Source organism: Hakea prostrata, unplaced genomic scaffold, assembly GCF_041222555.1.
Source record: "Hakea prostrata isolate BN-2017 unplaced genomic scaffold, UWA_Hpros_2 contig_37, whole genome shotgun sequence".
Classification (NCBI taxonomy): Eukaryota; Viridiplantae; Streptophyta; class Magnoliopsida; order Proteales; family Proteaceae; genus Hakea; species Hakea prostrata.
This window is the reverse complement of record NW_028291156.1, coordinates 126,736-198,824: the sequence shown is the minus strand read 5'-3', so window position 1 is coordinate 198,824 and position 72,089 is coordinate 126,736. Positions and strand designations below refer to the sequence as shown.

Genomic DNA, 72,089 nt, shown 5'->3' with positions numbered 1-72,089 from the left:
CGGGAGACATAAAAGAGAAGCCAGCCACAGAGAAAAAAGAAGACGGCGAACGCGGCTCTCATCTCTCTCATTGCTGAAGAAGAAGACCACATCTCTCTCTCTCTCTCTCTCTCTCTCTCTCTCTCTCTCTCTCTCTCTCTCTCTCTCTCTCTCTCTCTCTCTCTCTCTCTTATTTCATTAATTTGATTGTTCTATATCTTCTAGTTGATTGTGTTTGAGTTTGGCCAAAGATGTTCTATAGCTCAGCGAACTAAGCGTGCCAAGCTTCCTCAAAGGACGATAGTCTTGCGAAGATAGGGCATATCTAGGAAGACCATCCCTAATTTGCTTTGAAGTGTAGAGTTATATCGGTTTGGGAAAAACATTGGGGATTCGAAATCCCAAAGATCTTCACGTATTCATAATTAACGTCTTTTGCATTAATTAGTAGATTTAGTTTAAATTTAGTTTTGTTGAATTCAATCTTAGTGATTTAGCCTTTTAGTTTCCCATAGTTCGACCCCGTACTTTCTGCTTGCTAGATTAGTATAGGATTTTATTTTTGATTGGTTAGCGACACGATCAGAGGCATACTTCGAGTATTGCCACATTGAGTACCAGCGGCTTCTTCACTTGCGAGAGCTGAGGGTATTTAGGATCCAATAGAGATTCGATACCCTAGGGTGGACTCATCTCTTTACGGCGGACTTGCCCGTCTACCTGGATCTAGTGAGGTTGTTCTTTAGTAACCTCACGTCTGCCGAGGAGGTCAGAGGACCAGGTCGTCCTTTTAGACTCATTCTCGAGAGCAGGGTCATGGAGACACAGATTTGCTTCTCCACCAGGACACTGGCACAGATTCTTCAAGTGCCATACTACTCACATCAGTGCCTATGGATACCAGCAGGGGCAGAGGTTGACCGATACTTACTACCCTACGAGCTTCATGAGATCTGTGCTACACTTTGGGACAACTCAGAGTGCTACCTTCCGCGGAACAGCGGACAGATGACGGACTTGGCTCGAATCATCGGTCGCATTGTGGGCCGAAACATCATGCCAAAGGCCTGACATCACCACAGAGTTACAGTGATGGAGGCCGTAGTCATCTACCTGATCTACATGGGATTTCAAATCGAGTTGCCCTACATCATCCAAAACGTCATGATAGATCTGGTGGCACGTCCGAGTATAAGGAACCTTTGCTTCGGGAGATTACTGATATTAATCTTCCAGCACTTCGGAGTGGATCTAGCAGGAGCAAATGTAGTCACTGGAGCATTGGGGTATGCTATTGGGACGAGGACTATCAAGCAGATGAGGCTTACCCAGACTGTGAGATCTCTAGGTCCAGAGGGTGAGGAGGAGACAGATGAGGATGAGGATGAGGCTCAGGTTCCAACAAATGAAGGTGATGCTGGTCTAGATTCTGATGATCAGGCGGCGGAGGATACAGAGATGCATGAGGCTGATCCCGAGTATCCTGAGATTCCTAGATCACCACACTTTGAGACAGGAGGCCCTTCACATTCAATCCTAAAGACTTCTGATTTAGGTGCTTAGATGAGATTGCTGACTTCCACGCTAGAGAGGATGGAGGTCAGACAGGAGCAGATGTATAGTGCTATGGAGTCACGGCAGGATTGGATAGAGTCTCAGATTGCCCAGATGGTTGAGGACTTCAGAGCATTTAGAGATCAAAGGAGATCATCTAGATAGATTGTACTTAGGATTTTTCATTTATGCTTTTTCAGATGTAAACTTTTCTTAAAGTTAATGAAGTTCTTTTTGTTTCTCTTTATTATTGTGTATTATGCACTTTCCTTTATTGCATTATATGACATTTGTTAAAATATAATTATTGTGCATTATTCAGATAACCAATTATGCTTTATTAAACAGTTTCTAATCCTAGTGTTTTATTATTCACTTCTAAGAGTAGATGAGTCACTTCTGGATCTATGACTCAGGAATGTTCCGTTATTGTTTTTTGTGGTTAGGATTTCCTTGAACTTTGGGCTCTGATACCACTCTGTCACATCCCCCAGCCGGTACCCTAACTGGCATACCCGAGTGTGTGATCCACAGCCCCGAAGATCAAGTATCGAGGAAGTCATCCTCCCACATATGCAATAACATAATCGTGAACGTATAAAATCAAGTATAATATTATAAACAAAAGATCTAATCAGGAAATGAATATCAGTATAATCAGAGTGCGGAAAATGATACCAGATGTAATCACATAAAAAAGAAGTAGAGTGAGGTGGAAACTCACTCCACAGTTACAGCGGTAATGTAGCACATAAGTCTAAAAAGAATTACAACTGAGTTTAAAGGAAAATGAAGAAAGAAAGTCAAACTGAATTATGAGTTTTCTATCCTATAGATAACATCTTCAAAATAATGGACTTCATCAATCCAACAGAGATGTTCCAACTCTACGTTACGCCTAATCATAGTACACAACTTGATCGCTCAAGGGATCATCAAGGTTATCTTCATGGTTGCCAGCACCTTGCGTGTAGTACGTTTCTTCAGCTTGTGCTTCATCATACTGTCCTTCATAGTAGCCAGTACCTGTATAATAATCTAAAAAAAAGATTGTACAAAAAGGAGTGAGTTCGAATGAACTTAGCAAGGCAAGTTAACTCATAACAACATGAATAACATACAGCAGATCATAACGAGATGCAATGCAATATAAAACAGGTGCAGCTTCCTTTCTAAATCTGCACAGACCTCCAAGTATGGAACTCCATCATCAACATCCATGGGTTCAGAGTCAAACACCATGTCTTCTACTGAGATGGCACATAGTAGGCTTCTTCCTTTACTTCGGGTCTTCAGACCTAAAAACAGCTGGGTTCTCGGGTCATGGTTAGGGTTAGGTTAGGGCTGGGTTTCACAAGAGGTCCTTCAAACATAACCCCTAAGACACTGGCCTTGTATGCTCAGATGCTTATTATGACTTCCATTCTAGAGAGGGTGGAGGTCAGACATGAGCAGATGCACTGACAGGAGAGGATGGAGGTTCAGCTGACATAGGTCACAGAGGATGTCAGAGTACTTAGAGAGTAGAGACAGTCACCTAGATAGATTGTACTAGGATTTCCTTTTATGCTTTCTTGATGTTACTCATTGTAAAAACTTCCTAATATTAATGAAGTTCCATTTTGTTTCACTTTTTTATTGTGTATTATGTATTTCCTTTATTGCATTAAGCGATGTTTGTTAAATCATAATTATTGTGCATTATTCAACCAACACATTATGCTTCATTATTTAAGTTTCTAGTCCAAGTTCTATATTATTCACATCTAAGAATACTTGAGTCACTTTGGATCTATAACTCAGGAATGTTCCATTATTGTTTCTTATGGTTAGGATTTCCTTGAACTGTGGGCTCTAATAACACTCTGTCATACCCGAGTGTGTGATCCACAGCCCCGAAGATCAATATCGAGGAAACCAACCTCTCACATTTACAATAATATAATTAAGAACAAGACTAAATCAATGTTATACTATATTAACTGAAAGATCAAGATACATGTATAATCAAAGTGCGAAAAAATTATACCAATATAATAAATCAAATGTAGAGTGAGGCAGAAAAACACTCCACAGATATAGCGGAAATGTAGTGTTTGCAAAATAAAATAACTGCAAGCGCACAGTATTGTGTAGCTAACGGGTCGATCTCAGGGAGATATGCCACCTAGAATTCAACTTCTTAATAGTAATGCGAGAGTGGAATGATTCAATTTTTGTTAACTAATTACTTAAACTAAACCAACGATCCTAATCCATACATCTAATGCAATCGAATTGAAACGAAAAAAATAAAGCAAACATAACTAATGCATAAATAAAAGACAGAAAAAATGCAAATGCAACACCACCCGTCACCAGAAACAGAGGCACGACTGTAGGCTTGCTCCGGTTATGTGGTCCGAGATAATGAATGAATAGGCAGAAAGTAAATAACAGAAAGTAAATAACAAAGCAATAAAAGGAAAAGGAAGCCTTAACCAAAGAGAGGCACGACTGTAGGCATCTCTGATCAAGGATCCAGGGGAAGGGAGAACAATAAATAATGCTGAAAGTAAATCCTAAATTAAGAATATTGAGGGGTAGATAGAAGCGGGAATGGAGGGGGGAGAGAAGACTATTGAAGAATCTTACTTACTTGCATCTTCTAAACAAAACTTGAATAAACAATTCGAATCTCAACCAACCCTAACAACTAGATCTAGAATAAACTAGATCTGCAATTGCTAGACCCAGAGAGAAAGCGAATCCTTTTGAAACTTGAACATGAACTTGAACATGAACTTGAACTTGAACTTGAAATTGCATTGATAAAACTAAAGGAATTACACTTGCATAAAAGAAAAATTACACGACTTCAATCTTCCTAAACATTCAATCTAAAAACTAGAACTAGAGCCCAAAAATTAATCAAAGAATTAGAGAAAACTAGAACAAACTAAAGAGAATAGAAAGTGCAAGACTAAAGTAAAACTAAAGAGAAAGTAAAGTGTAAAACTAAAGTAAACTAAAGAGAAAATCCAGTATGTTAGACCTAAGAGGGAGGTAATATTTATAGAAGAATGAGAATAATTTACAAACAAGGAAAAATAATGATTATAATAATAATAAGAGTAAAATAGAAATAGAAAAAAAAAACAAATAAAGAATGAGCAAAAAAAATTCGTTAGAAAGAAAGAGAGAAAGAAAGAGAGAGAGAGAGAGAGAGAGAGAGAGAGAGAGAGAGAGAATAAGTGGAGAAATAAAATAAAAACTTGCTTTTGAGGTTCACGTGGAGACAAGGTGGAAGAAAGAAAGAAAAGTGAAAGAAGGAAAGAGAAAGAAAATAAAATAAAACAAGAAATATATATATTTTGTTAACAAAAATATAGGTGGGTTGGTAAGGAAATAAGAAAGTAAATAAAATAGAAAGTGGGAAGAAAGAGAAAAAACTAATTAGAGAAATAAATAAAATCTACAAAATAAAATATTCTAAAAAAAATAGAAAATCCTAGTCTTTGACTACTTGTGGGCCCCATACAATTCTCAATTACAATAAACAAAAATAAAATAAAAATCCAAATCTAATTTTACAAGATATTCTGGAGTTGGCCCATAATTACATCTCTAGCCCATCATGCTCCAAATCAGGCCCACTTTCTCACTTGAGAATTTGAACGGACCTCTTGACGTGTAAAATCGCATGTTTTATACCCAAAACTCCAAATATTCGCTAAAGTCCTAGAAATTCATAAAATCTGCAAAAACAACATAAAACCCAAGGTAACTCCACTCTAAGTGTATAAAATGCATGCTTTATGCCCTAAGATTTCACACATAAATGTGCTCATCATGTAGCTCGAAACTGAAAAGGAAAAATTACAATCGATTCCCAAAATAAGGAATAGAAAAGAAGTAATCAAAAACTAAACTAGTGTCTCTTCAAGCCTATAGAGAATACTTCTAAAAGTAAAAGTCTCAGAGTCCATATAACGCGTAACAAGCACATGGGTGCGACTAATCATGATACGATACTCCTTCACCCAAGAATTCTTCACCTTTGTAATCACTGTAGCCAACACCTTGGAGGTAGTATGCATCATCCATTTGTGCTTCATAGTGCTGGCCTTCATGTTCATCAGTACATGTAGGATAGTCTAACAAAGATGTTTGCAAAAAGGAGTGAGTTCAAAAGAACTCAGCAAGGCAGTTTATTCCATAGCAACATAATAAAGCACAATAGCAAAACAATAAAGATGCAAGATGATATTAAGCAGACAATGCATGTATGATTCTAACTCTATGTATGCTGGTCTCTATTGGCAAACATGCTTTAAGTCATAACACCATACTCCTTTAGGTATTGATATGGAGAAAATATGATCAAACCGGGTTCATACTTGGTTCGACCCTCGACCCCGGTCGAGACAGAGGGAATCGACTCGCTCCAGAGTGAACCGGATCTAGAAGATATCTTGCTGAGGAAGAAAACTTGTTCAGCCACAAGCACGCCCTAATCCAATTTATGGATTGGGTTAATTACCCTAATGATGTCAGACTCAAATTGACGGCTGCGGCTAATCATTATCGAAGGGATAATCATCGCATAACCTAGAGGTTATCTCAGGAATCCTCTACTAGTCCAAACTAGTAGAAGTCTATCGCTCAACGGATCTAACTGTTAAGATCCAACGACTACCCGAAGAAGGCTCAAGTGCATCCGTCGAAGGAGATTCGAAGGTACACTCTATATAAACCTCATTGCCATACGAGGTGAGGGACAGAGATTCATATACACACTGGTAGACGTAAACTATCAGGGGCTCACGATCTAGATCACCTTTCCCAGTTCTTCATTCCTTAGCTATGTGCTTCTAGAGAGCCGTTTTGTGATTAAGTTCATCAACTGACTTAGCCTTCAGGGGTGGACTCCCAACCCCCGCGATCGGGCCACATCTGACACTTTCGTTTTGCAGGTCATAACGAGAAGATCTAAGGGCTGAGCAGATTTTGGACGCATCAGGTATGTCTTAGCTCACTCTCCCTCAACCATCTCAGTATCTTGGGTTCTCTGGTGGTAATTGGGTCTTGCATCCCTCTCGGACATTCCTTGGCTGGGGTTTAGGTCACGGCTCTCTCAAATCACCATTGGTCTAAGTATTGGCGCATGTCAAGGTTAAACCTAGCCCAATGCAAGTCATCTACTTAGTTATATCAAGTTAGAGTCAGATACTTCCCTTCCTCGCCTCTCGCAATCCTTTCCGATATCATTCTCACTAGAGTCAGTGTATCCTATGGCTACAACCAACTCGGACTACAGACTCATCAACCCTATTTGTCATCCACAAATAGTAAACGGGAAGCTCTCATGTACTCTCACGGGTTGGATACCGGTCTTGAACGCCCATGAGCCCAAGTCTACTACTGCAACCCTACCAATGAATGGCCCCTCACAATGTGATCCATGTCCTCTCATGGGTTGGTTATTGGTCTTGAGTGCCCACAAACCCACATTGTTGGCACGGGTTACTCGATCTCAATACCCTTCCAAATCGGGTCTGATATAATAGGGACATCCTAGCCAAACACTGCTAGACAAGACCTAAGTATGACAAGCAATAATCCGGGAAAGAGTCAAAGGGCACCATAGGAAATGTCTCATACCACTCCACTGATGTCCAAGGATAGAAATGTCAAAAGGACATTTCCCAATCCCAAATTATACTTAAGCAATCACATTCCCAATTCAGTCATAACATACACAACTCATATTCCCCATATATAAAAGAATATCATATATATATATATATATATATATATATATACATACATGATCAATTAAATAAGAGAATCACATGAACAAGATCTACTGTACTTAAAGTACTTACAACAGTAATATAATAATAAGAAAATGTAAGAACAGTAGTAATCTCATGTAATTCTCAAATTAGAAACTAAGATCATGCAATCTAGGTTATTATGGAATCAATTGTCCTTACCTTAAATAGCTTCAAAGAAATTCTGGAGATCAAGGAGAACAGGTCCAAGGTTAGCAAACAAACCCTAACAAGCATCATTACAACATTAGGATTAAGCCCTAGAAGAATGGAGGTCAAACGGATCAAGACGGACAGAAAAATCCACTACTGTTAGCTTGGGCAGCTTGTTGGGTTGATTGGGTCAGTCGACCAGGTGGTCGACCCAGTGAACAGTACGCAATAGAAATCAGAATTTTGATCCGAAACTCATCTTCCGGGATTCAAAACACTCCAAAAATTCAGGGGAATATTAGGAATAGTTATATAAGACTAACTAGCATAGACTAGACACCAACAATGATCATAAACATGACTTTCTAAATCAATCAAAATCAAGGTTTTCAATGAAAACAAACCACAGATTCAATGGAGAAGCTAGAGAGAATAAGGATTCACTCTAGATTAATATCAACAGTAGATCAGAGATAAGAACTAACAAGAAAATAGATCTAACAAGCTACAGAAATCAAAACAATAAGATTGAGCATACATTTATGAAGATATAATAAGATCTCTTCTTAGAGTCAACTATGTAGATCAAGGAAGTGTTGGAATGGATGGAGATTCATTCACAACTACAAAGGTTGAAGAAGAGGTGTTTGCAAGGATGCAATACCATCTTCATAATCATAGCAATGAGATCAAATCATAGTAAGAGTAAATCAATAGAAGTTTAAGAGATTACCAACCTTAATGAGGAACAAATGATGAAGAACTTGAGAATTTGCAAGTAGATTTTCCACAACACCAAGAGAGGCTTTGAGAGAGGCTTCTCACATTCTCTGGAGGATTTAGAAACAAAAGAGGTTGTAAGACATGAAGTCCTATTAAATAGAGCATCAAAACCCTAATCAGAGGATCATAGCCGATCCTTGTAAGCAATGGGTCGATTGGCTAGTCGATTGGCCCACTCGACCCACCACTCAACCTAGTTGATAGCAAGCCTAAGTCAGGGACTTCAAGGCCCAAACCTCATTATTTTTGAATGGGCTTTTCCCAACTCATCAAACAACTCCCCTAGCATAAAGGGGTACCTTCAAACCATGTCCAAATAGGATTTAGGTCCATCAACCAAGCTCTTCTTCATCAAGGTGTAGTTTCTTCTCCAACTTCGACAAAATTTCCAAGTATGGAACTCCATCATCAATTTCCATGAGTTCTAGGTCAAACACCATGTCTTCCACTGAGATGGCCCATAGTTGCCTTCTTCCTTCACTTCGGGTCTTCGAACCTACAAACAACAGAGTTTCCGGGTTAAGGTTAGGGCTAGATTTCACAGGGTCGACCCGATTGACCAGTCAACGGTCTGACCGAATGGGTTTGATTTGTGTGGACTAGTTTGCTATTTGGATTGTTTGATCCAACTCGGTTTTGACCTAGCAAGTCGACCCGGCAGAACTGTGAGTCAACTCGCTGGACCCAATTGACGGTTTGGTTCGACCAAATAAGATTTTGATTTCATTTGGACTCTTTTTTTTATTGCTGGCTGATAGGCAGAGTTTATGATCAGACCGGGTTCATACCTGGTCCGACCCCAGACCCCGGTCGAGATGGAGAAGACCGAATCGCTCCCGAGCGAACCGGATCCAGAAGATGGCTTGCTGAAGAAGAAAGATTACTCTGCTGCAAGCGTGCCCTAATCTTACTTATGGATTAGGGTAATCACCCTGATAACAGCAGACTCAAACTGACGGCTGCGGATAATCATCATCAAAGGGATAACTATCGCATAACCTAACGGTTATCTCAGGAGTCCTCTACTAGCCCAAACTAGTAGAAGTCTATCGCTCAACGGATCTTACTAATGAGATCCAACGACTACCCGAAGAAGGCTCGAGTGCATCCAATGAAGGAGATTCAAAGGTACACTCTATATAAACCTCACTACCATACAAGGTGAGGGACGGATCAATCGATCAAGGAGAATACTATCTGAGACTCAGGTTCAGATACATACTGATAGACCTAAACTATCAGCGTTCTGCTATCTAGATCACCTTTCCCGTTTCTTCATTCATTAGCTCTGTGCTTCTAGCAGAGCCGTTTGTGATTAAGTTCATCAACTGACTTAGCCTTCGGAGGTGGACTCCCGACCCCAGCGGTCGGGCCTGTAAAACCCAGCCCTAACCTTGACCCGGGAACCTTGTTATTTGTAGGTCCAGTGACCCGAAGTAAAGTAAGAAGTCAGCTTTGGGCCATCCCAGTAGAGGACTTGGTGTCTGGCTTTGAATCCATGAAAGTTGTTGATGAAGTTCTATTTATGGAAACTGAATCCTGATGAAGATCTGATTAGTTGATGGACTTGGAGTGCTCTCTATCTTGGTTTGAAGGCATTTCTACCCATTAGGTAAGTCACTTGACTTGTGTGCAAAACCCCTTTAGGATTGGATTTGATCTGGGCCTTCAATTCCCTGTTTTGGTTTTGCTGTCAGCATTGGTCGACTGATTGGTCGATCGGGGCAGTCGACCAATCCACTCGACCAATGAGTGCTGTCTTTGGCAATTAGGTTGTTCTTGCTCTATTTAAGTCCAATCTCGAGTCCACTTCGTATTTGCTGCCTCCAAACTCTCTGGAACGAACCAAAGACCTCTGCAAGTCATCTCCCTTGCATCCTTGGTGTTTTCTTGACGGATCTTCGTCGAAACTCTTCTTTTTGCATCAAAAGGTATGTCTACTCTCTTTTCTTCTCCTCCATCTTTGTTTTCTTTCCTTTTTGAGTTGAGACAGTAGAAGAGATGCTGCATTCTCTGTTGCAAACATCTCTGAACATGTTCTCATGATCATCATCCTAAGGATTTGAGGCTAGAACAATGATCTTAACCATGATCATTGTAAGCTTTTGAAGGAATCATGATCAAACCATGATCTAATCTTGGTAAACTTCTGATTTGAATTCTGATCTCCTTGGATCTTCTATTTTGATCATGTTAGTAGTTAATTACTGTGTTTTCTTTTCATAATCCATGATCTATCAATCTCTAGTTGTTCTCTTCTACCATACTATGTGTTCTTCATGAATCATGGTAGTTACATATATGGTAGGTTTTATTTCCTTATTTAGATTTATGCTTCTAAGCCTTGTTCCTTGAAGATCTAAGTATGTTTTCATGATACCATTACCTGAAGCAATGATCCATCCTCCTATTGTTCTTGTCTTTGATTCCTATTTCGAATTCATCAAGATCCATGGTTGATCTAATTATGGTAACTTTTTGTTTCCTAATTTGGATCTTGATATCTTGATTTGATTGGTGTTTTGAGGTCCCCTATATGTTAGATTACTGCTGATATAGTTTACCCCTTGATTAGTACCCTTTTGAACCACCAAATTCGGATTTCATATCTTAAAACTCTGTTTTTTTAGGCTACTGTCTGCATTGGTCGACTGATTGGTCGACTAATCCACTCGACCAATGAGTACAGCAACTCCAGAATTGGTCTGTGTTGGATGTTTTGGTATCTTTTCTGTTAGGGATCTTTCCTAATATGTTGTATATACTTGTTTAGGACCTTCTTCTCAAGTTTGCCAAGATCTTACTTGATTTCTTAGGATTCCTTTGCGAGTTATAAAAGGTAAGGATGGTTATTTCCTTAATTACATAGATAGCATGAATCTAGTTTCTATATTTGAATATCATAGATATGATTTCCTAAATTAGATTCTTACAATGATATACTACTGTTGCATAACTTTGATTACAGTAGCATTACTTATTCATATTGAATTGACTCATGTATGATTTACTTACCAATTATATACAAGGTGATTGCAATTATTGATTTCTTTCCATATATGAGGTTACCATATATGTGATGATATGAATTGATGCATGTGTATGCTTAAGTATGGTTTGGAAAGGAGAGGTGTCCTTTTGACACTTCGTCCTTGGACTACTACGGGAATATTATGGGATGTTTCCGGAGATGCCCTCTGGACACCTTCCTAAACTGTTGGATGACATATCTAGGATTGTCTAGTAGTGTTTGGCTAGGATGTCCTGTTATGTCGACCCTAATCGGAGGGGGTATTGAGACCGAACGACCCGTGGTAGCAATGGGGATTCATGGGCGCTCAAGACCGGTAACCAACCCGTGAGAGGACAGGAATCACATTGTGGGGGCCATTTATTGGTAGGGTTGCATATGGTTAGACTTGGGCTCACGGGCGCTTAAGACCGGTAACCAACCCGTGAGAGGACGTGAGAGCTTCCCGTTTACCATATGTGGATGATCAATAGGGTTGATGAGTCCGTAGTCAGGGACTATGAGGAATCTAGTGTGAAGGATACCGGAAAGGATCGTCAGGGGACGAGGAATGGAAGTATCTGGATCCGACTTGATGTAACTAAGTAGAAGACTTGCATTTGGCTAGGTTTTACCCCCGACATGCGCCAATACTTATACCAAATGGTTGTGAGAGAGTGTGTTGACTTAACCCCCGCCATGGTTTGTCCCGAGGGATGAAGGACCCATTACCAATCGGCTGCTCAAGACCGGTGAAATGATCCGTGAGAGAATCCAAGATATCTCAAATGGTTGAGGATGTGAGTGGACTTTCCTAAAGAAGTACGGTGCTATGACTTAAAGCATGTCCGCCAATAGAGACCAAAGATACATAGAGTTAGATTCATTCATTCATTCATTGCTTGTCTCATATCATATTGCATTTATGAGTGTTCGGAATCCGCCATTTATGTTATTATGGATTTTAATCGCCTTACCGAGTTTCTTTGAAACTCATTCCTTTATTGTACAATGTTTGTTAGACTATCCTGCAGTACCGAGTGTTATGACGGTCCCTATGAAGAAGCGCAAGGCGAAGAGGCATATCTCCAGGAAGGTGATTGCGGTTACTACAATTACTCTGAAGATCCCGTGAGTGGTTATGCTCCGTACGATGCTTAGTCCGACCATTGAGTGGAAGCGTCCTTGTGCTATTTATGAGATTTACACTTATAAGGATGTTGTCTATAAAGTGGAGAACAATTTAGTTACCCAATGTACTTGCTACTGGGATTAGATTTTGTCTAGTTTATTCTTTTAGAGCTACTTTTCCGCTGGTTGTAGAGTGGGATTTTTGCCTCACTTTACTTATCCGTTTGACACTCGATTATATCTATTATTCTGATTCATTTATGATTCATTCTTTCTTTATTGGATCTATGGTTTATCTTCCGCACTTTTATTATGATTGTTCATGATTATGTTATTGTTTATGTGGGAGGTTGATCACTCGATACCTGATCTTCGGGCTGTGGATCACACTCTCGGGTATGCCAGATAGGGTACCGGCTGGGAGGGCGTGACAGGGCCACATCTGACGCTTTCGTTTTGCAGGACATCACGTGGAGATCCAAGGGCAGAGCAGATTTTGGACGCATCATTTGGCCCCGTCTGTGGGAAAGACTTGAAAAAGCCATGGTGACTAGATCAGCAGCCGCAGCAGCCGCTGCACAACGCAATTCCGGTGTTCAGATACCTGGGGTGAATAATCCAGATATTCCCCAGGAAAGCCAAAATCCTATTGAAGTGGATAAAGGCCAGGGAGGACGTAATCTTCCTCCTGATACAATCCAAGATCAATTGGATCAGGTAAAGATTCAACTCTTGGAGGTGAGCCAAGCACTCCGCTTGCTCACCAGACGAGTGGTTTTACCACAAGAACCTGATCAACACGACTCAGGGAGACGTGCATTGTCACGTGACCAAAGAATGGCTGAAGATCGGAATGTCGATCAGAATTTCCGTGAAGGAGACCGAGGACTTCGGAGGACTGATGATCAACCAAGGCGAGGCGATCGGTTCGATAGACCGCAAGAGAGTACAACCGATTCAAATACAAGGTTGGATTCTGGGGTAAGAACTCATTCACCCTTACCGTCGAAGAACCGTTCGTGATGATCGAGCGGTTCGTGACGAGAGAAACGTTCGTGAAGGACAGGCTGTTCGTGATGATCGAGTAGCACGTGATGATCGTGTTAATCGAGGTCGTGATCGTATTGCTGAAGATCACCCGACCCAGATTGGTCAAGAATTGGCCAACATCAATGAGAAGTTAGGGCAATTGGCTAAGGGAAGAATAACTGAGGATATTTACTCAGTCATTCGGAAGACTCCTTTTGCTGAGCCAATTGCGGGATATCGGTTTCCCCATAACTTCCGTTTGCCTACTTTCTCAACATTCGATGGCTCCGGAGATCCAACAGCTCACATTGGTTATTACCAACGAGACCATGGCGGTTTCGGGTAATTCGATGAAATTTTATGCGGGGTTTTCGGATCATCTCTAATCTGGAGCGCACACAAAAGTGGTTTTCTAACCTCCCCTCAAGAAGGATCGTAAACTTTGATGAATTGGCACGCCAATTCATAGGGCGATTCCCAGTGGGATACGGGTCAAGAAAACGGAAGAAACCTTGTTTCTTGTCAAACAGGGAAAGAGCGAATCGATCGGAGAATTTCAGAAAAGATTCAACAAAGTGACGATGGAGATAGAAAACTTGGATGAACAGTAGCCGAACCGCTCTATTCACAGGACTCACAAATCGGAAGCTCCTGGAGTTATTACTACGGGATATACCCAAGACTTATGCTTGAGTTGGTACGAGAGATGCCGAAAGCGAGGCTGAAGTCATGGAGATTCTAGATGCGCGCCAAGGAGATAATAAAGTCTCCAATAAGGAACAAAAGGCTCCTGACGAGCGAGACGCGAAAGCCAAAGAAGAATGTTCGTGATCGGGTTGGAAGATCCCAACCTTGGCGCCAAAGATCCCCTGGCAGAAGTGAGTACACTCCATTGAATGCTCCTCGGGCCGATATTTTGAATATCCTCAAAAGAAAAAATATTTTGAAGTGGCCGCCTAAAATTCTTTTGAAACCCGGAGAGCAGCGAGGATCGGGAAAAGTATTGCCGATTCCACAAGGACTATGGTCATTACACTAATGATCGTCGTCATCCGAAGCGCAGATATTGAGAGATTGATATCTCGGGGACATCTGTCCGGTTTGTTAGCGGGAGAAGGGAGGAGCCACGCGGGCCGCTTGCGGCTGCCCCTAAAAGGAATCGTTCGGTTAGTTCAGAACGATCAAGGGAGGCCCCGAAGTCCAAAAAAGGCAAGGAGGTGATTGAAGCTGCTACTCGGTCACCGTTCCTTACCATCTCGGGGGTCCAGAGCCCGAATCATTCCGGAGTTTAAAAACCAAATCCAAATTTGTTGGAGCCGGAGAGGCGCAAAAGCGAAAGAAGCTGAATGGTGAAGATTCTATCACCTTTAGCGAAGAAGATGAGAGAGATGTTTGTTTACCTCATGATGATGCTATAGTCATTAAGGTAGAGATTGCATGGCGGGAAGTACATAGAGTATTGATTGATACGAGTCTGCAGCTGACCTAATTTCTTACGAAGTGTATCAAAAATTGAAGGTGGATCAAGATTTGATGAAACCTTCATCAACACACCTATATGGCTTTGCGGGGGTCATCTGCGGTAGCGGAAGGATCGGTTCGGTTGGATCTTTCCATTGGAAGTTTTCCCAAAGAAACAAGCTGTCCGAATCAATTTTCCGGTGGTTCGAGAACTACCAGCCTATAATATGATTCTTGGGCGACCATCTTTATCCAAAATAGGTGCTATTGTTTCGACAAAGCACCTGAAGATAAAATTCCCCACTGATATGGGAATCGGTCAAGTCTCCTCCGACCCGGAAGATCTCTCGGCGGTGTTATGTTGCCTATTTAAAAGACAAGGAGGGTCCGAAGAAGGTTCTGCCCTCCCCATAGAAGTTCGAGATGATCGGGAAGAGACGGAGATGCAAAGGCCCGAACCGGTGGAGAAAGCTGGAGCAAATCCAGGTGTGTACCGAGGATGCGAAAAAGATTACTTATGTCGGGTGCGAGCAGTTGGAAGAGTTTAAAGATGAATTGAAGTTATTTCTTCAACGAGAATAAGGATGTATTCGCATGGTCTGCTGAGGACATGCCGGGGATCGATCGGGCCATTGCGAGCACAAACTCTGGATAGACCCTAAGGCGAAACCAGTGATACAGAAAAGAAGAAATTTCTCTATTGAAAAGTATGAAGCCGTTCGGAACGAAGTTGAAAAACTTAAAAATTCTGGTTTCATAGAACCAATCGAGTGCCCAACTTGGTTGGCCAACGTGGTGATGGTGAAAAAGGCGAATGGGAAGTGGAGGATGTGTACGGACTACACGGATCTAAACAAAGCTTGCCCAAAAGATTGCTACCCGTTGCCTCGGATTGACCTCTTGATAGATGCTACTGCAGGGTATGAAACTTTAAGTTTCATGGATGCCTACTCGGGGTATAATCAGATCCTTATGAATAAGGAAGATGAGAAGTATACGGCTTTTATGACTGATCGTGAAAGCTATTATTACAAGGTCATGCCTTTTGGCTCGAAGAATGCGGGAGCAACATATCGGAGGGCCGTCAACAAGATTTTCAAAGAGCTGATAGGAAAGAACGTTGAAGCATATGTTGACGACATGCTGGTGAAAAGCTTTACAAAAGCAAATCACATTGCAGATTTGGTCGAGGTTTTCTCGATCTTGAGGAAACATCAAATGAAGTTGAACCCCGAAAAATGTGCCTTTGGAGTCTCCTCGGGCAAATTCTTGGGTTTCATGGTATCACGAGAGGGGAATTGAGGCAAATCCTGCCAAAATACAAGCTCGATTGATATGGAGGCTCCCAAAACCGTTTGGGATGTACAATGTTTGACGAGGGAGAGTTGCTTTGCCTTAAATCGATTTATCTCCAAGTCGGAGAGAAATGTTTGCCTTTCTTCAAGGCACTTAAAGACTGAAGGGCGATAGGAAGCAAAATGGATGAAGAGTGCCGAGAAAGCTTTTGAGGAATTAAAAGAAGCACTTGGACAACCACCGATCCTATCCGGCCGAGAGAGAAGGGGAAATATTACAGCTATATCTAGCGACATCCCTTTCCGCGGTCGGTGCGGTACTTGTTCGGAGAGAAGATAAGAAACGATGGCGATTTACTATGTAAGCCACGTGTTGCTTGGATGCGGAGACGAGATATTCGCAGATTGAGAAGCGAGCTCGGCTCTCATGATGGCCGCCGGGAAGCTAAGGCCATATTTTCGAGGCTCATCCAATTGAGGTATTTACAACTTTTCCTCTTAGTAAAGTTCTTAACAAACCTGATTTGTGCGGAAGGATGGTATCCTGGTCGGTTGAGCTAAGTGAGTTCCAAGTGAGCTTTAAGCCCGGAGACTGCAATCAAGGCTCGGGCATTAGCCGACTTTGTAGTAGAAACTCTGCACCGGTGGAACCCACTATTGAGGATCCCATTATACCAACCACTTGGGAGGTATATGTCGATGGTTCGAGTAATAAAGATGGAGCGGTAGCGCTGGAATTCTATTAAAAAGTCCAGCGGGATTTATTATTCGATATGCTTTGAGATTCGCATTTGATGCAAGTAATAACGAAGCGGAGTATGAGGCCCTAATAGCGGGACTTCGGTTGTCAAAGGCATTAGCTATTGCAGATGTTACTATTTATAGTGACTCTCGGCTTATAGTCAACCAAGTCCGGGGGGAGTATGGCATTAAAGAACCACGCTTGCAAAAATATCGGGAGATAGTGCGGGCATTTCAGAACCAATTCCGGAATTTGAAGATATCTCGGATTTCGAGGAATGAAAATTCGGTGGCGAGATGAGCTATCCCGACTAGCCAATGCCAAGGAAAAGAATCTAGACCCTTCGGTCTACATTGAAGAGGTAACTTTTCCAAGTTATCATGAGAAAGAAATTTCTTATATTGAAGCGAACGTTCTTTGGATGGATCCAATAATTGAATATCTAAGAGATGACAAGTTACACGAGGATCCGGTAGAAGCAAGGTTGATCAAGATTCGATCAACTAGATTTGTCATTCAGAATGGGAGACTATATAAAAGATCTTATGCTTTGGACCCCTTATGAGATGTATAGGCCCCGAAGGAGCAAACTCGGCTTTGGCTGAGGTTCATGAAGGAATTTGTGGCGCTCACATGGGTGGCGAGCCACAGCCCACAAAATTTTAAGGCTGGGGTTATATTGGCCTAAGATCCAAGAAGCTGCTATGGACTACGTTCGTCGATGTAGTAGCTGTCAAATTCATGCTACGATGTCGAAGCGCCGGCGGAAATTATGACTTCAATTCTAAATCCTATTCCCTTTGCAATGTGGGGAATTGATATCATGGGCAAATTCACCAAGGCATCGGGCGGACGGGAATATCGATAGTAGCAATTGATTACTTCACAAAATGGGTAGAAGCCGATTACAGGCGACAATTCTTGAGAAAAAAAGTGGAGAAATTTGTGCTTGAATCAATCATATATCGCTTTGGGATTCCAAAAATAATTGTCACGACCATGGTACTCGGTTCGATTGTCCACAATTTGAGCAATTACTGTGGAACATATATGATCGAGCATCGTATGTCCTCGGTGGCATACCCCCAAAGCAATGGCCGGGTAGAGGTTACTAACCGAACGCTCTTGGAAGGAATAAAGAGAAGACTCGAAGGTGACAAAGCTTCTTGGGTCGAAGAACTATATAATGTCTTGTGGGCTTATAGAACTACGGTTCGAACACCTACGGGAGAAACTCCATTCGGGTTGGCATATGGATCCGAAGCATTGGCACCGGTGGAGATAATGGCGGGGACGTTACGGGATCGTGAGTTCGAGGAAAAAGCAAATGAACAAGGACTGCTTGATAGTCTTGATTTGTTGGACGAAGTTCGGGCAAAGGCAATAGCACGAACTCAACATTATCAAAGAAGGATAGCGTCTCATTATAATACTCGAGTGAAGAATCGTCGGTACTTAGCCGGAGATTTGGTGTTGAGAAACACCCTAGCTTCCGACCCGCGTCACCAAAGAAAGTTGGACCCTTCTTGGGAAGGACCTTATATGGTTGTGAAACCGGTCGGTTCAAGAGCTTACAAGCTGAAGAACATTGATTCCCAGAAAGAATTGGATCGTTCGTGGAATGCTAGGCATCTCAAAAAGTTTTATCCTTGAAGATGATTTCAATTTTGTTCGTGATGTAATCATTTTCAACTCAATCAATGCAATTTTTGGTTTTCAACAAACTATCTTTTGATTGGGGGCATCATCACCACATTCAAGAACACATTCAAGAACAAGATCCAACTATAAGGCATCGGATGAAAATTCGTGTGGGTCCTTCAACACTTCAACACTTATGGAAAATCTTTCGAACTTTCTTAAGTCGGGGCATCGGATGAAAATCCGAGTGAGTTCCTTTTGCAAGGCGTCGGTTTAATACCCGAGTGAGTTCCTTCGAGACTTATTGAATTTTTGAATTATCCTTAAGTATAAGGCATCGGTTTAAAACCCGAGTGAGTTCCTTCTCAGACTTATTGTATTTCTCCGGAAATCCTTAAGTATAAGGCATCGGTTTAAAACCCGAGTGAGTTCCTTCTCAGACTTATTGTATTTCTCCGGAAATCCTTAAGTATAAGGCATCGGTTTAAAACCCGAGTGAGTTCCTTCTCAGACTTATTGTATTTCTCCGGAAATCCTTAAGTGTAGGCATTGTTTCAGACAACTAAGACCTAATGCAACGGCGATTCAAGTGGCTAGCAAAGTTCAAGATAAAATAATTTCTTATTTCTTCAGAAGATCCAAAGAGGCCAGTATCAAAACAATTACAAGAGCTGGATACAATCTACGATCAAAGAAGAAAGTCATTACAGTTGTTGTTAACAAGTTATACAAGATCGACGCGACTTTGCTAGAACAAACATATGAGTCAACCATTGGTGAGGAAAAGAAGAAATGAGGATTACAAAAATATTTCAATATTCATAAAATCCTCTGCAATTTCATACTCTTTGCCCGACTTGTCCGGAGAAGAATGGTCCTCGACCAAACTCGCATTCGGCACAAGCTCGTCATAATTGACTTCTTCCAGCGGAGAATAAACGGGAGAATCTTCCAGGATATTGCATAATATCCGGATCGGAAGGTGGAGGATCAATCTTATCCTTGGTCCGGTCGGGAGGAGGAATACCCGGGTTGGTAAATACTTCGGGATGGCAAACAACATTGTAGGGAGTCGTATCAAAATGAGGATCTTTCCTTAATATTGATTCCCATACTTCGTTCTCACCATCCCGATACGCTTTGCAAGTTATAAGCATTCAGCATATCAACAAAAGGCTTCTTGTGTAAATACTTGAAGACGCGGGCTCTGCGAACATCGGTTGGAAGGGATTCGGGCAAAGGAACGACTTGCCTTTCGGGTAATGTTTCGGATCCTTTAGCTCCCGACTTTCCAACTGTCCGTTCCAGGTCGCCGGATCTTCTCCCTGGCATCATCCAAATCCGACCGAAGACGACCAATCATCGAATTCTTTTCTCCTGCCACCTCCCAAGCTAGATTCCGAAGGCGAGCAATCTCAACATCTTTAGCTTCGAGAGATTCCCGAAGCCTAGAAACTTCATTGCTCAACCTCTCGAGTCTAATGCTTGCTTCCACTTGGTTGTGGAAGTTACCGAATAAGACTCCTGCAAACAACTTTCGAGTTAGCGAGGAGCGAAAAAGTAATTTTTCAAAATCGAGAGGATAATGAAGAAAGACTTACATCACCGGTGACTTCGTAAAGACTTCATCTGGAAGTTTGGAAAGAACTACGCTCTCGAGAGTCATTCGAGCAGCGGTACACCATTCCAACGCTTTGTCAAACTCGTTTGACACTAATTCAGCGAAGGATGAGAAGGATGAGCTACATCAAGAGAAGGATGAGCTGCATCACACTTGTCACCCGACGGCGCTTCCTGGTGGCAAAATCCTCCAACTCGGAAGGAGAGGAGGAGGATGCCAAACAAGCACTAGAGTTAGAGATAGGAGCAGCACTGCTGGGGCCACCCTTCATCGAGACGCCAACATAGTTGCCTCGGATGCCCGAAGAGTCTCCTTCGGGGGTGCACCGGGGCTCACCCAAGCTCACCAGCGGGATTGCCGCCGGCACCATCGGCAGCGGAGTGATCAAGATCTTCTGGGAAAGACAAGCGGTCACTTAGGGCAAAGAAGGCGCAAGGACGGCATCAACGAAGCTGCGGGAATCGACTTGAAGATTCACCGCCGCGATCGCCTTACGCTTGGAGGATTCACCAGCTGAAACCACCGCACGGCCCCAATCACCACCGACGGAACGCTATTCTTGCGAGATTTTGCTACGATAAAGTCCGGGTTGATCTTGGGAGCCACTATAAAAAAAAAAAAAAACGCCGTATCGGTACTGAGAAATAAACGACGGCAACAATGGGGAAACCCTAGTTTTCTAAAGCATCCGACAGACCAACAAACTAAACCCCAAGTATAACTACTTGTGCGTTTACTTTGGGGAGAAGAGGGGAAAGAGATGAGAAATCAAAAAACTCACTTGTTCGAGAAATGGATAGAGCTGTCGTCGAAGTACGAGGAATACGGAGGCGGGCCGAAGGACGAAAGGTTGCTTTGGCACTTTAGCAAATCTATCTTGAGAAGTCGGGATAGATGGAGAGTACCCACGAAGGCTTTAAATAGCCTCGGGTATAAGGCGACGGTTGAAGGCTAAGGACAACCGACGACCCGCAGATCGAAACGACGCTTGAAATCCGCAAAAAGCAAGATCAACGGTCGAAGGGATGCCACATGGAAACATGTGGAAGCGAGCACCCGATGCGAGAGAAACCTCCAATCGTCGCACTTGCCATTAAAATAATGGAGGTATTTCCGATTCATTGGAAACGATGAATGGTACACAAAAAGCGGGAAAACGTTTGAACTTCGCGAGAAGGGAAACGTGCGGACTTTGCAATAAATGAAGAAGTGGGGAAGATTAACGCATCTTCCCGAAACGCATCTTCACAATATTTCTACAAGATCATTATTCGGCGAGGAATGAAGAGTTAAGTGATAAGTTTTATCATTAATACTTTGATATTCAAGGCAATACTTGACAAGAGATGGGGAAATTTTGAGGTCAACATGAATAAAGAAATGTCTATTCATTAAAATGAGGGTACATCTTTACAAAGGAACAACACCCTAAGCCTTTTCTTCATTGTTGCCCGAGGGACCCTGGTCGGGATGACTTTTCTCAGGATCCTGAGAAGAGCCTTCCTCAAGAATGTCATCGGCTGAATCCTCTACAGCAACAACTTGAGACTCGGCTTGTGATTTCTCCTCTGGGAAGTGCCGGCTCGTCATCTAGATATGCCTCATATTGAGGGTCAGCTGGAAAAGGATCATCTACTCCACTGGCCCCGGTCTGGGAGATCCATACCAACTTTCCCGAAGACCTCCGGGTGGCATACCTCACGAAAAGGAGCGAGTGTCGAAGTCGGGGATCGTTCCAAGGATCTGCTCCCAAACGTCGTTACTGCCCCATGCGATAAGCTCGAATGTTGTAGAAACCTAGCAATTCGGAGAAAGGTACACTGTCCAGGTATTTCCGGATGCACTCCTTCCGAAGGTTTGGCTTTATATGCTCAGGCTTGCTAGGGATTGCCAACTTCAAATGTTCTTCGAGATCCCTACTCTTAATTTCAAGGCTGTCACCAAACAACGTGGCAGCTGCCTTTTGCTTCCTAGCCTCGCGCTCGGCAGCGAGAGACACGAATTCTTGAAGCTTCAAGGGCTTCCTTGAGGAGAGGTCACTTCTTCCTCATGCTTTTTCTGCAGCTCCACGGTGGCTGCGATCAGTTGGTCTATTTCAGAATTGGCCTTGGCCAATTTCTCTTCACAAGTTTGCGGCAAGGAGGCGGGTGCGACCAACACGGCTCAATGCTTCCATGTGTTGATAAAAACTCAACACAACATTCCTCGGGAAGATGGAAGACATCGAGAAGAAGTCATAAGAAATTATGAAAACATAAATAAGCAAGAAGACCGTTACCTTGTAGATTGACTCACAAGGGAGGTGTCATCCGGGGGCTTCAAACTCCTGGCGATCGGAAGGAGCAAGGCCGAGAGAGCTCCACTCTTCGGCTTTCTCGGGATCCCGAGTGACCCTGTCGGTCATCTTCGGGGTCCCTTTGGGGAGGAAGACTTCCTCACCATCCGTCGAAGCTTTGGATTTTTTGTTGGAGGGAGCATCAATTGTGTCATGCCTCCTCTTGGTTCGGACGGAGGAGGAGACGGTGGCCCTCTCCACCATTGGTTTCTTCCCTTTACCCGAAGCATCAGCTGTGGGCCCGATATTCCCGATACCCCTGTAAGAGGGGGTCGGGAGAGGGAAGAGAAGCCTCTTGATCTACGATCAAGACCACGGGCGATCGTTCCTCGGCTGTCACAACGGCTCTAGCGGCCTTCACCCGCGAGGCTTTCGGGGTTCGTTACGGAGAGCACTTGCAAAGAAGAAGGACAACAATCGAGAATTCAAGACATATCACTTCGGTCAAATCAAAGGATGATGGTTAGAAGCTCACAATGAGCCAGGCCCCAGTACTGAAGGATGGAGTTATACTCCATTTCATATCCATGTATCTCTTGATACCACGGAATGGATTTGATCTTCCTGATGGCCGCCTCGTCTTCTTTGGATAAGGGAAGGCCCCGGTTACTTTCGGACGAAGAAGTAAACCTCCTCCGGGTGGTCGGGAAGTTAAGATCTGATGGAGGCGCTCGACGGAAAAAAAATATCGTTCGCGCCATCTTTTGTGGTTAGAAGGGCAAGTTCCTTTGGCAAGGATGCTGCCCCTCCAATCAAGTTCAGCCCTATTGCGTTTGGAAAGAAAGACCCATCCGGGAGGATGGGAGATAGAAAGAACATGAAAATGTACAAAAAGAGAAAGAGATGGCGTGATGCCAAGCTCAAAACACAAGCCCAAGAAGCCGACGATGAGACGCCGGCTATTGGGGAGGAGCATTCCGGGACAAATGTTCCAGTGATTCAAAACTGCGGAAAATAAAGGATTAAAAAAGGGAAAGCGAACCCCGCTTTCCGGTGTATCTATGTACGAGAGAAAATTCACCCGGAAGGGATGAATCAACCCTCTCATCGGGGTGGGGAGCCCTAACCTGATATGAGGAAGGAAGGTCAAAATCTTGGACAGCGGAAAGAAGAGTTTCTCCATTATAAATGGAGGGAACGAGCCAGGCCCCACCATTGGACCCGGAGGTTTGAGGTTGCCTAGAGGAATCAACGATCTTGGAAGATCCGGACTCGACAAGGACGGGAGAAGTTTCGGTTTTTCTTTCAAAACCTTTTTGAGAAACTTCAGCGAACTCCTGCCAGAGGACAGTTAGGGTTTTGTTATCACTATCCGACTGTTCGGGAGCAGGAGAAGCAAAAGCATCACTGCTATTACCAACATGGGGTACTAAAGAAGCCCTATCGTCCGCCATTACTCGTTTCAGTAAACTACAAAAGGAAAAAGACCAGTAAACTTACTGATTCAGTGAGACGGAAGCTTGAGAGCGGGAAGGCGCGAAGCGACGACAAAGGTTCAAATTCCGAGACGGGAAGAATGAAACCTACGAAGACAACGAACCGCTTTTAAAACTCCCGCACGAGTGTTCGGGAATCTGAACGATCGAGATTGATTCAAAATTGACGATCAAGATTCAAAGACGTTTTGAAAGTTTGAACTCACGAATCCGAAATAGGCGTTGGGAAACCGTCGCTTGGATGACGTGAGCCACGACAGGTCAACTGCAACAAAGACATGTGGCCTTACACTCACAACGCTCGAGGAAAAGTGACCACCGCATTAAATGTGATATGACATTTAATGAAGCACACAGAGATCATCACCTGACGACGAACCCAGTTAAAAACCAAGCCCTCGGGATCGACCGAACTCTTGGTCTGGGGGGCTCGTGATAGGGAGAGTTTATGATCAGACCGGGTTCATACCTGGTCCGACCCCCGACCCCGGTCGAGACGGAGAAAACCGAATCGTTCCCGAGCGAACCGGATCCAGAAGATGGCTTGTTGAAGAAGAAAGATTACTCTGCTGCAAGCGTGCCCTAATCTTACTTATGGATTAGGGTAATCACCCTGATGACAGCAGACTCAAACTGACGGCTGCGGATAATCATCATCAAAGGGATAACTATCGCATAAGCTAACGGTTATCTCAAGAGTCCTCTACTAGCCCAAACTAGTAGAAGTCTATCGCTCAACGGATCTTACTAATGAGATCCAACGACTACCCGAAGAAGGCTCGAGTGCATCCAACGAAGGAGATTCGAAGGTACACTCTATATAAACCTCACTACCATACAAGGTGAGGGACGGATCAATCGATCAAGGAGAATACTATCTGAGACTCAGGTTCAGATACATACTGATAGACCTAAACTATCAGCGTTATGCTATCTAGATCACCCCCTTCCTTTTTTCTTTCTTCTCCCCCTTCGCCCCCCCCGCGCCTGCGTTTTTTCTTCACTTCCTCCGCCCCCCCCCCCGCCCGCGCCCCCCCCCCCCCCCCCCCCCCCCCCCCCCCCTCCCGCCCCCGGGGGCCCCCCCCGGGGGCCCCGGGGGCGGGGCGTTTTTGGGCGCCCCCCTGGCTGAACCGGTTTAATTAAAAAATATAATCGAGAATACTATATATTTGGTATTTTTTTAATTTCTGACCAAACCATATGGAACTTTGAACCGTTCTCTTGGGGTTTTATGTTTTGGACCCTTCTGAATGCAATGGAACCATTTTCAAAACCCAATTCGACCCTATATATGTGAAATATGATATATCATGTTTTAGTTGAACCGATAATTTAGAATGCTATATATTTAGTATTTTTAATTTATGGTTAAACAGTAAGGAATTTTGAAGCGTTCATGTTTTGGACCCTTCCAGACACAATGAAACCATTTTCAGGACCAAATTCCACATATAAATATATGAAACATGATAAGCATGCATTTACCATTATTTATTTGATTTAATTCCCCATACTTATTTAATTAAAGAGAGCTAATTGAGTATTTTTGTGTATTTTTCATGAATAAGGTGATTTTGGATATTAGAGATAATATGGAGTAAAGTTGGCAAATATATTAGATATTGGTGGATTTTAAATCATGGCATTCAATCTTGCTGCCCAAAAAATCATGAAAAGTGAGATCTTAGCCAAATTGGAAACAGGTGGAGGTCTAAGGAACAAAATTGATAATAAATCTGAAAATCGGGTAAACAAACCTACCTTCAGTATTTTGAGCATATCTCTCTCGTACGATCTTGGATTGCAGTGATTCAAGATGCTATGGAACGATATTGAAAATATCTACATGTTTCTAGTTTTGAGTTTTTCCAATATCCGAAAGAATAAATGTCAAATCGACGGGTAAAGAGAAGGGATTCATTGTGTGCGGGAGACATAAAAGAGAAGCCAATCACAAAAAAGAAGACAGTGAATGCGGCTGTCATCTCTCTCATTGTTGAAGAAGAAGACCACATTTCTCTCTCTCTCTCTCCCCCTATGTTTTATCTTTATTTTTCTTATGAACTTTGTGATAATGAGTAGCTAGTTCCTTTTCTTTGGGATGTGGATGAACCATGCTTATTTCATTAATTTGATTGTTCTATCTCTTCTAGTTGATTGTGTTTGAGTTTGGCCAAAGATGTTCAATAGCTCAGCGAACTAAGCTTGCCAAGCTTCCGCGAAGGACGATAGTCTTGCGAAGATAGGGCATATCTAGGAAGACCATCCTTAATTTACTTTGAAGTGTAGAGTTATATCGGTTAGGGAAAAGCATTGGGGATTCGAAATCCCAAAGATCTTCACATATTCATAGTTAACGTTTTTGCATTAATTAATAGATTTAGTTTAAATTAGTTTTGTTGAATTCAATCTTAGTAACTTAGCCTTTTAGTTCCCCATAGTTCAACTCCATACTTTCTGCTTGCTAGATTAGTATAGGATTTTATTTTTGATTGGTTAGCGACACGATCAAATTTTGGCGTCGTTGCCGGGAAACCAAAGCACGGTTGCTAGGATTGATTTTTGTCAATTAGGCATAGTTTTTAGAGTAATTTTAGTGTTTTTAATTTTTTATTTTTCTTTGTTTATTTAACTAATCTCTTTTTCTTTTGTTTTGTAGGTAACTGCAAGAGTAGCGATTCGATAATTAGTTTAGGTTGTTATCTTTTCTTTCTTAGATTATAATTGTATTTAGGACTTTTCAATTGTAATATTTGCATTAGATTGGGTTGTTTAGGTTAATTTTTAAAAATCCCCATCCCTCAGATCCCACATGTGTAACTTTTGTTCGAAAGATCACGTGGATTGCGCTTCAGGTACGTCCTAAACTCCCCTTTTGCTATAGTTATTTCTTTTAATTTTCCTTATTTAGGTTATTCTTTTTTTTATTCTTCTGTGTGTATGCATGGTCATCCGTCTGGTCCACAGTGACAAAAAAATGGCGTTTTTTCTCAAATTTTTTTCAAAAACGGTAAAACACGTTTTTTCACCCAAAAAATCATCCAAAAATACATGAAAAAAAAATCCATTAATAAATTTTAAACAAATTTAATTATCATGGGTAATCAATTCATGCAAAAATTTACAAAGGGAAATTCTCAAGAATCTCCCACTCGGATCCGAACAAAAATAAGGGTTTCCAAAAACCCTATCAATTCTCCCATGGGTTTCGTATTAAACCCTGAATTCTCCTTAAACCCTTGATCCTCCCATTGGATCTATGCAATAAAATTAAACTATGGGGAGGAACAAAAAACCGTGGGAACCAATGGCTCTTATGCCAATGTTGGTAATACTCCAAAAATAGTTCAATTCAATTAATTGATGGGGAAAGATTTCTTACCTGGATTCGCTTTCCCTTTTGTGAAGTATTCGCAGTGGAAGTAATTCTGGAACCACGTTGTCGTTCTACCACCAAATCTCTACCGGGATGATTCCACAATCACAAAGAAAGGGAAGTATTTCCACAATCCAAATGCCTGTGGAATAAAAGATGGAAGAAGATCTAAAGCAAGGAAGGAAACCTCCAAGCCAGCAATTCTAAGAGAGAGAGAGAAAGATGGAGCCGCCTCTTTTCTGGAAGGAAATCTCATACGAATGAATCACTTTTTTCACTAATGCAGTGGTTACAAATATATATAACCTATATTTTGTAACCGCCCTAATTGTGAGTTTCCAGATTTGCCCTTGGGCAACTAATTTATTAATTATATTAATAAATTCCAACATCTTACCTTCAGAGTGATACAAGGATCATCCAAGAACGAAGCCCAAAGATGAAGATCAAGGAAGAACATCGCCATAGTCAGAATCGCCAAAGCTCAGAAACCCCAAACCCAGAAAACCCCCAATTCGTTTTTGCATACGAATGAAATGAACCAGCCCAAAGATATGATATACAAACAAGTGAACCAGCCGGTTCACTGGAAATAACTAAACCCATAGGAAATGCCCAAATTACCCTTACAACAAGGCAAAAGGTGGACGATTTCCTCAAAACTTAAATTCATCTGCAATTATGTTTGAATCTTATGAGTGTGTGTGTGACACACGACTCTCTTCACAAGTTCAAAATAAGAAGATAAAAACAAAAACGAACAATATTTAATTATATCTTAAAGAAGCTAAAAGCCTAAGACTAATTAGACAATAACATGATTTATTCAAGCATAGACTGCATATCCTTAATTCATCTTCCTGCAGTTCTTCCTTATCTGCCCACTGGAGCCAGTGAGAGGGCTAATGTCTCCCATCTTGATCATGGCTGTAACAAAGTCTGACTCGAAGGTGCTACTGCTACTGCTGTATGATTTCACAATGGAATCTGTGGATCCACCATTATATAACTCTTGATCAGAGTGGAGGAGCCCCTTCTGCTTGATGAGATTCTTGAAGTAGTTGTTGTCGAAAGAAGTTGGGGTTTGCAGGTCCAGAGGTGCTAAATTATTGTCTCCTGATCCTGACGTTATAGGGCAATCTTCATGTCTAGTCTTGGCAAAGGAATTGTCTATGTTGCTATCATTGTATATGTGGGGTCTGAAAATAGTGCACCTTGCTTTACCAATGGTGTGGGCACCTGTTTCAATGAATAAGGCAAATATTGAATCATTGCATGTGTCGGTTTGTTCCAAACCACACAATAGTGGAGTTCGCATCTGAGATCAGCTTTATGATCATACATGTTGTGTAGAGCTGCGCTCAGGGTGAAGTTGTGATGGTAGTAGGGATTTGTGGGGTGTGATCCTTTGGCTTGGACCTTTCAATAAGCTTGGTTTTCTCGGGTAGTTGAGCCATGTGATTTGTTGGCTTTGTCTCTCCTTTGGATATCTCCTTCATCTTCTTAGGCTCCTTTTGGTATCAATTATCATTCTCAATTATGATAATTTTTCATTATTTTAGATTATTTGACATCTAATATTATTAGTGTTATTTTTATTTAAAATAATAAATAAGGTTTCAAAATCCATAATAGACCTTTTGTCTATTATGGATTATGGTGAAAATTTCATTCTCTTCATTTATGCAAAGGTTTACTTAAAATTTAATAGTTAAGATGAGGGTAAAATAGTCAATACACTTTTTTTTTTTTATAAAAAAACGTTACTTTTTTTTTCTTCTCTTTTCTCTTTTCTCACTTGTTCACTATCATTTTTTAACAATTTTTTATTTTGACATATCAAACATATTTTTTATTCCATAATTTATTTTTGACAAAATTCACCAAATCGTTTTTTATTCTTGGCCAATAATGAATTCTTATACTTATTTCTTTTAAATAGGTGTAATAAATAATGAGAATTGATACAAAAAAGAGCCTTAATTTTTTTAATTTTTTGCCAGGGGTGGGTTGGGAAAAATCTAGATTTTACTTGTGTAGCGCGTATAACATGATAGTGCATATGGGGTCCACTAATGGATGCATACCAGGTGAATTCTATTTAATTCTAACCGCTCAAAATATAGTTTGATTTATTTTAAAGAAAAACCGTTTCTATTTCACTTGAATTTGTTAAATATACACATTGTATTTTGAGTAATTGAGATTTAATGAAATTCGCATAATGTGCATCCAAAAGTAGGCAGTAAAGAAGACACTACATCAGATGAAGGACATATGCAATATACTATATGTAACTCGTTAGGCAAAACATGAAAGATAATTACCAGATAAGGCAACCATGTCCTTGGTGGAGAGACCAACACCTTTAAACTTTGAGATTAAGTTGCTTAGGCTTGAAGTTGGTGGAGGGATGCCATTGTTTGCAGCAGATTGACTAGCTGTTTTAGAATCTCTTCGACCAAGTTTAACATTCCAATTGGGCCCTCCAAGCTGAGATAAAACTCCAATCAGGATTATGAAGCAGAAAATGAAAGGGCTACACATTTAGATTCCAAAAACAATTTTGCAATAGGTCCACATCAATATGTTTTTCCAAAATTTTCAGGGATTCTTTGGAATATGATACTTACGGTAACCACAGAGTCTCGGGCAGCCGTGGCCAAAATATCAGCACAAGACACAACCCCAGGGCACATCTTCTCTACAGCAGTTTTTACATCATCAATTACATTAAATCCCCTCACCGAGTTCCGGTTGGGGAGTGCATTTTTCTCTCCGGTGAAGAGTGACGTGTCATCCAACAGTATCGACCCATCACATCCCTGTAGAACAATTGAAGCAAGAACCCATGAATAAGAGAGAGATAAAGACGAAAGTAGCAAAAAACTGCACCTAGCACCATAAATAAGTTAACATTTTTATGTTTATAATTTTTTTTTTCTTTGTTCTGGGCTTATTCAACCCTTAACAGTAAGGGTGAACTCAAAGGTTCTTGCACAAGCAAAGTGTAGAGAGATAATTTTCTTATGCCTCACTGGACCTGTCTATACAAAAGCCTTTGACAATGGATCTGGCCTTACTGTACAGTAAATATATTAAATTATGGATTTGGTTTATCCACTCTAAGAATGAAGACTCTCATATGGTTGACAAGGATGATATGGGTTTCTACAACATAGCATACCATATGACTAACATTATATGATATTGTACTAACAACATCTAAACTACAATAAGAAGTGAAGCAACAACATCCGAGGAATATACAAGAAATCAAAGGAAAATGATATTACATTGACAAAGCAGTCATGGAAGAAGAGACGAAGGAGAGAAGCACCCATTCGCTTCTCTTTGGATATGGCAGATTTCACTGCAGATTTCACTGTAGACTCAAATTTGGGGCAAGATTTTGAGTAGAAGCCAGTGGAGAGTTTAGCAGAAGAACTCTCCACAAAGAATAGTAAAAAAAGAAGAACAGACAGAGCGGAAATAGCACCGAAAGAAGAAGAAGCCATTGTAGTGCCTTTAAGAACTTCACTAATAGTCAAGCCTTGAGATGAAAGTTGAAGATGGAGAGTTATGTTATGCATCTATTATATATAAGGTCTTAATTGTCACGGAAGTTTGGCACCGATCACCTAATCGAAAAGACCTTTATGCATGGCGTTTTATGGATTCCACGTTCATGGAACTGGTTTTTTCGTTGCCAATTTTGAAGGAGAGTTGGTAGAAGGGTAAAAGTTAGGATGAGAAGGCAAAAGATTGAAAGGAGGAAAAGTTTTGAAAGCAATGGATTCTCTTTATTCAATGAATTGTGACACCCTCTAATGAGAAGACAAAAGATTGAAAGGAGGAAAAGTTTTGAAAGCAATGGATTCTCTTTATTCAATGAATTGTGACACCCTCTAATGAGAAGACAAAAGATTGAAAGGAGGAAAAGTTTTGAAAGCAATGGATTCTCTTTATTCAATGAATTGTGACACCTCATTATCTTAAGGTTCAATACTTAGAGGGTTTCACAAGACATAAATAAGATGAAGAAAATTTTGTTTTCGCAGACAGAGAAGGGCGGGCCTGGCGCAATGGTAGAGTCTCTCCATTGTGCGCTGGAGGTCGTGGGTTCAAATCAGCCTCTCTGCAAAAAGCAGAAGTAAGACTACCTAGAAAGTCCTTTCCCCAGACCCCACAGTATGGGAGCTTCGGCACTGGGTACGCCCTTTTTAGACAGAGAAGATGAAGAATTGGACAATCTCTATCATTGGGGTTGATGAAGTAATGAGTGGAAGAGTATTGTTATAGTATGCGAGGGTTTAATTAAAGTTCTAAAGTTTAAAATGCCAAATTTTATGAATAGCCCCCTCTAAAACTATTTGACCTAAATGCATTTGCACCCACCTTTTGCATTAAAAACCAGACACAATAACAATTGTTGTTGTGTCAAAATGTTTCTTAAAGTAAAAATTTTCGTAAGTTACAATTATATTGCAAAAATCACAAACTAAACAGTTTTATCAAATGATTTTTAACCAATTTTTTGGTTTCTCATAGCGAGAAACACCATGGCCAAAAACAGTTTTTCAGTGAGGTATCATATGGGTCCTCAATTCAATAAATTTACTTAATAATTTATCTTGGCTTTGTAGATTTGGGTATTTACATTTTTTTTTTCCAGTTTTATCTTCTTCTTTTTTCTTTTTTTTTTTTTTTTTTTTTTATTATTATTTTCTCCGTCTGTGGTTTTTCCTTTTTAAATACAGATCTATTGTAATAAGAATGAAAAAAAATAAAAAATTCAGGAGAAAATTACGTTTGCTAAACATTGATCATGTCTTCCTTCACACCCCTATATTTCAAAAGAATATTTGTATAAAGATTTTTAAGATAAAAAAATCCCTTACCTATTAGAAGGGCTAATGAACTAGTTTAATTAATCATTTCATTTTTTTCTTTTTCCTCCACCTAGTGTTGATCAATTCTTGTAAATTTTACCAAAGCAATTTACCTTTGCTTGCTCTTTTAAACCTCCTTTTCCTTATTTAAATTTGTAGGCATGCACTAAAGTAGGTTGATTCTTTCCTCTTCGTCCACCAAGTTGTACTGACATTTTTCCCTTCAAATGTTTCCCGTTTTACTCCTAATACTCTTTGAGGTTAACGAATAACATTACTTATAATCTTGCATTAGAGCAATTTATTAGTGATGCGTCCAAAATCTGCTCAGCCCTTAGATCTCCTTAGAATGACCTGCAAAACGAAAGCGTCAGATGTGGCCCGACTGCTAGGGTCAAGAGTCCACCTCCGAAGGCTAAGTCAGTCGATGAACTTAATCATAAACGGCTCTGCTAGAAGCACAGAGCTAAAGAATGAATAACTGGAATACGATTTAGATCATAAGCATCTAAGTGTTACATCCAAATGTGTGTGTATGGATCTCTGTCTCCTTACCTTGTAGGTAAGTGATGTTTATATAGAGTGTACCTTCGAAACTTCTTCGTTAGATATATTTGAGCTTTCTTCGGATAGTCGTTGGATCCTAACAGTTAAATCCGTTAAGCGATAGACTTCTACTAGTTTGAACTAGTAGAGGACTCCAAGGATAACCTCACGGTTATTTGATGGTTATCCCTTCCATTGTGATAAGTGACAGCCGCCAAGTTGTGTCTGGCATCATTAGGGTAATTAACCTAATTCATAAGTCAGATTAGGGCGTGCTTATGACTGATTTAATTTTTTTCCTCAGCAAGCTATCTTCTAGACCCGGCTCACTCAGAAGCAAATCGATTCTTTTAGTCCTGACCGGAGTCGAAGATCAAACCAAACATGAACCAGATTCGATTATATTTTCTTCACATCAATTAGGCATAATAATAATTTACTGCAACTTCAAGAACCTAGCTAACTTTATATCAAATCACAAAAGGACATCTTAAGTAAAAACAATAGATTGATACAACGAGGACTCGAGGAGTAGAGTTCCTCGCACCCAAACAAAATAGCAAAAAGTAGAATCTCAGAACAAAATAAACCCACATTGTACAATGATAGCAATGGATTTAACCTGGCGTCTTTTAATGTCTAGACTTCTTTTTTTTTTTTTTTTGGTAAATAATGTCTAGACTTCCACATTGCAGAAGAACGCTTTTTCTGTGGAAAATGTGAATATGTATGAGAAAAAGAGTGGTCAAGTTCAATACTGCGAATTTAATGCATAGGAGGTCTTGCCCGAAAGAAAGAGAAAGAGAATCTATTTTAAGTCATTGAGTGCGAGGAATGGTCACGTCGCGTGCTTCAAAGTCCATGCACATGAACTATTTGTCTTGAAATGCAGTACTTCACGTGGATGATGCCGAGAAAGTTAATCATTAAGATTGCATGATTGATTGAACTACGTTATTACTTTCTACCTAAAAAAGACTATTTCGCTTTCTTCTGTGTAGGGTAAGATCGAAGTGCACACACCAACCCTCGTCAAAAACTATTTCGCTTTCTTATGTATTCCATTATATAATTTGCAACTTTTTTTTCACTAAATGTCTTTTGTATTAAGAATAGAAAAGAAAAACTTACATTGCAAAAAATTGCAGGACATTGATCTCGTCCTTCTTCTTCACACTTTAATATTTTAAAAGAATATCATCATAAAATAATTCTATACTTAAAATAGATGAAACCCCTTCTCGTTCAAAAGAGTTTATAATCTAAGTTTGATTTTTCATTCCACTATTTTCTTTTTCTACCAAGAGTCAATCAATTCTTGCAATTTCTTCAAAAACAATCTCCTTTTGCCTACTATTTGAGATATATTTCAATCATCTAGACCCACAGATACTGAGCAAGGTTGATTCCTTCCCTCTCGCCTACTAAGTTGCCCTCTTCTTCTTTTTTTCCCACTAGTTAATCCCATAATTCGTACCAGAATGTCTTAGCCTCGCAATAACACCCAACCAAACCATTCAATTCCCAAATCATGAGACACTTTATCAATAGCCAACTGACCCTACACTAGTAGAGGAGATTCCACGTGGGCTCCCCCCAATGTTCTGTACACTTTGAATTTGAAATTCGACCCTTGAATTATCAACAAGTAATTTGCCATTTGAGTTTGAAATTCAAGCCCCTCTTATCAACAAGAGCATTTGTTTGTGATGCGTCTGGAAATTGCTTAACCTTCAAAGACCTGCAAAACAAGGGTTAGATGCGAGCCGATTTGTCGGTCGGGAATCCACCTTCAATAGCTAAGTCAATAGGAGCATCATAGTAGAGCTCTAAACAGTTGCAGAGCTTAATTGAAAAGTAAAATGAAGGGAAAACGATTCAGATACCTTCCTCCAGTCCTGGCTGGTCATTAGTTTACATTGATTTCAACTTCTCTTATCGATCATTAGATCGATTACTAGTCTTCTTCATTGCCATATGATTGTAGGGCTTAATTCCCTCTTCCAAGTCAGTTATGGTTTCCTTCTTAGGCACGATCGCCCATCTCGAATTCAATGGGACCACATTTCTTTCCTTAATGGTTGGATTCCTTTGCGCCCAAGTAATCCTTGGGTTATTTGTTTGGTTTGATTCCGTTCAATGTGAACCGACCTCTCTTAATACGACCTGGTCACTTGCCGATTTTGGTCCAACTCGGTTAGACCGTCGTCATTAGTTTTACTTATCATAACCCCCCTAGATAAAAAGGTCGGATTTCTAAAACCTATCATTTAGTATGTTTTTCTTGATCGTTGAACATGAATGTTGTTGGGAGAAGATTGAACGGTCTCTCTTCTCCTGAGTACTGTCCAAGAGTTGCATTAATTGATAGGACCGTTGCATCCTCTCAAGCCGCTTTTGCTCAGTGCAAAATGCGCTATGCTTGCCACGTGTTCCTTGGGAATAGGCGCCATCATGGCACGTTTCTTGAATCGACGTTCATCCCTGATCGGTGATCTCATTTGATCTCATCCATTGATGATCTGCCCCATGAAAGTATTTAAACCCAATCGTACACCATCTACTTCTTTACTTTTCCATTTATGGAAGTTCTACTTTGGAGAGTGACAATGAGCTCTGAGTCGTCTTCAACCTTCAAGTTTTAAGTTTCCTCTTCATATCGTATGAGTTTCTTAAGCAAGTAAGTACCATTTCCCTTTGTGTATTTTCTTTGAGTGCTTCTTTCTGCCTTTCTCGGGCTTGTCTCTCACTTTTTATCTTTTTGTTCCCTTTGCTCTATTCCCCACTGGGTCCATCATCCTCGTAGTTTAGGGCTTCTATAGTTAGTACTGTAACAATCCCCATATTCCTAACCCGGAATTTGTATTGCATGTCTGATAACCCGAAGGTCAAGCAGGGTTAAGTTGTGGAGTGTCTGGATAGAAGTCCATGATCCATACCCTAAACCCATGGATTTGGATTCTCATGAGTAAGAACCTGCCTTGCTAGGAAGCTGGACCTCTGGTGGAAGGCAAGTGGCATTTGGAGATGTTCAGAATGAAGGTAAGACCTCCCCCATGTGTTGAATAGGGTTAGGTTGAGGTTGGGTGTCAACCCCTTGAGCAAAGCACCCTTGTACAGCAATGTACTAGGGGGCAGTTGCTTAAGGCGGTTGATCGAACCAATCAACTGCCCTAAGTGACCACCAAGTGCTACTTGTAGGGATTTACCCTAATTTTGCCCCTAGTCTCTATAAATAGCAACCTTTGCCCTATTAACGTATTATTATATTCGGAATTGCTATTTTGGACGGTTAGGCGGAAGTGGAGACGTGTTGGAAGGTGAGTGAAGTGCGGATTATACGTAGACGACTTGAGCAATAAGCAAGGAGCCGAGGCTGGGATTCTTTTGAAAAGCCCGGCAGGATTCATAATCCGCTATGCTTTGAGGTTCACATTAGAAGCAAGCAACAACAAGGCAGAATATGAAGCATTGATAGCTGAACTCCGTCTGTCAAAAGCACTAGCAATAGCAGAGGTAACTATCTTCAGTGACTCACAGCTTATTGTTAATCAAGTGCAAGGAGAGTATGGCGTCAAGGAACCCCGATTGCAAAACTATCAAGAAATTGTGCAAGAATTGCAGAAAGAATTCAAGAATCTGAAAGTATGTCAGATTCCAAGAAAAGAAAATGCAATGGCGGATGAGCTTTCGAAACTGACTAACGCCAAAGAAAAGACTCTAGACCCTTCGGTCTACATTGAGGAATTAACATTCCCAAGCAGTCAGAAAAAGGAGATATCATATATTGAAACTGAACGATGCTGGATGGACCCGATCGTGGAATATCTCAAAGATGATAATCTACCAAAAGATCCAAAGGAAGCAAAATCAATCAAGGTACGGGCGTTAAGGTTCGTAATGCAGAATGGAAGGCTGTATTGAAGATCTTATGCTGGACCCCTCGTGAGATGTTTGGGTCCCGAAGGATCGAAAATAGCATTGGCAGAAGTTCATGAAAGAATTTGTGGGGGCGCATATGGGCAATCGAGCTCTAGCCCACAAAATCTTAAGGCTTGGCATGTATTGGTTGAAGCTTAAAGAGGCGGCAATGGAATATGTTTGTCATTGTAGCAATTGCCAAATCCATGCCATAGTATCAAAAAGACCAGTTGAAACCCTAACATCAATTCTGGACCCCATCCCCTTTGTGATGTGGGAAATTGATATTATGGGAAAATTCACCAAGGCTGCGGGCGAAAGAGAATATCTCATCGTAGCAATTGATTACTTCACCAAATGGGTAGAAGCTAATGCTTTGGCAATCATCACTGAAAAAAGGGTGGAGAAGTTCGTGTTGGAATCTATCATCTATAGGTTCGAGATGCCAAAAATCCTTGTAACCGACCATGGTACACAATTCGACAACCCACAGTTCGAGCAATTCTACAACACTTACCTAATTGAACATCAAATGTCATCAGTAGCATACCCACAGAGCAACGGGCAAGTGGAGGTTACCAACCAAATGCTACTCGATGGAATAAAGAAAAGACTCGAGTTTGACAAAGCCTTATGGGTTGAAGAATTGCACAATGTTCTGTGGGCCTATCAAACTACAGTTCAAACTCCCACTGAAGAAACTTCATTTAAATTGGCTTATGGATCTGAAGCATTAGCACCCGTCGAAGTAATGGCTGGGACACTTCGGGAAAGAGAATTCGAAAAAAAGCAAATGAACAAGGATTGCTAGATAGCCTTGAACTACTAGATGAAGTTCGGCCAAGAGTAGTTGCTCGAACCCAACATTATCAACGAAGAATAGTGTCACACTATAATTCCCGAGTAAAGCATCGGCAGTACCGAGTGGGAGACCTAGCGTTAAGGCATACTTTAGCTTTAGACCCACGCCATCAGAAGAAACTAGATCCTGCGTGGGAAGGTTCGTATATGGTAATCAAGCCAGTCGGATCGGGGGCATATAAGCTGAAGAACATGGCAATAGAAAAAGAGCTAGATTGTTCGTGGAATGCTAGACATCTGAAGAAATATTATCCCTAGAAGATTATCATATTCATTTATGATGTAAGGCATTCGACTCAATCAATGCAATTCTCGGTTTTCAACACAACATCTCTTGATTGGGGGCAACACACAATATATTCAGCAAAAATGGATCAAATAAAGAGGCATCAGTTTAAAACCAGAGTGAAACCTCCAAAAAGCTTAGAAGAATTCTTCGGAAATTCCAAAGTAAGGCATCGGTTTAAAACCCGAGTGGGACCTTCGCAAGCTTAATAAATTTCTAAGGAAATTCTTAAGTAGTCATTGAGGCATCGATTAAAACCCGAGTGAGACCTCCAAAAAGTTTACAAGAATTCTTCAAAAATTCCTAAGTGAGGCATCGGCTTAAAACGCAAGTGAGACCTCCAAAAAGCTTAGAAGAATTCTTCGGAAATTCCTAAGTAAGGCATCGGCTTAAAACCCGAGTGGGACCTTCGCAAGCTTAATGAATTTCTAAGGAAGTTCTTAAGTAGTTATAGAGGCATCAGTTTAAAACTCAAGTGAGACCTCCGAAAAGCTTAGAAGAATTCTTCGAAAACTCCTAAGTAAGGCAGGCAACGGTTTCGATCGGCTAAGGCATACTAAAGCAAAGACTTCGATGATTGACAAAGTTTAAGGATAAAGTTAATTCTTTATTTCTTTAAAACGACCAGAAGGGACCAACCTTTACAACATCAAAAAGTTCTCAGGAAAAATACATGGGAGGTAACAAGTGTTGAGGTCAAATCTTCGTTCGATCGAGAAACAACAAATTCTAAGTATCATCATCGGTGATTGCGAAGAGTTCCGTAAACTTTCATATGTTGAAATGGAGTCAAGAAGACATAGGTGGACTGCTAGCCATGGAGACATAGGTCCTCTCATCATTTGACTGATCCTTCTCATCCTCGGCGATTGCAAATAATTCCATAAGCTTCCACCTACAGGACAAAACCCTCCGCAATTCTATACTCTTCATCCTGCTTTTTCTGAAGAAACCTGGCCCTTAGTCAAACCTGCATTCAAGGCAAGCTCTTCATAGCTGAATCCTCTAAGGGGGGACAAAGGAGGAGAGTCATCAAGATAATGCATTATATTCGGATCTGGAATGGGTAGATCTACCACATCCTTAGCCCAAGCAGGAAGAGGAAGTCGCAGCTTTTCAAACACTTCGGGGTGACAACTTTTACAGTGGGGAGCCATGTTGAAATAAGGACTTCTCCTTAGGATCGATTCCCATACCTCGTTCTCGCCATCCCGATATGCCTACAAATTATAGGCATTCAACATATTAACAAATGGCTTGCTCTGCAAGTATTTGAAGATACAAGCCTTGCGAACATCAATTGGAAGAGTTTCAGGCAGGGGAGTAACGGCTTGTCTTTGAGCCAGAGGCGCAAGAGCTTTAGCGTCAGACCCCTTCAGCTCTCCTGAAAGCTTCTCGACTTCCCGCTCCAGCTTTCAGATTATCTCCCTAGCACCATCCAAATCCGAATGAAGTCGCCCGATTTCAAAATTCTTCACTCGGGCAATTTCCAAAGCCTGTCCTGACAACAAGCAAGCTCAGCGTCTTTGGCTTTGGATTCTTCCCGAAGCTAGGAAAGATCATTGCTTAGGCTGATGACCCTAAAAGCTGATTCCACCTGCCTGTGGAAGTTATTAGCAAGGCTCCTACAATAGCAAAAGATGTTAGTCGGAAGCAGAAAAAATTTCGGAAAGAAAAGATGAAGAGATACTTACAGCACGAATGACCTTATAAAGGCCTTGTTTGGAACAGCATTGAAGGCACTGTTCTCAGCAGGCATTTGAGCAAAAGTGCACCATTCTAGCCCCTTTTCAAAATCGCCTGTCACCAAGTCAGACCTCTTCAACGACCAGGAAGGCCTGTATACTTCATCATCTGACCGAGGACGCTTCCTCTTGGAAGCAGAATCCTCGGCCTCTTGGAAAACCTCCTCCACCCTCGGAGGAGCAGTTGCCATGACTGCATCCATGACTGTTGAAGGCATGGAGGAAGATGCCAACGAGTCACCAGATGGGATTTCGGAGGCGTGGACGACAGCTGAAGGAACTACATCTTCCTTAGCAAACCGAACATTCTCCATCATGGAAGAAGATGCCAACGAGGCAACAACTGGAGTTTCAGAAGCCCGAACGGTAACAGAGGGAATCACATCTTCCTTGGTGGACTGAACGGTCTCCATCATGGAAGAAGATGCCAACGAAGCATTAGCAAAGGCTGTGGGAATCTAAACTTCAGGAGAATCACCAACAGCAACCTCTTCACGCTGAACAACCTTTTTCACCATTGGAGTAGTCTTCTTAGTAGATTTTGCCCTAACAACATCCAAGTTAATTCTTAGAGGCATTGTAAGGAAAAACAAACGTCGCCAGTTCAAGAGGTCAGCCAACAAAAAAAAAAAAAAAAAAAGAAAAAAAAAGAAGAAGAAGAAAAGAAAGAAAGAAAAAAGAGAGAGAGAGAGAGAGAGAGAGAGAGAGAGAGAGAGAGAGAGAGAGAGAAACCCTAGATGCCTGAAGTTCAGATATCAGAAAAGGAGTTTCCAGCAAAGAGCTTCCAGAATGAATAACCCCCAAGTATACTACTTCCAGACAGAAAAAGAATGAGAAAACTTACTTGTTCAAGTTCTGCTCAGGGTATCGTCAGAGGATAGGAATGCAAAGGCGACAAAGGACAAAAACAAGTTTTGTTAATGAACGAAGGCAAAGAGAAAGTAATCAGATAAACAACTGCTCCTGCAAAGGATGAAAGCAAGTTGAAGCACACCTGAGGGGTTTAAATAGCCACAGGAGGTGAGGTGACGGTTTAAGGCTAGTACGAATCAAGGGTCAAGAACGAGGGACGGTTCGAATTAGCCCTTTCATCAGGATTGGGGGCTCTAAGGAAGTAGGAAGGAGGAGGGTCAAAAGATTCAATCGCTGAAGGGAGTTCAACTTCAGTGAATGAGGAAGGAACAGAGTCGGGATCATCCTTAGGTTTGCTAGGTTGCTTAAATTGCCGAGGGACCTCGGCATCGCCTTAAGAGTTTCTGGACTGCCTAGACTCAGGAGTCGCTGAAGAAACTTCAATACTTTTCGCTGCATTCTTCGGATAACTCACTTCTTTGAACTCACCCCAAATGGCAATCAAAGTTCGCTTGTCACTATCTAATTGTTTGACGAGGACAGAGGCAGAAGCCTCACTGCCTGACTCGCCCTTACAGGCGCTATGTTCAAAAGGACCTTCATAAAAAATCTTACCACTTTTCATTACTAGAAAAGTCTGGTTCTGGTTTTCAATGGAAGCGGAGATGAAAGCAAAAAGAAAGAGTGAGACAAATAAAGGATACAAAAGAGTCAGTGAACTTATTGATTCACCGAAGCAAAGGACGTGAAAGTGAGAAGACTGTTAGGGCGCAAGGAAGACAACGAAGTTTCAAACTCCAGACAAAGAGAATGAAACATACGAAGACAACAAACAGCTTTTATGCACGCAGTGATCGAGGACGTGTATGATCAGGATAACTTCATGATCGATGACCAGGATTGGGAGACATTTCAAAAAAGTTTGAACAAATCGAATCACAACAGATGTTTTGTAAATCGTCGTTTCAATTTTGTGTGCAATGATGATTTCGGCTGTGGAGGACATGTGGCATCACCCCCATAAAAAATGAAGGCATTCGCGAAACTCGAGGGAAAAAGTGATGCAGCAGCATTAAATGCAATTCGACATTTAATAAGAGAAGGATCATTCAAAACCATCATTTGATAAATGGGACCAGTTCAAACCAAGCCCTCGGAATCGCCAGAACGCTTGGTCTGGGGGGCTCGTGATACGGCAAAAATAATTATTGAATTGGGTCCGCCCTTGGTTCGACCCTCGACTCAGGTTGTGAAGAAACAGGCCGACTCGCATCCGAGCAGGCCGGGTTTAAAGATAGCTTGCTAAGGAAGAAACTTGACTCAGTCAACAGGCACACCCAATTTCGTAATAATCGGAGTGGACGAATCGTCAAGGAGATAGTTAACGGCACTTACGGATGGATCGTGCAGTTATTCATTATCCCACCAACGAATGGATCTATTATCAACGGATCTAATCGTTAAGATCGGACGGCCACTCGAAGAAGGTTCAAGTAAATCCAACGAAGGAGATTCGAAGGTAAACACTATATAAGACATGACCTACGTACAAGAGAGGTATCTGAATCGTATTCCTTATATTTGTATTCATACTTTTGCTCCGTACTCAAGCAGTGCCTTTCATGATCACTTCATCAACTGACTTAGCCTTCGGAGGTGGACTCCCGACCCCTGCGGTCGGGCCACATCTGACGATTGTTTTTGCAGGTCATTCAGTTGTGATCTAAGGCCTGAGAGGATTTTGGACACATCACCTAGTCACACAGCCAACCAATGTTTCTTTCGTTACCATGCAAGTCGAAATAGTACTACTACCCCACATATTCCATCCCCAACCCCTCATCCTTATGCAAGTCTTCATACATATCCTTTTCATCCTACACCAAACAATGCTCAATGGATCCTTGATATTGGTGCCACTTCACATATGGTGTTTGATCCCGCACATCTACAACAGTCTACCAATTACTCTGGTTCAGATCATGTGACGGGCAGTAATGCTATGAAAGCACTCATCTCACACATTGGTTCTTCTACTTTACCAATTGTTTCCACTTCTTTATCCCTTAATAATGTTTTAGTTGTTCCTAGTTTATGCACAAATTTACTTTCAATTTCACAACTAACTTGTGATAATCTTTGTTCGGTTGAATTTTTTCCTGGGGTTTCTCTATCAAGGATCTGAAGTCGGGAACCATTCTTTTGAAGGGACCAATCAGAAATAACTTGTACATGTTGCCTTCATCTCCACACATTCAATGGCTCTGTTTAGCACCATCATTCTAGCAACACTTTAGCATCGTCATCTCGGTCACTCATCTTCTCAAGTTCTTCAACAATTGCGTCAATCCAATTTTATTTTCTTTTGTTGGTAGTCCTCCGTCCAATAACACTTGTGTTGCATGTCAATTGGGTAAGCATCATAAGCTACCTTTTCCCTTGTCTGTCACGTGGTTAGTTATGCCATTAGAACTTATTCATTGTGATCTTTGGGGTCCAACATGTCATTCATCTATTAGTGGATATCATTCTTATGTAATCTTTGTTGATGACTATAGTTGACATACGTGGTTTTATCCTTTGAGCACAACATCTAATACTTTATCTTGTTTCAAACATTTCAAAACTATGACTGAAAATATTTTCTCCTCCACAATCAAATACTTTCAAAGTGATGGTGCCAGCGAGCTCACAAGAGGTCCTTTCAAAAGTTTTCTTGATGAGTGTGGTATTGTTTCTCGTATTTTGTGTCCACATACTCCTAAACAGAATGGTATAGCTGAACGCAAACACCGGCATATCACCAAAATGGCTTTGTCGCTTCTATTTCAAGCTAGTATGCCTAAAGTATATTCGCTTGAGGCCTTTACCACTGCTGTCCACACCATTAATCGATTACCCACTCCTGTTTCAAAAGGCAAATCACCCTATGAGACACTCTTTGGATGCACTCCAGTTTATACGGGTCTTAGGGTTTTTGGCTGTCAATGTTTTCCTAATCGTAGATCCTACCATGAGGACAAACTCTCTCCCAAATCACTTGAGTGTGTTTTTATTGGCTATAGTCCTAGTTATAAGGCTTATTGTTGCCTCCACATTACCACTAGACGTGTTTACATCTCTCACCATGTCATATTCAATGAACATGTGTTCCCCTTTGAAATATTCAGCAACCTAAATTCTATTCCCAACACTCCCATTAACACCATTTCTCTTCCCTCTCCTCCACCTACGTCCCCAACATTTTTCATGTTACCCCAATCACCTATTTTCACCCCACCTTCTACCCAAATATTCTCTCACACAAATTCCAATTCCCCAACACCTCACTCTACACCCTCATCCACCTCTGAAACCCTTACACAATCTCCACACACCCTACCACACCACACATCGAGTTCACCATCTCAACCCGATGTGCCTGCACTACCCCCATCACCATCCCATCCTATGATAACACGTAGTAAAACAGGTTCTCTACACCCCAAAGCCCCATTGTCCCTCTTAACCATCCGTCATCCCTTACCTCATGCCTTACCACCATCAACACCACTATCACCGAACCCACCTTATACAAGACTATTGCCAAAGATCCCAAATGGGTTGCAGCAATGGATGATGAGCACAAAGCAATCCAAGCAAATGACACTTGGAAACTAGTTCCATATGAAAACCACATGAATTTAGTTGGTTGTAAATGGGTCTATAAAGTAAAGACCAAGAGTGATGGAACCATTGAATGATACAAGGCTAGACTCATTGCCCAAGGGTTTAACTAGCAGTCTGGCATTGATTTCACTGATACTTTCAGCCCATTTGTGAAGGCAGCCACCATTCTTACTATGATAGCCCTTGTTGTCTCATGTGGTTGGTCGATACATCAATTAGACGTCAAAATGCCTTTTTGAGTGGTGCTCTTGAGGAAAATGTCTATATGAAGCAACCACCCGGTTTTATTGACTCTACACATCCTTCTCATGGGTGCCATTTGTGAAAGGTCCTATATGGTTTGCGCCAAGCCCCCCGTGCATGGTTTCAACGCTTCAAGAGTTATTTGATCCGTGAAGGATTTGTTCAAAGTCTAGCAGACAATTCTATGTTCACATTCCACTCTTCTACAGGGCTGGTCATCTTGTTACTGTATGTTGATGACATCATTTTAACTGGCAATAATGGCTCTCTTGTGTCCACTATAATTCAGAAACTTAGCACAGATTTTGCCATGACGGATCTCAATTGTTTGCGTTAAATCTTGGGCATTGAGGTGACCCAAACAACAGAGGGAATGCTACTAAGTCAAACCAAGTATGCTCTTAATCTTCTTCACCATACAAGTATGACACACTGTAAAACCTACACAACACCAGTGGCACCAGGTTCTAAGATGTCTGCACGTTGTGGTGATCCATTATCTGATCCTTTTGAATATCGACAAGTGGTTGGAGCTTTACAATATCTTACTATGACAAGGCCAGATCTTTCTTATGTTGTCAATCAAGTATGCCAACATATGCAAAGTCCAATAACTAATCATTCCAATGCTGTCAAACGGATTTTAAGATATGTCAAACACACAGTTGGTGCTGGAATTACATTCAAACCTAGTTCATTGTCTCTTATGGGTGCTTACATTGATGCGGATTGGGCTGGCTCCCCTGATACTAGACGCTCTACTAGTGGATTTTGTACATATCTTGGTGCTAACTTAATCTCTTGGTCATCGAAGAAACAACCAATTGTTTCTCACTCCAGCGCCGAAGCTAAGTACAAATCCTTGGCTTTATAGTCTCTGAACTATTATGGCTTTCATATCTCTTGAAGGATCTACATGTGGAGCTTTCGCCTCCTATACTAGTCTATTGTGATAGCTTGTCTGCTACACAAATGGCAGCAAACCCAGTTCTCCATGCTCGAACAAAGCATGTTGAGGTGGATTACCACTTTGTCCCTGTTTTGGTTGTAAACCACAAAGTCCAAGTTCAGTTTGTGTGTTCGAAGCTCAGGGTTGCAAACATTTTTACCAAAGGTCTACCTATAACAACTTTTCTCCGACTACGCTCCAAACTATTGTGGCTACCACCCCATAGTGTGCGGTGGGATTATAAACCAGAGTTCGAGTGAGAGACAAACTCTTTTGTTTAGAGTTTTAATTATATTTCACTTGGTTACTTAAGAGTTGGAATTCTGTTCAAACTCTAAACTTAAGAGTTGGTATTTTGTTTAAGTTTGTTTCTCTGTATACTCCACTTCCTATTCATGTAATTGATTAAATATTAATACAGTACTCAAGCAAAAGTAGAGCTTGAGCATTCAAACCGAATATCAGGATTCTTTTATCATGAACAGTAAAGAAAGCTTTGATTGCAAAGCCAATGAAGCTAGATGGGCCTTCAACCATTATTTGTAACAATCAATTTCGATTACTTTTTTGTCCTTTTTGAGGATTAAGCGTCCATCTTGGTCAATTTATGTGCATTTCGACTAATCTCAGGAAAAATATATATACAAAGGTAGGGTAAGGATATTTGTATAGACGGGTTTCTCCTTTTAAATCGTAAGGAAATTCAAACAAAAGCAGAAGAGATGAAATAATATCCTTGAGATTTGGAGATTTTCAAGAAATAGTGCATTAATGGTTGATTAGACGTTTTGAGTTACCTAGTTTGGCCCAAGCATAGAATACATTGGGCCTGAGGCCCATGTCTCAGTCCCCCCCCCCCCCCCCCCCCCCTTTGTTGGAAAAAGGACAACACAGCTGGTCATGTTCTTGCTAAGCCTTGAAACATAGGATACAAATATAATTACACTGGAACACGTGAAGCTTACAAGTACTTCTCATACATTAACAATTCTATTTAAACCTGCAAACCCAAAGGAGAGGCATCTACTATAGCTCTTCCCTCCATTTGAACGCATGAAACATTACCATTGATGCCTTCAATTGCCTCAGTTTTATAGTTATACCTCCTAGATACCCACAAGAAAACCCCCAGATTTAGAATTGAAATAACTAAAAGGAAGCTATAGTAATAATCCAAGTGAGAGTCATTCAAGTTATTTCCAATCCAGCTTTTCTTCTCACCTCTCCCAGTTATCTTATCCACCATTGTAACAAGGAAGCTGTTCAAGAAGTTCCCCACACCAATCCCACTGGTGAAGAATGTAGTTCCAAAGCTCTGCATGTCTTGAGGAGATTGATCATAGAAAAATTCAAGTAAACCAATGGCGTTGAACACATCTGCAATCCCTAATAAAATGTATTGAGGTAGTAGCCAAAATATGCTCATAGGGACAATATCTGTGGCCATGACAATGCCATGTTGCTTGATGACTTGCATTCTCTTTAGCTCTACAGCATAAGCTATCAAAGTGGCTGCAACTTGAATCAGAAACCCAATACCAAGCCTTTGGAGGAGAGTGATTCCGCGAGGGTTGCCGGTTTTCCGTCTCATGATCGGCACAAAGTAACGATCATACATGGGTACAGAGATTAGCATGGAGAGAGTGACAAAGCTCCCAAGTGAAGCAGCTGGAATTTGGAACTTGTTACCAATGTTTCTTTCCAATGTCGTGCCTTGTTTGACAAAGAGGGTATTTACCTGAGCCCATATGGTGCTTGGGATTAAGGTGACTAACCAGATGAGAATCATACCAAAGACAAGCTTTGTCTCTTCAACTTGAGTAACAGTGCATGCTGATCCTCTTGAGGTTGAGCTCAAGCTGTCCAAGCTACTTCCTTCTTTGATGGCAGCCTTATCAAGGAACCTACATTAACAATTTAACGCATGAAATTAGAGAGAGCGAGGAAAAAGAAGAAAAAAAAACCTCTTAGATGGTCCCCTTTCATAAAATTATAAAATAAAAAACTGGAGATCTGCTAGACTAAGAGGAATCACACGAATGGGCTTGGTCGGCCCCAAAGTAAATACACATGCAGAAAAGGACCTTCAATGATTGTTCATAGAAATTAATCAACAGAAGATGAAACAATTTTTTTTTTTTTACATCAAATAATCTCAGGCATGACAGGCACATGTTTGATGGATTGTGTGGATCAGAAGTTGACAAGTATGAAATGATAAGGAAATTGACCTGATAAATTTCCAAACAAACGCATCACTGGAACGATAAGTTAATAGGTGCAACCAATGGGGTCTGGATTGTCCACCCTCACATAGGTATTAAGTCTCACATGTCAGGGCACGGGTCCCATATTATGTGTCACCAATCATAGGATAAGCCATAGATTCTTCACTTGCAAAGACCAAAGGACTATGCTTTGCGTGTGCTTTCGATCACAGCTTTCAATCACAATCATACATTTAAGAGGAAATTCATCTCTTAGTATTGGCAAAATGGACAAGGGACTCATTTCTAAGCATTGACAAGATGAATTAGTGACATATTTCCTTGCTAAATTTCATGATAAAAAAACGTCAAAAAAGTAAATCCTCTATGCCTGAAGCTAGAAAATTTGAACTCATTCCTCAGAAAACAGATCCTAACTTACATCAATCAAGACATGACATGCCACCATATTGAAAAATTATTTAGTACCTATGAAGGAGAGAGGCGCACATATATCACAACAGTAGAGAGAGAACAAACATTAGCTTGGATGTACCAATTTTGCAACTTATGCCTTTCAAAGAAAGGAAAGTAGTTTTATGAATATGGATACCTTCTCTTATATCTCTCTCCACTAAAAATAAAATAATAGATTTTTTTTATAGAGAGGGAAAAGATAGATTATAGGAATACTTATGCAGCTACACCCCTACTCATGGTAGCAGTAATGTAGGTCCTACTCTTAAACATTGCTTTATTCCGCATAACATATATTATCTTTTAATCTTCTAAACTCCTGGCCAGATAAAGTTTTTCTTCTCAAAACTTGCACATTATCATCTCATTATCTATATTTTTATCTTGCATGTTATTTACGGACAGAAAAGAATTTCAGTCAAGTGAAATTATCAGCATATTATTTTTAAAAGTAAATAATTAGTTATTGTATTGCATCTAACTTGACATCGAAAATGACAAGATCTCTTGATACAAAAAATGAGAAGTGTGATACTAAAAAGCAAGAAAAGTAAGATAACAAATTATTTAACACCTACTTACCAAAAAAAATTATTCAACACCTAAATGAATGCTTAATAAGAAAATCTCTATATTTATATTTTCATTTATTAATCATAAGTTTAAGTTACCTAAATGACGGGGTATGATAAACTCTCCGTTTTCCGGTGATCATGTAATATTGTGGTTCGAGCTCATGTAGTTGAGATGGATCACTAGGAAGTCGGAGTTTGCGATTAGTGAAAGCTATTTTCATAACTCGGAATAAATCCATTGCAGGGTTCTTACTCTTCCTAGCCTTGTGCCTGTAGTTTGGTGTCCCAATGTAGAAGATGAAGAGTGATAGTATAAGTCCCACAGTAGGAATTCCATAACCCAATCCCCAACCTAGGTTTTCTTGGATATAAACAAGTCCCATTGTAGCAAAGAGAGCACCCAAGAAAGCGCTAAACATCCACCAGTTGAAAAATGAGGCTTTGAGCTTCTTCTCATGAGGATTGAAATCATCAAATTGGTCTGCACCAAAAGTGGATATGTTTGGCTTTGTGCCACCTGCTCCAGTTGCTATTATGTAGAGAGCTGCATAGAAGAATATGATTTGGGGAAGTGAAGCTTTGTTGTCACAGATACTATTTGCACAAGTTGGCTTTAGGGATTTTAGGGAAACAGCCATTGTCAAGAGTATCATTCCCTGTTAAACAAAATGTCGTTAGCATTAGAATGAATCCAACAAACCCTTCAGAAAAGACTAAAAATGCAGCTTTGTGGAGAAACCATTAGCTTATATGGTGGTCTCTGAGTGTCACTTTCTTAGCCAAGACAAAAATAAGAGGTTGTAAAAGATTTGAACATACTCTCTCTCTACCTGAGACAGCTCATGCCCACAAAATTTAATTGGTGGGCCACAGGCCAGAATATGAACAATGGCACAAAACCTCATGCCACCTATTAAATAAATGCGGTGGGTGGCCAGTGGTCGCTACTCTGACACCAATTCACTGATTTTTGATAATCGAAAAAAATAATTCACCAATCCTCAGAAAACTTAATTTTGGTCAAATATCGTTGAAATTTACTATTGAGTGAACCGAAAGATTGCTCCGAAACGAGATGGGCTAGATCTCGCAAGTTATCGCTGTTTTCTGCTGTTCATCGGCAATAAATGTTAGGGTTCGCTGCTGTTGGGGCCGGCTTCTGTCTCCGACTGGGTGTCACCGTGCTCGTAGCAACTATTTGTACATATCCTACAAAGAGAAAAGAAGAGAAAGAAAGCTTGCCCATGGGAAAAAATAGTTGCAGAGGATAGCCAAAGATGTTAGGGACGAGGGACGACTGACGAAGGTGGGAGAGAGTTAGAAAAACATAGATTTTTGTTTAAAAAATATTATTATATTATTACTTTTACATGAATATTGATGTTTTGTATTTTTGTAAGAATTTCTTATATTATTTTTATTAATTATTTCAACATTACATTTTTTTTTGGGTAGAATTTCAACTTTACATTTATTACATAGATATTTGCACCTTTTGTAATTATATTTTATATTATTTTTATTTATCTTTTATATTTTTCATTTATGTTACATGGGTAATCCCACCGAGACCGCAAACTTTAATCTCAAGTCGCTACCCAGTGAACCACGCGATACTAATGATACTTCATACCTTGAACATAGCGAGGAAAATTTTCAGCGCTGGTTAGTGCTGGTTGTGAGAGAGAGACAGAGAGAGACGTGAGTTTGAAGGAATGAATTACCAGAACGTAAATGAGGGATGATACAGTGAAGGTCCAGAAACGACCCATGTAAGAGTCTGCAATGTAAGCGCCAAGGATAGGTGTTATCCACACTGATCCAGACCAGTTATTCACATTTCTCACTGAAGAAACTGTGTCTTCATGAAGCTGGGTTGTCAGGTAAATCACTAAATTTGAAGCTATTCCATAGAAAGCCATCCTCTCGAAAGCTTCATAACCTGCAAAAATTTATTAAAACAGAAGTATACAGATACCCAGAAAGCTTCCACTTGAAGTAGGAGGAGAGGGCATGTTCTCATGAAGCACAAGAGATACTTTTTTGTTGGTAAAGAAGCACAAGATATACGCAAACCAGAAAAGGAAACAAAAAACATGAAATTAAAGCTACTAACCACTATTTGGAACGGCTGTTGGACCAAACTACAAGGGTTGTTTAAGAGTCACACTTAAGATTTCTTTTAAATTGTTCATGAACTCGATCCATAGCAGCTTTGATAGAGTTATGGACTATACTTACCAACAAGAAAGGCACATGCCTTCCATTTCCCAGTTCGAGAAGCAACTACTGGCCGTCCCTGAAGATCCACCGAGCCATCTTGAGTGTAATCTTTGGCCTCCATGCTTTTGTATGTGCCTCTGTGTGCGTTTGGTTGTGTTGTTGGTTTGGGGCGCAAGAGAGGAAGTGTATGTGCGCGAGCGTGAGAGATATCGAAGGTTTCCAGCGGGTTGAGATGCTAGAGTAGCTATAAGTAGGCAAAGCAGAAAGAGGTTGCATTGGAATTTCTAATTTCTTTTCTTTTCTTTTCTTTTCTTTTTTTATTTATTATTATTGTTTTTTAACGCTGGGTACTTTAGGTGGGCCACAACTCTTAACCGGTTACTTAAGTGGCAAAAATTATATACTGCCCACATTATCCCTCTTCAAAAATTTCAACTTATTCATGTTACTAAATTGACCATTTTGCCCACGGGTGAAAGAAAATATGTTTTTTTGAATTTTACATAATCTCCTTTAATTATTCAAATTTACAAAAAAAAAAAAACTCTCGATTCACTCGATTCACCTATGTAATTCGGGTTCGTTTTCAAGGCTCTGAATTTATTATGCGATTTCTTCCAAAATTACAACCCTTTAAGGGGCAGGAGAATCGATTCACAGTGAATCGTCCCATTCTCTGGTTTTGCTTGGGGTTATGGGGTTTTGAACTAGTTACCATGGAGATGCATGCGTGCATCCTTAGATTTGCATCTCTCGTGAATCCTTTCCAACAAATTTCATGCCTATGTGTGTTCAGCTAGTAATTCTACTGCATCCATTTCCATGATTTCACATTCGTTATAACCTATGTCATCCTTCATAACTTTGTCAGCTCCTACAACATTCGAATCTAATGCCATTTTTGCCATTACACCACTTGCATTAGTTTCTCTCTTATATAGTTACAAAAGGCACAACTTCTCTCGTTGAAATCTTCACATCAGGAAGAATCGGAGTAGCTTGAACATGAGGAACACTTAGATTGAGATGAGATTGGGATTGGATTTGAGTTAGTGCTTGAGAGGAAGCAAGGAGAGTTGTGCATTGTGTATCCGTCCCAACAGATGAGGTTGAATTACAGGGGTAATAATGTAATCTGAATGGGTGACGGCATTTTTGTCTTAAAACATTTGAAATTTGAAAAGTTAACATCATATGGTCAAAATGTAACAGTGGACAACTTGTAATTTCAAAAAAGGACCAGTGTGGGTAACATGTAATTTTTGCCACTTATACGTAGTCAAGAGTTTTCGTTCAACTTAAATGGATGGCATGAAAAAACTCTTTATTTTAAATTTTTTTTCCCCTTATTCTGTAAATTATGGGTATAAAGATGATGGTGTGATATGGAGAGTTTATGATCAGACCGGGTTCATACCTGGTCCGACCCTCAACCCCGGTTGAGACAGAGAAAACCGAATCGCTCCCGAGCGAACCGGATCCAGAGGATGGCTTGTTGAAGAAGAAAGATTATTCGGCTGCAAGCGTGCCCTAATCTTACTTATGGATTAGGGTAATCACCCTGATGACAGCAGACTCAAACTGACGGCTGCGGATAATCATCATCAAAGGGATAACTATCGCATAACCTAACGGTTATCTCAGGAGTCCTCTACTAGCCCAAACTAGTAGAAGTCTATCGCTCAACGGATCTTACTAATGAGATCCAGCGACTACCCGAAGAAGGCTCGAGTGCATCCAACGAAGGAGATTCGAAGCTACACTCTATATAAACCTCACTACTATACAAGGTGAGGGACGGATCAATCGATCAAGGAGAATACTATCTGAGACTCAGGTTCAGATACATACCGATAGACCTAAACTATCGGCGTCCCGCTATCTAGATCACCTTTCCCGTTTCTTCATTCATTAGCTCGTGCTTCTAGCAGAGCCGTTTGTGATTAAGTTCATCAACCGACTTAGCCTTCGGAGGTGGACTCCCGACCCCAGCGGTTGGGCCACATCTGACGTTTTCGTTTTGCAGGACATCACGTGGAGATCCAAGGGCTGAGCAGATTTTGGACGCATCATTTGGCGCCGTCTCGTGGGAAAGACTTGAAAAAGCCATGGTGACTAGATCAGCAGCCGCAGCAGCCGCCGCACAACGCAATTCCGGTGTTCGGATACCCGGGGTGAATAATCCAGATATTCCCGCAGGAAAGCCAAAATCCTATCGAAGTGGATAAAGGCCGGGAGGACGTAATCTTCCTCCCGATACAATCCAAGATCAATTGGATCAGGTAAAGATTCAACTCTTGGAGGTGAGCCAAGCACTCCGCTTGCTCACCAGACGAGTGGTTTTACCACAAGAACCTGATCAACACGACTCAGGGAGACGTGCATTGCCACGTGACCAAAGAATGGCTGAAGACCGGAATGTCGATCAGAATTTCCGTGAAGGAGACCGAGGACTTCGGAGGATTGATGATCAACCAAGGCGAGGCGATCGGTTCGATAGACCGCAAGAGAGTACAACCGATTCAAATACAAGGTTGGATTCTGAGGTAAGAACTCACTCACCCACCGTCGAAGAACCTTCGTGATGATCGAGCAGTTCGTGACGAGAGAAACGTTCGTGAAGGACGGGCTGTTCGTGATGATCGAGTAGCACGTGATGATCGTGTTAGTCAAGGTCGTGATCGTATTGTCGAAGATCACCCGACCCAGATTGGTCAAGAATTGGCCAACATCAATGAGAAGTTAGGGCTATTGGCTAAGGGAAGAATAACTGAGGATATTTACTCAGTCATTCGGAAGACTCCTTTTGCTGAACCAATTGCGGGATATCGGTTTCCCCATAACTTCCGTTTGCCTACCTTCTCAACATTCGATGGCTCCTGGAGATCCAACAGCTCACATTGGCTATTACCAATGCACCATGGCGCTTCGAGTAATTTCGATGAAATTTTATGCGGGTTTTCGGATCATCTCTAACTCGAGCGGCACAAAAGTGGTTTTCTAACCTCCCTCGGGAAGGATCGTAGAACTTTGATGAATTGGCACGCCAATTCATAGGGCGATTCCAGAGTGGGATACAGTCAAGAAAACGGAAGAAACCTTGTTTATCATCAAACAGGGAAAGAGCGAATCGATCGAGAGAGTTTCTCAAAAAGATTCAACAAAGTAACGATGGAGATAGAAAACTTGGATGAACAGTAGCCGTAACCGCTCTATTCACAGGGACTCACAAATCGGAAGCTCCTAGAGTTATTACTACAGGATATACCCACGACTTATGCTGAGTTGGTACAGAGATGCCAAAAGCAGGCTGAAGTAATGGAGATTCTAGATGCGCGCCAAGGAGATAATAAAGTCTCCAATAAGGAACAAAAGGCTCCCGAGCGAAGGCAAGCCAAAGAAGAATGTTCGTGATCGGGTTGGAAGATCCCAACCTTGGCGCCAAAGATCCCCCGCAGAAGTGAGTACACTCCATTGAATGCTCCTCGGGCCGATATTTTGAATATCCTCAAAAGAAAAAATATTTTGAAGTGGCCGCCTAAAATTATTTTGAAACCCGGAGAGCAGCAGGATCGGGAAAAGTATTGCCGATTCCACAAGGACTATGGTCATTACACTAATGATCGTCATCATCTCGAAGGCGATATTGAGAGATTGATATCTCGGGACATCTCATCCAGTTTTGTTAGTAGGAGAAGGGAGGAACCACGCGGGCCACGTGCGGCTGCCCCTAAAAGGAATCGTTCGGTTAGTTCAGAACAATCAAGGGAGGCCCCGAAGTCCAAAAAAGGCAAGGAGGTGATTGAAGCTGCTACTCGGTCACCGATCCTTACCATCTTCGAGGGTCCAGAGCCCGAATCATTCCGGAGTTTAAAAACCAAATCCAAATTTGTTGGAGCCGGAAAGGCGCAGAAGCGGAAGAAGCTGAATGGTGAAGATTCTATCACCTTTAGCGAAGAAGACGAGAGAGATGTTTGTTTACCTCATGATGATGCTATAGTCATCAAGGTAGAGATTGCACGGCGGGAAGTGCAGAGTATTGATTGATACAGTGGTCTCAGAATGACCTAATTTCTTACGAAGTGTATCAAAAATTGAAGGTGGATCAAGATTTGATGAAACCTTCATCAACACACCTATATGGCTTTGCAGGGGTCATCTGCAGTAGCGGAAGGATCGGTTCGCATTGGATCTTTCCATTGGAAGTTTTCCCAAAGAAACAACTGTCCGAATCAATTTTCTCGTGGTTCGAGAACTACCAGCCTATAATATGATTCTTGGGCGACCATCTTTATCCAAAATAGGTGCTATTGTTTCAACAAAGCACTCGAAGATAAAATTCCCGACTCGATATGGGAATCGGTCAAGTCTCCTCCGACTGGAAGATCTCTCGGCAGTGTTATGTTGCCTATTTAAAAGACAAGGAGGGTCCGAAGAAGGTTACTGCCCTCCCCCATAGAAGTTCGAGATGATCGGGAAGAGACGAAGATGCAAAGGCCCGAACCAGTGGAGAAATCTGGAGCAAATCCAGCTGTGTACCGAGGATGCGAAAAAGATTACTTATGTCGGGTCCTAACAACTGGAAGAGTTTAAAGATGAATTGAAGTTATTTCTTCAACAGAATAAGGATGTATTCGCATGGTCTCACGAGGACATGCCCGGGATCGATCGGGCCATTGCAGAGCACAAACTTTGGATAGACCCTAAGGCGAAAACCAAGGATACGAACAAGAAGAAATTTCTCTATTGAAAAGTATGAAGCCGTTCGGAACGAAGTTGAAAAACTTAAAAATTCTGGTTTCATAGAACCAATCGAGTGCCCAACTTGGTTGGCCAACGTGGTGATGGTGAAAAAGGCGAATGGGAAGTGGAGGATGTGTACGGACTACACGGATCTAAACAAAGCTTGCCCAAAAGATTGCTACCCGTTGCCTCGGATTGACCTCTTGATAGATGCTATCAGCAGGGTATGAAACTTTAAGTTTCATGGATGCCTACTCGGGGTATAATCAGATCCTTATGAATAAGGAAGATGAGAAGTATATGGCTTTTATGACTAATCGTGAAAGCTATTATTACAAGGTCATGCCTTTTGGCCTGAAGAATGCAGGAGCAACATATCGAGGGGCCGTCAACAAGATTTTCAAAGAGCCGATAGGAAAGAACGTTGAAGCATATGTTGACGACATCCTTGGTGAAAAGCTTTACAAAAGCAAATCACATTGCAGATTTGATCGAGGTTTTCTCGATCGAGGAAACATCAAATGAAGTTGAACCCCGAAAAATGTGCCTTTGGAGTCTCCTGGGGCAAATTCTTGGGTTTCATGGTATCACAGAGGGGAATTGAGGCAAATCCTGCCAAAATACAAGCTTTGATTGATATAGAGGCTCCCAAAACCGTTCGGGATGTACAATGTTTGACAGGAGAGTTGTTGCCTTAAATCGATTTATCTCCAAGTCCTGAGAGAAACGTTTGCCTTTCTTCAAGGCACTTAAAGACCCGAAGGGCAGTAAGGAAGCAAAATGGATCAAGAGTGCCGAAAGCTTTTGAGGAATTAAAAGAAGCACTTGGACAACCACCGATCCCGTCCGGGCCGAAGAGAAGGGGGAAATATTACAGCTATATCTAGCGACATCCCTTTCCGCGGTCGGTGCAAGACTTGTTCGGGAGAAAGATAAGAAACAAGGGCCGATTTACTATGTAAGCCACGTGTTGCTGGATGCGGAGACGAGATATTCGCAGATTGAGAAGCGTGCTCTGGCTCTCATGATGGCCGCCAGAAGCTAAGGCCATATTTTCGGCTCATCCAATTGAGGTATTTACAACTTTTCCTCTTAGTAAAGTTCTTAACAAACCTGATTTGTCTGGAAGGATGGTATCCTGGTCGGTTGAGCTAAGTGAGTTCCAAGTGAGCTTTAATCCCAGGACTGCAATCAAGGCTCAGGCATTAGCCGACTTTGTAGTAGAAACTACTGCACCAGTGGAACCCACCATTTAGGATCCCATTATACCAACTACTTGGGAGGTATATGTCGATGGTTCGAGTAATAAGGATGGAGCAGTCGCTGGAATTCTATTAAAAAGTCCAACAGGATTCATTATTCGATATGCTTTGTCGTTGAAGTACGAGGAATACGGAGGCAGGCCGAAGTACGAGGAATACGGAGGCAGGCCGAAAGATGAAAGGTTGCTTTGGCACTTTAGCAAATCTATCTTGCAGAAGTCAGGATAGATGGAGAGTACCCACGAAGGCTTTAAATAGCCTCAGGTATAAGACGACGGTTGAAGGCTAAGGACAACTGACGACCCAGATCGAAACGACGCTTCGAAATCCGTAAAAAGCAAGATCAACAGTCGAAGGGATGCCACATGGGAACATGTGGAAGCGAGCACCTGGTGCAGAGAAACCTCCAATCGTCGCACTGCCATTAAAATAATGGAGGTATTTCCGATTCATTGGAAACAGTGAATGGTACACAAAAAGCGAGAAAACGTTTGAACTTCGCAGAAGGGAAACGTGCGGACTTTGCAATAAATGAAGTGGTGGGGAAGATTAACGCATCTTCCCGAAACGCATCTTCACAACATTTCTACAAGACCATTATTCGGCGAAGAATGAAGAGTTAAGTGATAAGTTTTATCATTAATACTTTGATATTCAAGGCAATACTTCGGCAAGAGATGGGGAAATTTTGAGGCCAACATGAGTAAAGAAATGTCTATTCATTAAAATGAGGGTACATCTTTACAAAGGAACAACACCCTAAGCCTTTTCTTCATTGTTGCCCGAGGGACCCCGGTCGGGATGACTTTTCTCGGGATCTCGAGAAGAGCCTTCCTCAAGAATGGCATCGGCTGAATCCTCTACAGCAACAACTTGAGACTCGGCTTGTGATTTCTCCTCTGAAAGTGCCGGCTCGTCATCTAGATATGCCTCATACTGAGGGTCAGCTGGAAAAGGATCATCTACTCCCTGGGCCCAGTCTGGGAGATCCATACCAACTTTCCCGAAGACCTCCGGGTGGCATACCTCACGAAAAGGAGCAAGTGTCGAAGTCGGGGATCGTTCCAAGGATCTGCTCCCCAAACGTCGTTACGCCCCCATGCGATAAGCCCGAATGTTGTAGAAACCTAGCAATTCGGAGAAAGGTACGCTGTCCAGGTATTTCCGGATGCACTCCTTCCGAAGGTTTGGCTTTATATGCTCGGGCTTGCTAGGGATTGCCAACTTCGGATGTTCTTCGAGATCCCTACTCTTAATTTCAAGGCTGTCACCAAACAACGTGGCAGCTGCCTTTTGCTTCCTCGGCCTCGCGCTCGGCAGCGAGAGACACGAATTCTTGAAGCTTCAAGGGCTTCCTTGAGGGAGGTCACTTCTTCCTCATGCTTTTTCTGCGCAGCTCTACGGTGAGCTGCAGTCAATGGTCTATTTCGGAATTGGCCTTGGCCAATTTCTCTTCACAAGTTTGCGCCAAGGAGTCAGGTGCGACCAACACGGCTCAATGCTTCCATGTGTTGATAAAAACTCAACACAAGATTCTGGGAAGATGGAAGACATCAGAAGAAGTCATAAGAAATTATGAAAACATAAATAAGCAAGAAGACCGTTACCTTGTAGATTGACTCACAAGGGAGGTGTCATCCAGGGCTTCAAACTCCGGCGATCGAAGGAGCAAGACCGAGAGAGCTCCACTCTGCAGCTTTCTCGGGATCCCGAGTGACCCTGTCGGTCATCTTCAGGGTCCACTTGGGGAGGAAGACTTCCTCACCATCCGTCGAAGCTTTGGATTTTTTGTTGGAGGGAGCATCAATTGTGTCATGCCTCCTCTTGGTTCGGACGGAGGAGGAGACGGTGGCCCTCTCCACCATTGGTTTCTTCCCTTTACCCGAAGCATCAGCTACGGGCCCGATATTCCCGATACCCCCGTAAGAGGGGGTCGGGAGAGGGAAGAGAAGCCTCTTGATCTACGATCAAGACCCCGGGCGATCGTTGCTCGGCTGTCACAACGGCGCTAGCGGCCTTCACCCGCAGGCTTTCGGGGTTCATTCGGGAGGCACCTGCAAAGAAGAAGGACAAGAATCGAATTCAAGACATATCACTTCGATCAAATCAAAGGATGATGGTTAGAAGCTCACAATGAGCCAAGCCCCAGTACTGAAGGATGGAGTTATACTCCATTTCATATCCATGTATCTCTTGATACCACGGAATGGATTTGATCTTCCTGACGGCCGCCTCGTCTTCTTTGGATAAGGGAAGGCCCCGGTTACTTTCGGACGAAGAAGTAAACCTCCTCCAGGTGGTCGGGAAGTTAAGATCCGATGGAGGCGCTCGACGGAAAAATATCGTTCGCGCCATCTTTTGTGGTTAGAAGGGCAAGTTCCTTTGGCAAGGATGTTGCCCCTCCAATCAAGTTCAGCCCTATTGCGTTTGGAAAGAAAGACCCATCCGGGAGGATGGGAGATAGAAAGAACATGAAAATGTACAAAAAGAGAAAGAGATGGCGTGATGCCAAGCTCAAAACACAAGCCCAAGAAGCCGACGATGAGACGCCAGCTATTGGGGAGGAGCATTCCGGGACAAATGTTCCAGTGATTCAAAACTGCGGAAAATAAAGGATTAAAAAAGGGAAAGCGAACCCCGCTTTCCGGTGTATCTATGTACGAGAAAATTCACCCGGAAAGGATGAATCAACCCTCTCATCGGGGTGGGGAGCCCTAACCTGATATGAGGAAGGAAGGTCAAAATCTTGGACGGTGGAAAGAAGAGTTTCTCCATTATAAATGGAGGGAACAGAGCCGAGCCCACCATTGGACCCGGAGGTTTGAGGTTGCCTAGAGGAATCAACGATCTTGGAAGATCCGGACTCGACAAGGACGGGAGAGAAGTTTCGGTTTTCTTTCAAAACCTTTTTGAGAAACTTTAGCGAACTCCTGCCCGGAGGGACGGTTAGGGTTTTGTTATCACTATCCGACTGTTCGGGAGCGGGGAGAAGCAAAAGCATCACTGCTATCACCAACATGGGGTACTAAAGAAGCCCTATCGTCCGCCATTACTCGTTTCATAAACTACAAAAAGAAAAGATCAGTAAACTTACCGATTCGGTGAGACGGAAGCTTGAGAGCGGGAAGGCGCGAAGCGAACGACAAAGGTTCAAATTCCAGACAGGAAGAATGAAACCTACGAAGACAACGAACCGCTTTTAAAACTCCCTGCACGAGTGTTTGGGAATCTGAACGATCGAGATTGATTCAAAATTGACGATCAAGATTCAAAGACGTTTTGAAAGTTTGAACTCACGAATCCGAAATAGGCGTTCGGAAACCGTCGCTTGGATGGCGTGAGCCACGGCGGATAAAGCCGCAACAAAGACATGTGGCCTTACACTCACAACGCTCGAGGAAAAGTGACCACCGCATTAAATGTGATATGACATTTAATGAAGCATGCAGAGATCATCACTGACGACGAACCCGGTTAAAAACCAAGCCCTCGGGATCGACCGAACGCTTGCGTGCGGGGGGCTCGTGATATGGAGAGTTTATGATCAGACCGGGTTCATACCTGGTCCGACCCTCGACCCCGGTCGAGACAGAGAAAACCGAATCGCTCCCGAGCGAACCGGATCCAGAGGATGGCTTGCTGAAGAAGAAAGATTATTCGGCTGCAAGCGTGCCCTAATCTTACTTATGGATTAGGGTAATCACCCCGATGACGACGAGACTCAAACCGACGGCTGCGGATAATCATCATCAAAGGGATAACTATCGCATAACCTAACGGTTATCTCAGGAGTCCTCTACTAGCCCAAACTAGTAGAAGTCTATCGCTCAACGGATCTTACTAATGAGATCCAGCGACTACCCGAAGAAGGCTCGAGTGCATCCAACGAAGGAGATTCGAAGCTACACTCTATATAAACCTCACTACTATACAAGGTGAGGGACGGATCAATCGATCAAGGAGAATACTATCTGAGACTCAGGTTCAGATACATACTGATAGACCTAAACTATCAGCGTCCTGCTATCTAGATCACCTTTCCCGTTTCTTCATTCATTAGCTCTGTGCTTCTAGCAGAGCCGTTTGTGATTAAGTTCATCAACTGACTTAGCCTTCGGAGGTGGACTCCCGACCCCAGCGGTCGGGCCACATCTGACGTTTTCTGTCACACCCCACCCAGCCGGATCCGGTCATACCCGAATACCCGTGGGGGTGATACACCGCAAGATCTAGGTTCAGGGACAATTCCATACAATACATGATAAAGTAAATTTAAATGGACCAGAGATAAATCAGTTCAAGTATTTAATAATCAAGAATGAAAAGAAAGGATTACAATATTCAAAATCCTTTCAAAACTGAACATCAGAGTTATACAAAAAGAAAGAATATATAATGTTGCAGCGGAAATAATCTAAAGAATTCTAAGGAAAAGACTCTCCATAAGAGCAGTCTTGGCAGGAACAAGAAGAGTCATGTGCCTCCACTTCGTCTCCAATTTCACCGTCTGGGTAACCACCTGATAAGGGATCCTCAACGAAAAAGGGGTCCTCATGACCTGTAGAACAGTCTAAAGAAACAACAAAATAAAGGAATGAGTTCATAGAACTCAGTGAGGTAACACAATCACATCATATCTTCATACAATTCCAATTTCAACATTCATAAGACAAACATGTATTTAATAATATAAATAAACAAATGCAAAGTGATGATATGAGATTCCTAACTCTATAATGTAGTCTCTAAAGTAGACACGCATTAAGTCAAACACCAGTCTTCTTTGGGCAGTCTCATCACTCTTCCCTCACGGCACTTAAGCACGTCTGTTGGGTTCTCCGCGGTTGTTGGGTAAAGTCTCATCGAGCCATGGTTGGGGATTAAGTCACCACTCTCTCACATCACCATTGGTATAAGATCTGGCGCGTGTCAGGGACAAACCTAAGCCCAGTGCAGGGTCATATAGTCTCGTACTACAATGGTCCGGATATCTCCCCTCACGCCTAGTGCTCTGTTGGTTCAATACCTTCCCACCTATGAATGTAATCCTCAACGGGAGGCATCTGTTGGATTACATCCCTTAACCCAGTGATCATCCACATATAATAGACAGGATGATCTCCATGTCCTCTCACGGGTCGTTTCACCGGTCTTGAGTGCCCATGAGCCTTTATCTCATTATATGCAACCCTACCTCTCAATGATGATAGTGGGCCTGCTCGATACAGGACCCAGCCACTACCATCACGGGTTAACCGGCTTCAATACCCCTGCCGGAAGAGTAGTAGTACTCAAGAGGTCACCTAGCCCAACACTTCTAGACATGCCCTAAATATGCCAACCAGTAGTTAGGGAAAGCGCCAAGGGCACCATAGGAATGCGTCCCATACCGCCTCCTCTCGGTATCCTATGGCGAAATGCCAAAAGGGCATTCCCCATTCTCCAACCACAACTAAGCAATCATATAACTAGGGCGATGGGCGAACCCACAACCCAAACAGATAATACAAGGTAGAAGAAATAATAATATTTCTCTTCTCCCTTCACATACATTCACATTCCATATCATAACAACATTAATATATTTCACAGCAAGAAGCAACATCATAAGTAATAATGATAAACATATATTATGACAATTCATATTTATCAAAAGATATAAAACAACAACAATCAATTCAATATAATGGGTTGGTTATTCCTCACCTTTTACTTTGATATTTCTCCACAGATCAATATCTCTTCCCACAAGGAAATAACCTTTGGGTAATTTATCCTAATCATGCAAAAGGATTAACCAAATAAAAATAAGAGTTAATTTGGGTTTAGTAAAATATGTAAAAATATTCCCGTAACAACCCCAAATAGAACTCTAGGTTTTAACTCACCCTTTTAACCTAAATCGGCTAAAAGTTATAATTTTGTCTTTAATTGAAGTCGAAATGAAATGAAATTGTGGGGAAAAATTAATTGGAAATAAAGAGATCACAAGGGTGTTCTCAATTTGATTTAATTTGACCTAAATCAAAGTGCCCCAAATTGGCTCTCATAAATCACCCGTGGGTAACCTAGAGAGTCAAAATGAATCACCCTTATCATGGGATTGCACCAATAACTCATTTATTAGAAAGCGACATTAAAATGAAAATTGAGAAATAAGCTATCAACCTAAACATGCTTCCCTTTCAAGATTCCTCAAAAGGGAAGGAGAGAAAATACTCACAAAATTGTGAGTAAGAGAAGGATTAAATAAAACTAACCTTTCTTGAAATTTTCTTGAAGATTCGAATCACAGAATGCCTCCGGAAGAGTGGAAATCGCCCCCTCTTTCGTTTCTCCTCTTCCCGCAGCCTCAAAGTCGTTCTTGTAAAATAAAATGCGGCTACGGATGAGTTAAAACATAAAATAGGGTTTAAGAATCCGAAATTCCGTTTTTGCCCCTAAATAGAAAATAGGGTGGGGGATTGGTTCACCCAACCGGCCCAACTTTCCGTCCATGGTTGGACCCCCAAACGGACTCGGAATTCAGTGAATTTTAGCTCGTTGGAAAGGTATTTAGACGATCTTCGATTTGATACCTTATTTGTCTCCATTGGATTATCCATCGCCGATTTACGAATATGCCAAAACCGCCTTTTAACACCATCGTGATGAATCTTCTCTCTTCTTTTAAACTCCATGAGAGTTATCAAATCATCACTAGGTTCATCCACGATCATTTGGTCCTCCTCCGAACCTTCGGGCTCAACTCGAATGGTCCACAGTTGTTGCCGACTCAAGGCCCGGGTTCGCGGTCCTGAAACCATAGGTTAACGGGTTAGAAATCCGGGGGATTTCACATTCCTCCCCCCTTAAAAGAAATTTCGTCCCCGAAATTGACGTACCTGAGGCACCAAAGAGGATAGGATACTTTGCTCGCATTTCATCTTCCTTTTCCCACGAAGCTTCTTCTACTGTGTGATTCTTCCACCTAATCTTCACCAAAGGAATGGTTCGATTCCGGAGTTGCTTGTCCATTCGGTCCAAAATCTCTGCAGCCTCTTCTTCATAAGACAAATCTGCACTCAATCCTTCAGGTTCTTGTGGTAATAGGTGTTCCGGGTTCTCTATGCATTGACGAAGCATAGAAACATGGAACACACTATGTACACCTGCCAAAGATGTCGGGAGTGCCAACCGATAAGCAACTGGTCCAACCTTCTCTAAAATCTCAAAAGGACCAATATATCTTGGACTAAGCTTCCCCTTGATGTTGAACCTCATCACACCTCTCATTGGTGAGACCTTCAGAAAAGCCCTTTCGCCTACTTGAAATTCTAGATCTGTTCTCCTTTTATCTGCATAGGATTTTTGCCTAGATTGAGCTGCCTTGATTCTTTCTCTAATCAAGTCAACCATAGCTCCAGTGGCTTCTATCAACTCAGGACCCAAAACTCTTCGTTCTCCAACTTCATCTCAATAGAGGGGAGTTCTACATATCCGTCCATACAAAGCCTTGAACGGTGCCATGCCAATGGTAGACTGATAGCTGTTGTTGTAAGCGAACTCCACCAATGCTAAGTGTTCATCCCAACTTCCACTCATGTCAGCTACACAAGCACGAAGCATGTCCTCCAAGATCTGAATGGTTCTTTCAAATTGTCCATCCGTTTGGGGATGATGAGCTGTACTCAAGTTTAACTGGGTACCCAAAGCTTTTTGCAGACTCTTCCAAAATCTTGAAGTAAATCTCGGATCACGATCCGACACAATACTTACTGGCACACCATGTAATCTCACTACGTTATCCACATATAACCTTGCCAGTTTGTCCATGGTGAAAGTAATCTTCATAGGAATAAAATGTGCCGATTTTGTCAATCGGTCCACCACTACCCACACTGTGTCGTTTCCTTTATTAGTCCGAGGCAAACTCGTGACGAAGTCCATCATGATGTCTTCCCACTTCCAACTTGGCACATGAAGTGGTTGCAAAAGACCTGCAGATGGTTGTCGAACGGCTTTTACCCTTTGGCAAGTTCCACACTTGGCCACAAAGTCTTCAACATCGCTTTTCAGACCAACCCACCAATAGTGCTCTTTCAAGTCTTTGTACATCTTGGTGCTACCGGGATGCACAGTGAACACAGAGTAATGTGCTTCACCCAAAATCTCTTTCCTAAGATCTTCATTCGCCGGTACGCATATTCTTCCCTTGTACACTAAAGCATTATCGGAGGATAAAGTAAAGTCAATCACCTCTTGAGGGTCTGAAAAAAATCTTCTCTAACTTCTCTTGCAACAAAGGATCTGTAGACTGCAAGGTAATGATCCTATCTCTTAGGGTAGGCCTTGCTGTCAATGTGGCAAGGATTACCTCAGAACCTTCCGGTACAATCTCCAACTCAAACCTCACAATAGAGTTCAACAACGTTTTACTAAGAATGTTAAGATCAGTCACTCCCCGAGTGCTCTTCCTACTCAAGGCATCGGCCACTACATTTGCTTTACCTAGATGGTATTGGATATCGCAATCATAGTCCGTTACCAGCTCCAACCACCGACGTTGTCTCATATTCAACTCCTTCTGGGTGAAAAAGTATTTCAAGCTCTTATGGTCGGTGAAGATGGCTATCTTCTCTCCATAAAGGTAGTGGCGCCATATCTTCAAAGCAAAAAACCACCGCAGCCAACTCAAGATCATGGGTGGGATAGTTGTGTTCATAACCCTTGAGTTGCCGTGATGCATAGGCTACCACTTTTCCATGTTGCATTAACACACAACCAAGACCGATCTTTGATGCATCTGTGTAGACCGTCAATCCTCCGAGTTATCGAGAATGCAGTCAAAACCGGTGCATTAGTCAATCTCTTCTTCAACTCTTGGAAGTTCTTTTCACATGATTCACTCCACACGAACTTTACGCCTTTCTTCGTCAATCTTGTCATTGGGGCGGATAACCTAGAGAAATTTTCAATGAATCTCCTATAGTATCCAGCAAGTCCCAAGAAACTTCTGATTTCGGTGATCGATTTGGGTTGGTCCCAATCTGCCACTGCCTTGACCTTATCTGGATCCACTTTGATTCCGTCTGCAGATACAACATGTCCCAAAAACACTACCTGTGAAAGCCAAAACTCACACTTGGAAAACTTCGCATACAACTTCTTTTCTCTTAACCTCTGCAAAGCAAATCTTAAGTGTTCGACATGCTCTTTCTCATCCTTAGAATAAATTAAGATGTCATCAATAAAAACTATGATAAATTTATCTAAGACATCATGAAATATCCTATTCATCAAATCCATGAAAGCAGCTGGTGCATTAGTCAGACCGAACGGCATCACTTTGAATTCGTAATGACCATATCGAGTCCTAAAAGCCATTTTACATATGTCATTGGCTTTCACTCTCAGTTGATGATATCCTGACCGCAAATCAATTTTAGAGAAAATTGAGGCTCCCTTCAATTGATCAAACAAATCATCAATTCTCGGTAAGGGATATCTATTCTTGATAGTAAGTTTGTTCAACTCTCTATAGTCGATACACATCCTCATACTTCCATCCTTCTTCTTCACAAACAACACCGGTGCTCCCCAAGGAGATACACTAGGTTGAATGAAACCTCTCCCTAGTAGCTCATTTAGTTGGTCTTGAAGTTCTTTTAACTCCATGGGTGCCATTCTGTAAGGAGCTTTGGACACAGGTGCAGCTCCAGGTACCAATTCAATGGCAAATTCCAACTCTCTTTCTGGGGGTATCCCGGGTAATTCATCAGGAAAAACATCCCTGAAATTCTTCACTACTTTAAGGTCTTCAATGGACTTCACTTCCTTCTTTTCTTCAATAAAAGCACAAAGTTTAGCACCTCCAACTAGTTCTTTAACTTGAAGTGCTGCCACTAAAGTCTTCTCACATTGTTTTCCCAAATCACCTTGGAACTCAAAGGCAGGGCTATCAATGGGATGAAATTGAACCTTCTTTTCAGAACATGAGATGACTGCCTTGTGAGCTGTTAGCCAATCCATGCCTAAGATAGCATCAAAGTCCTTCATATCCAATTTCACAAGTTGAGCCTCTAAGTCTTTTCCTTCAACAGTTATAGGACAAGGTCCAACTACTTCATTAAGTTTTACTAGAGTCTGAGTAGGTGTACTAACCACTAGTTCATGACACAATTTACTAGATGGTAAAGAAGTACGCCTCACAAATGATGATGCAATAAATGAGTGTGAGGCTCCAGTGTCAAACAATATAAATGCGGAGAGCTGAAGCAATAAGAAGAGTACTGTCACCACATCATGACTACTGGTCTATCTCAGTTCCAGTCACACTATACATCTTTCCCGTCTGAGGTTGTTGAGGTGGCCTGAAAGAAGTATTAGGCTGGCTTCCTTTCTGTGGGCAGAAACGAGCAAGATGTCCAGGTTTCTTGCAATAGAAGCATAAAAGCTCTCCTGAACCTCGAACTGCAGCTGGCTGGACTGCTGGTCTAGGGCCATTTACAGGACGCGGATTTGCATAGATAGGTCCTGATGGTGGAGTAGTACCAGCTGGCCGCATAGGTGCACCACTATTCCCATAACCAAACCCTGATCCTCTTGGTTGAAAATGAGTGCTGGGGTAAGGTGAAGGCCTATTGAACCTTCCTTGATTTCTGGCGACATAAGGACTGGGACCCTTATTAGCTAGACTTCTCTACAGTTGGTAGGTCTCTCTTTCACCTTCCTCAATCTTTTTCGCCTCTTGCACCACTTGAGCATAACTCGTGATAGGTTGTATGGCCATATAAGTTCTGATGGTTGGCCTCAAACCTTTCGCGAATTTCTTGGCTTTCTCCAAGTCAGCCCTCATAAATGCTGGAGCAAAGAAGAAGAGCTCCTCGAATTTCTGTTGATAATCAAGAACAGAGAGAGGCCCCTGCTGAAGCGCCATGAATTCAGCTTCTTTGGAGTCTCTTACCGACATTGGGAAGTAGTTTTCGCAGAATGCTTCCTTGAAAATCTCCCACGTGATCACTGGATGCTTTTCCGCCAAGACAGGTTGGGTGGCGTTCCACCAAGCATCCGCCTCATGTTGAAGCTTTTGTTCAGCACACACTATCTTCTGTTCCTCATCACACCTTAAGTGACGGAAAGCTTTCTCCATTTCTCTTAACCACTTATTCGGGAACAAGACGTCCTTCGTGATTCCTGAGAATGCTGGGACACGAAGCTTGAGGAATTGTTCCATCAGTCTGTTGTGAGATACAACACCGGTAGTCCCATCATTCCCTCCCTGAGTGGAGGTTCCAGCGCCAGGGGCTTGAGGTGCAGGCCTGTTCCCTATAGCCACCACTCCTTGCATGAGAGCATTGATCTGAGTCTGCTGCTGGTGCATCATGTTTGTTATAATGTTGAACACATCCTGAGTTGTGGCCAACGGTGGTGCTTCGGGTATGATACCTTCTTGAGTAGCCGGCGTTTCTGTATTAGGTAGACGAACACCATCTACTCCTACTTGACTGGAATCATTAGGAGAGCCCTCGGTACTTCCGTTTCCGACCGATCGATTCCTCAAATTAACCATCCTGATAACACCATAAACTCATTAATTCCAAAATCACGACATAAAACATCAAATCTTTATATCCAACTCCAGCAATAGATGAGTTAAAAGCAAGCATGAAAAAACCAGTTGAAGCGCATGAAAAGATTCCAGATTTTTTTTTTTTTTCTTCAGGGGACCCACGGTCTTTAGTATAAGGTGGCCCCAATTTTTTTTTTTTTTTTTTTTTTTGAAAGGGGGGGTTGGCCCGGGCGCTTCATGCCACCGGCCACACGCCCGGCAGCTCTCTGGAAATCAGAGATCTGCCAAATAGAAAATTTTTTTTTTTCGTTCGAAATCCACTCTGCGTATGGCGCTAGCGCTGGCGCTGCACGCGTAGACGGCTACGCAGCCGTCTGCTGCTAGCGTGGCCGTCTGCGCAGCCCTGCGCTGCGCACGCTAGCGTGCCAAACCGCCTTTGGGGGGTCGTTTTATACGATCTCCCACCCCCAAAAACGTGATTTTTCACACTTTTCTCACCTCTTTTCACCTTTTCACTTTCCTCTCCTACTTTGGGGTTAGGTCTTCCATACTTCTAGCTTCGACCTAGCCACGTACAATGCTCAAACGCACCTCCGACAGCAAATCATCCGCGAAACCAAAAGTAACCTTTCTCCACATAATTCTTTTGTGAGATTTTGCTTGGTTTTCGCGTTTTTTTTTTTTTTTTTGCAAGTGGGATTTCATGTATTCTTTTAGATCCACTATCCTCATATTATTCTCTTCACTTTTCAAATTTTTTTTTTCCAAAAACTCAGATGGCTCCACATGGTAAAGGTCGTGGACGAGTTCGGGGAGTTCAACATCCCGAATTATTCAACACCGTCGAAGCAGAAACGTTGTATCTCAACTGCTTCCAAAATCGTCTCATTGAGTATGAACGGTTCGTTGAGCCGCTACCAGTGGCTCCATTCAAGGTATATGAAAGATTTGCAGCACTAGGATGGGGCAGCATGCTGAACTTCAACGAACCGGCTTACCCCGATTTGATCCGATACTTTTACAGCAATCTGACTTTTGCTGAGCTTCCAGATAACGATGGAGGAACCGTTCTCACTATCCGGTCTCGGGTTAGAGGTACACTCATCCAATTCAACACTGAGTTATTAGCTGCAATTATGGATGTACCATACGTACCTGATGAGATGAGGTGGATTCCACCCGGTGGTGGGAATGATTTCATTAATTACACCGAGAGATTCCTCATCTTTTCGATGCTGTGCAATCGCGAGTGCGATCACGTGCGACTGGGGAGAAACATGCTTCCTTCTCCGAGACTTATTTCTCGCATTGTGAGTCGCAACATCTTGCCCAAAGGTGGGCATCAAGATGAGATATCGATCATGCAGGCGTTCATCACTTTCGCCATTTATGTGGGATATCGCATAGACCTTGCATACATCATTTAGTGTGCAATGATTCATAAAGTGCAAAATCCAGAGGTATCACACATTGGGCACGGGCGTCTCTTAACTCGAATCATCAAACACTTCGGAGTAGACTTCTCTGGCACAGAAGAATTGGGAGACAACATTGGGAGGAAACTTATATCTCAAATGGATATTCGAGATGGACCCAACTCTCCAATTTTAACGGATGATGATGAAGGAGGTAAGCAACAGAAGCATGTGCCAACAGAGTGTCACATGGAGAAGGGTGAGTCTTCCCGTAGTAGGAAGGCTCCACCGATACCCGCAGTTGATCCCGCCATGTGGGAAACACTCTTGGCCGCAATTGGAAGAGTACAGCAGAATCAAAATTTTATGGGTCAGACAAATTGTAGAAATTCACACTCAACAGCGGGAGATGGTCCGACGAATGAGAGACATCCATGCCCGAGTCGAGCATTGGGAGAACTTCCTTCGTCAGTACATGCCCCCGCCAGAGCGCTAGAGATTTACTTGTTCCACTCAGTTTTATTTTATTTCGAACATATAATTTATTATGAGTGTTTGTCCACGCTCTTTCACTTGATATGGGGTTCTAATATTTTGAATCTAAAATTTTACCAGTTATGAATTTTGATATTTCATATACTTATCATGATTTATGCTTCAGTTGGATTAATAGCATATGTGACTTTGGATTTCATATACTTATTGTATCTTATTAAAATTGGATTCATTATGCACTTGAAAAATTCAAAATTTTCCTAAGTTCATGTTAAGCCTATTATTCACTCCTATTCAATAGAGTCATTTATGGATCGATGACTCAGATGCCCCTACTATATCATATAAAGTTAGGACTTGTATGAACCTGGCTCTGATACCACCTTCTGTCACACCCCACCCAGCCGGATCCGGTCATACCCGAATACCCGTGGGGGTGATACACCGCAAGATCTAGGTTCAGGGACAATTCCATACAATACATGATAAAGTAAATTTAAATGGACCAGAGATAAATCAGTTCAAGTATTTAATAATCAAGAATGAAAAGAAAGGATTACAATATTCAAAATCCTTTCAAAACTGAACATCAAAGTTATACGAAAAGAAAGAATATATAATGTTGCAGCGGAAATAATTTAAAGAATTCTAAGGAAAAGACTCTCCATAAGAGCAGTCTTGGCAGGAACAAGAAGAGTCATGTGCCTCCACTTCGTCTCCAATTTCACCGTCTGGGTAACCACCTGATAAGGGATCCTCAACGAAAAAGGGGTCCTCATGACCTGTAGAACAGTCTAAAGAAACAACAAAATAAAGGAATGAGTTCATAGAACTCAGTGAGGTAACATAATCACATCATATCTTCATACAATTCCAATTTCAACATTCATAAGACAAACATGTATTTAATAATATAAATAAACAAATGCAAAGTGATGATATGAGATTCCTAACTCTATAATGTAGTCTCTAAAGTAGACACGCATTAAGTCAAACACCAGTCTTCTTTGGGCAGTCTCATCACTCTTCCCTCACGGCACTTAAGCACGTCTGTTGGGTTCTCCGCGGTTGTTGGGTAAAGTCTCATCGAGCCATGGTTGGGGATTAAGTCACCACTCTCTCACATCACCATTGGTATAAGATCTGGCGCGTGTCAGGGACAAACCTAAGCCCAGTGCAGGGTCATATAGTCTCGTACTACAATGGTCCGGATATCTCCCCTCACGCCTAGTGCTCTGTTGGTTCAATACCTTCCCACCTATGAATGTAATCCTCAACGGGAGGCATCTGTTGGATTACATCCCTTAACCCAGTGATCATCCACATATAATAGACAGGATGATCTCCATGTCCTCTCACGGGTCGTTTCACCGGTCTTGAGTGCCTATGAGCCCTTATCTGTTATATGAAACCCTACCTCTCAATGATGATAGTGGGCCTGCTCGATACAGGACCCAGCCACTACCATCACGGGTTAACCGGCTTCAATACCCCTGCCGGAAGAGTAGTAGTACTCAAGAGGTCACCTAGCCCAACACTTCTAGACATGCCCTAAATATGCCAACCAGTAGTTAGGGAAAGCGCCAAGGGCACCATAGGAATGCGTCCCATACCGCCTCCTCTCGGTATCCTATGGCGAAATGCCAAAAGGGCATTCCCCATTCTCCAACCACAACTAAGCAATCATATAACTAGGCGATGGGCGAACCCACAACCCAAACGAGATAATACAAGGTAGAAGAAATAATAATATTTCTCTTCTCCCTTCACATACATTCACATTCCATATCATAACAACATTAATATATTTCACAG

At 41.8% G+C, this 72,089-nt stretch overlaps 2 protein-coding genes across 2 annotated transcripts; both read right to left on the bottom strand.

Annotated features, from left to right (window-relative positions):
* Positions 1-27,896: 27,896 nt before the first annotated feature.
* On the bottom strand, positions 27,897-31,057 carry LOC148999128 (peroxidase 4-like). Its single transcript, XM_089141447.1, has 4 exons — positions 30,659-31,057; positions 29,996-30,187; positions 29,690-29,855; positions 27,897-28,601 (listed from the first exon to the last, which is right to left on the bottom strand). Exons 1-4 carry the CDS (start codon positions 30,953-30,955, stop codon positions 28,210-28,212), a joined length of 1,047 nt encoding a protein of 348 aa, XP_088997573.1. The 5' UTR covers positions 30,956-31,057; the 3' UTR covers positions 27,897-28,209.
* A 15,169-nt stretch (positions 31,058-46,226) lies between these two features.
* Positions 46,227-51,040, bottom strand: LOC148999127 (Major facilitator superfamily protein). The gene is made up of 4 exons (XM_089141452.1): positions 50,827-51,040; positions 50,310-50,527; positions 48,682-49,241; positions 46,227-47,230 (listed from the first exon to the last, which is right to left on the bottom strand). The coding sequence occupies exons 1-4, from the start codon at positions 50,927-50,929 to the stop codon at positions 46,321-46,323; spliced, it is 1,791 nt and encodes a 596-aa protein (XP_088997578.1). The 5' UTR covers positions 50,930-51,040; the 3' UTR covers positions 46,227-46,320.
* Positions 51,041-72,089: the final 21,049 nt, after the last annotated feature.

What these genes read in the sequence shown, in the direction of transcription:
- LOC148999128 (XM_089141447.1), bottom strand. Translation starts at nt 30,955, where the DNA reads ATGCATAACATAACTCTCCATCTTCAACTTTCATCTCAAGGCTTGACT. An exon ending in TCCATGACTGCTTTGTCAAT is followed by an intron (nt 30,188 to 30,658) that starts GTAATATCATTT and finishes ATTGTTCTACAG; the next exon opens with GGATGTGATGGGTCGATACT. An exon ending in CCCGAGACTCTGTGGTTACC is followed by an intron (nt 29,856 to 29,995) that starts GTAAGTATCATA and finishes GTTTTATCTCAG; the next exon opens with CTTGGAGGGCCCAATTGGAA.
- LOC148999127 (XM_089141452.1), bottom strand. Translation starts at nt 50,929, where the DNA reads ATGGAGGCCAAAGATTACACTCAAGATGGCTCGGTGGATCTTCAGGGA. An exon ending in CATCCCTCATTTACGTTCTG is followed by an intron (nt 49,242 to 50,309) that starts GTAATTCATTCC and finishes TTTGTTTAACAG; the next exon opens with GGAATGATACTCTTGACAAT. An exon ending in TATCATACCCCGTCATTTAG is followed by an intron (nt 47,231 to 48,681) that starts GTAACTTAAACT and finishes TTGTTAATGTAG; the next exon opens with GTTCCTTGATAAGGCTGCCA.